General features: G+C 40.3%; 1 protein-coding gene across 1 annotated transcript; it reads left to right on the top strand.

Moving 5' to 3' along the window:
- The first annotated feature begins 36,422 nt into the window (after window positions 1-36,422).
- On the top strand, window positions 36,423-48,472 carry rad51ap2 (RAD51 associated protein 2). The gene is made up of 4 exons (XM_031901854.1): window positions 36,423-36,625; window positions 42,577-45,677; window positions 46,603-46,674; window positions 47,486-48,472. Exons 2-4 carry the CDS (start codon window positions 42,716-42,718, stop codon window positions 47,602-47,604), a joined length of 3,153 nt encoding a protein of 1,050 aa, XP_031757714.1. The 5' UTR covers window positions 36,423-36,625; window positions 42,577-42,715; the 3' UTR covers window positions 47,605-48,472.
- The last annotated feature ends 23,617 nt before the right edge of the window (window positions 48,473-72,089 follow it).

Below are 72,089 nucleotides of genomic sequence, written 5' to 3'. Positions count from 1 at the left end.
TTGAACCCTAAGGTGACATAGGACCTTAGAGAGGTTGGGGAGCAGGGACCCTGCAAGCAAAGTAATGGTAGAGGTAGACAGCTCCATCATAGCAAGTTCCTAAAAGACTGTGAGCTAGACAGGCCAGCCTCTATCTATCTATCAATCTATCTATCTATCTATCTATCTATCTATCTATCTATCTATCTATCATCCATCTATCATCTATCTATCTATCTATCTATCTATCTATCCATATCTATCTATCTATCTATCTATCATCTATGTATCTATCTATCTATGTATCTATCTATCTATCTATCTATCTATCTATCTATCTATCATCTATCTATCTATCTATCTATCTATCTATCTACTGTATCTATCTATCTATCTATCTATCTATCTATCTATCAATTATCTATCAATCATCTCTCTATCTATCAATAAATAAATCAATCAATCATCTATCAATCATCTATCTATCTAGTTCGTATATTTAGGGGGATTCTATAAATAGTTATATATATTTTTCTTAAAATTGTGCATTGCCTAATCTATCTATCTATCTATCTATCTATCTATCTATCTATCTATCTATCATCATCTATCCATATATCTCTCAATTATCTATCAATCATCTATCTATCAATTATCTATCTATCTATCTATCTATCATCTATCCAAATATCTCTTAATTATCTATCAATCATCTATCTATCTAGTTAGTATATTTAGGGGGATTCTATAAATAGTTATTTATATATTTTCCTTAAAATTGATTGTGCATTGCCTAATAGTCCCTCAGAGCCGTCGCTCGGTGCATGGGTGCCATTGCTCTAATCAGGCTGGCAATGCCCAACTGTACTTGTTACCCTGGCTGCCTTCCCTTCTCACACCTCTCCTTTCTTCAAGGTCTGCAGGGAAACTGACAAGGTCTTTAATCATTTCCATTTCAATATTGAGCTCTTAACCTCTGTCGGGCAGACAAGGTCACTTTCCATTCAGCAGCTCCTCGGGCCACAGTGGGTTAAACGCCATGCTCATGTGTCTGGGCTGCGGAGAACTGACGCACTGCAGAGGCAGAGCAGGGATAACAGCACAGCCCTCTCCCACCTCACTGGCGGCTTCCTGCTTAACCCTTGCACTGCTACATGCTGTTTCCTTTATAGGTTTAATACACCTACCACTGAGACCTTCATTTCTGTAAAGGAAGAGTTTTATGGAAGAGCTGGCTCTAGGGTTAGGCAGAATTTGTTCACCCTGGGCATCAGAAGGACCACTTGTGGAAAAGATAGATACATAAGATAAATGCACATAGGCCTTATTTACCAATCATTTGGCACAAAAACAAAATAGCTGATGGGTAAGGGAACCGTGCACCAAATTCAACACCAATGGCTTTTATTGCACACTGCTCCTTGTGTGCCCATACTCACCCTAGGTTGTCAGGGGATGCTGGGAGTTGTAACTGCAGCTGGAGGGTTGAACAGTCCTTAATTTTGAAATCCTTAGACTGTAAGCTCTACGGGGCAGAGACATCTTTCCTACTGTGTCTCACACTACATGGCATATAATCTCTGTGTATTTATACTTATTTATTGTAACACTTGTTCCTCCCTGTGTGTAATTGTGTATATTGTAAGATTGTACAGCACTGCGTATCCTTGTAGTGCTTTATAAATAAAGTTATACATACATACATACATACATCCCCACCACATGCCCATACCTGGTGCACTCTTACCTTCCAATTTGTGCCTGTATGTTACCCATCCACTTAGACTGTAAGCTCTACGGGGCAGGGACCTCCTTCCTACTGTGTCTCATACCACATGGCACTTATATATATATATATTTATTGTATTTATTTATTATATCACTTGTCCTCCCTGTGTGTAATTTTGTATTCTGTAAGATTGTACAGCGCTGCGTACCCTTGTGGCGCTTTATAAATAAAGTTATACATACATACATACATAGCTTCCTACAGTGCCAGGATAAAGGTCGCCGAGCATATCGGAAAGCATAAGAAGTTTGGCAAAAGGACTGCAAAGCTTACATTTATGAAACCTGTGAGTACCCAGTGACAGCCCAAATTACTAGATGGCACTGGGAAGGTGTGCCAAATGGGATGTGATTTATATCAACCGGCCAAGCCAAAAGTAAAAAATCAATTTTTTCAGAGAAGCCACAGTGTTTATGAGACTTTTTCCTGAAATTTGGCAGAACACGCCAATCTGCTAAGGAATTCCTGATTAGAAAGCAAAAATGCCCAGCAAGCCAATGGTACTATTAAATCAATAGAGAAGGAATTTAATAATAGTTGTAGACTAATCAGAGAGTGGTATTTACCGGTCCCCTGGAAAGCTGGCATATGATTGGACCTGGAGCAAACCGATACAGCTATTACACTACCCCCCTAGCACGCTACTCCCCGCACAATACTGTGACCCTCCCAAAGGGTTAAACATCACCTATGTGTAATGGTAGAGTCCAGCTAGTTAGAACCATCTGTTCCATACAGGGATCATAAAGTTTCATTGTTATGTTTCAAAAGTAAATATGCAAAGAACACAGCATTAAAACTCCCAGAGCGGGAAACTGCCTGAACCCTGGTGTAAAACTCTTAAAGGCAAAATATCATCTGTAATGCAGTAACATGGCCTAGTCACATAGTAAGTTAGGTGGATATAAGGCTTAACTGGGCATACACAGGGACATCCGACACTTTGGTGAAGTTGCTCGACAAGCAGATTCCTGTCTGATTTGCTCACCTTGTGCTGGGCCAAATCAGGCTGATGAAGTATGGATCCTACCATGGTTCTATGAAGACCTGTTGAGAAAGGATTATATTGATACCCCAATATGGTCCTCATCTAATGGGATTTTGTAACCTTCATAGTAGATGATATCATTCAGCAGGCCACCAATAAGGCCCCATAGATAGGCCAATAAGCAGCAACCCTGTCTGGTGACTGGAGCTTGCAGCTTTTATTAGCCCACCTATGGCTACTTTTAAGCTGCTTATACAACATGGCTGTTGGCCTGAACATCTACACTATCCATCTACTCGGTCTGCAGGCTGATCAGTTGTATTCTAAAGAGTATCACCAGTATATATATATATACTCAAAATCTTCCTACAGGCAGGCAAACAGCTTCCTTGTTAAGGTGGCCATACACGGGACGATTGTAGCTGCCGATATCGGTCCCTTAGACCGATTCAGCAGCTTATCGGCCTGTGTAGGGGCAGCAACAACGGGCATGACCGACCTACATCTGGCCTGAAATCGGCCAGATATCGATCGGCCAGGTTAAAAAATTCAGTCTGATCGGGGACCGCATCGGCTCGTTGATGCGGTCCCCAAACTGATTGTACCCTTAACAGTCGTTATAATTCAATCGTTTGGCCCCGTAGGTGGGGATATCGGGAGATGATCTGCTCACTTGGCGACCTCGCCAGGCAAACAGATCGTTACGTGTATGGCCACCTTTAGAAAGGCATACCAACCATTGTTCAACCCCAACAATGAATCATAAATCATCATTCCATTGCTATAAAAAAACCTTTCCTATGCTGTTTGCAAAATTCCCCTTTCTCCAGTGCAAATCCTTTTACATCCCATAGTAGAACTATTAAACCAAAGTTTACTGTGTATATATTAGTACACATTGAGTATATCTCTCTTTTGTAGGGAGAATAGAGCCTCTCAGCATAAATTGGATCGCCCCTTTCTTTAGTTTGGCTGCTCTTCTCCGAACTTTCACTAGTTCCTATGTGTCTTTTTAGTGATGTGAACCCAAAACCTACTTCGCTTTATCCAAGGTGTGGCCTAGCCAATAACTGATCTATAAATGCTCAGTAAAACAGGTCTGCATACAAAATGAATATGTATGGCTGTCAAGTGTACATTGTTGAAGACAACCTCCCAGAAAAAAAGACATATTGGACATGAGATATTATTGTACTGAACTTGGAGCACTTTGGAGCACCCCATTGGCATGGGTTATGTATTTTGTTACAAACTTCAGGTACTTAAATGAGGGCCGTTATTAAAGTCGTTATTCGATTTTGCAAGTAAAGATTTTAGGATTTTCTTCTAATGACACTCTTGAGACTTGATTTTCTCCATCAGCTTTACCTGATAAATCTCTAGTGGTTGTTAATCCCATAACTTTACTGTTGTCCTTCAGTTAATAAGAGAAAGAGGACACATTGGTAATATAAGCTGTCTACCAGAAATATTATACACCAGAAAATACACAAATGGAAGTGAGAGAGAAAACTGCTCTTCTTAAGGATTTGCTTATAAACAGAGTAGACCATCAATCCATGTTTAGATATTGCAGTTTTTTGGTCTAACAAGAGTTTAACTCAAAGGCAAGGCATGAAGCCATGATTACAGGCTCACACTGGCTTATGGAATCCATGCTCTTTCTCCATCAGCCTGAGATTACACCACTTGTAAAGCTTTTTCAAACATCATTTAGCGTAGGTGGAATCCTTTCATGAACTGGCAGTGAGAGGTGTTTGTGGACCAGAAAGGGTCATAGATATCATCAAGATAGTAGACTTTTCAATGAGCTTGGAAACTGAGAGCAGCAACCATTGTGATCACGTCATCAGAATTATGGTGGAGACCTTATTATTGGTGGGGTTGCATGTAGAGAGTTGTAGCTCTGAAAACAATTCCAGTGGATAGTTCTTTTAGGAATATTTACATGTAAAAAAATGTTTAATCCACCCCTCAAATGCCCATGAATCATCAAGGGAACACATCATTAGCTTCAAAATTCTAACGTCCATAGGGGACATAAATCCCTAGCCAACTACGTCTCATTAATGGCCATGAGTGGAACATATGATTAATATAAAAATTCTAAGTCTACTATATTGTATTAGAGCAAAGTAGACATAGATCCCTCGCCAAGTTTTACTGACAATGCATTAAAATAAAATGAAAGCTACACTGACAAGGGAATGTACCTACAGTATATATATCAGTGGTTCTCAACCTTCCTAATGCCGCGACCCTTTAATAGAGTTCCTCATGTTGTGGTGACCCCCAACCATAAAATTATTCCTAAGGCCATCGGAAATATGTGTTTTCTGATGGTCTTAGGCGACCCCTGTGAAAGGGTCGTTCGACCCCCAAAGGGGTCCCGACCCGCAGGTTGAGAACCGCTGATATATATAGCCACACAGTACAGGAATTCAGGTTGCTACTCATTATTCTCTATGGAAACAACTCCATGGAGAGGCAGGATTGTTGTATTATCCCCAAGACATCTGATCCGGGGTTCACACTTCTGCATTAGGTATTGCTTTGTCTGTATCACTTTAGTAAAGCTGTGGTCCAAGTGTAACATTCACTAAAAATATATGTCATACGGATACTCCAAAGAATACATTTTCATGTTGCTCTTGGTTGGGCATTTATCTTGCTGTCTAGGGCAGGGTTGGGATATAGAGGTTCTTGCTTCAGATAGTTTGCATTGGCTCATTTTCTGGTCTCTTGACTTCTCTTGACACAATAGAATTATGCCTCTAGTAGCTACACATTTACTGTTTTACGTTCTTTCTGAACCCCTCAAGGCGCCTTTCCTTCAAAGATTGTGTGATTTACAAATATAATATTCCCTGTACAAAAGCTAGATTCATAATATTAATGGATGGAGACTTATAGCCATTAGTCAAGAGATATGAGTTTTGTGGTCCTAATCACGTTAGTCATATCTCTTCTTCTCCCCAAAGTCTCATTTGGATTCTGCTTTCTACCCCATTTTGTACATCTGCTGTCGGCTGGGAAACTGAGGCAATGAGGCAGAACAGCAAGCTGATAAATGTTGATTAAATATGTCTTTCAGAACTTGGAGTATGCATGCATATTTTCATATACTTCCTTACCATGGACCTGTTATCCAGTATAAGATCAGCATAGCCATGTCTTGTATCTACATCATAAGTTTTATATCTATAAATTATATAGGGAATAAAGTACCCCTTCGCCCTTGTGCTTTAATATAGGCTATAAAACCCAGAGGTGACTTATAATATCCTCATATGCTTCAACAGGGGTGAACTTTATTATAATACACAAGTTTCAGTGAGTCATGTGACAGAAATGTCATCACTAAGCACTGATTATAACTTATGACATCACTAAGCACTGATTATAACTTATGACATCACTAAGCACTGTTTATAGGAATATTATTTACAGGATATTCATGACTCATGTGTATTATATAGAGAGCATATATCCTGATGCATAAATACCCACCTTGGAACTTAGCAATTCCCATATCTTCATTTGACTTTACACCCCCTCAGGCTTTTTGCCAGCAGAGGCAGTAGCACAAACCTGTAACCTCTCCAAAATAGAGAGGATGCCAATGGCCATCACATAATCACAAAGCAAACGTTGAAAGTAGAAAGATAGAAAGCTTATTGGGGCAAGATGGTAAGACAAGAGAGCACGATGATGTGGCAAGATGGCAACAGTAATGCTTTATATCAGTGTTGATTTCCTGACCTGACACCTCTCCGAGTGCATCAGCCAAGGTGCTTGTTATCTGCTGCTGGAGAGTTGCAGCAAAGACCCAGTGTGTCATTGCCTATAGACCAACAGCAGCTGAGGTTTCCACAGATAGGCCTATCCTATTGTGTACAGTATCAATAAGGCTCTGGGCTACACACACACATGCATTATACTCCTTACTCACAATGTACATGCACTAATGTGCCTCAGGAGACATTGACATATATGCAAAGATGTTAATAGGCTGTCAGAGAAGATTGACACACAGACATAACAATATGTGAAACCAAGCTGCACTGAGAGGGACGCCTACCTCCATCAGAGAACCTCAGTCCTACAGCCCTAGAAGTTTTTAGCAAATTATACCTTATAAATTCATCCCTTACTCTCTCATGATATGAGGAGCAACATGTATCCCATATACTTGGTCACTTCTCAATAAGGATGATTACTCTTTCGGTATAAAAAAAAAGGCCTTGGCGGAAACCATCATAGAAGAATTTGCCAAATTTGTTCATAAAAATGGCTAACAAGAGAGCAGCTTAATCAAAAGGATGCCATCGTCGAACGAACAATAGGCACCAAATGCAGCAAGTTAATACAGCCTAGCATCATTACGTAATGTTATTACGCAGTCTCATTACAAAACTAAACGGCATGACGAAATTGGCCGCCAGAGAATTCGACTGCCATATGGGAAAATGCAGTGTATTTTAGCCAAGCGTATTTGCTGCACTGTGGATTATATTCTGTTCTGTGGGTATAAAATTTTACAAGTGTTGCTGCTTTGGGGAGAAAATGCAAAGGATGGGGTTTATTGGTTGACATTCCCCTTGGGTTTGCTTTAGCGGGCATTCCACATTAGCCTTTAGAGCTTGATTTTGGGCATACTTACACCAATATTAACGTTTTTTAAAACACAGAATAAAAATACTTTATTTGCCCTTGGCCTAAGGCCCCTATCACATACTATTGTAAATGTTTTTAGACGCCAACTAACCTATCTGTAGATAGGAGAAAATCTGAGTATGTGGAGGAATTCCACCCATGAAAAACATACCCGTGGGGGTCATTAATCAACACTGGGCAAATTTGCCAAACACATGGCAACCAATTGCATTCACTGTTCTATCAGCAGCTGGCTGAAAAAAAAACACTTGCCGATTGGCAGTATGGGTTAATGCACATGGGCAGATTTGCCCAGTGTTGATTTCTTGCAGATAGTGCCCTGGCTGGAATTAATCAAGTGTCCCAGCTCTGCAAGACAGCAAAGCTAACCATTGAGCAACCATGCTGCTATAGCAATACAGGGTGGTATTAGCAAACTATTTGCATCTGGGCATCCCACATAATTGCCACATAATTGTAGAAATAGGTTGTTCAGCTTAGATATAGCTGTATCTTGAACTGACCTGTGAATGGAAAAGAATCAAACAGATCTATAGTAAAGAGCCATGGAATCCATTATTAATGTAGTACAGATCATTCCTGCACAGAACTGCACACACAGCTAGACATGCTAGACATACAAGCCCAGATATGGACCATAATGTCTGACCATTTGTGCATTAAGGCCAGGTAGCCGCACATCACTACATAAGCCAGTATAATGGCTAGAGAAGAGCTGAAGTCATAGTTAATAACTCTAAAGAGATAGGGGTGGGGGCAACATTCTAGGTTCTACAACAACCAAGTAAAGGGGAGGGTTTGTAATCCCTGTCTAGACCAAAAAATGAGACATCGGGCCATTTCTAGTCCTGCTGGCACATCTGCCCCTTCTCCTCTTGGCAAGGCAATGAAATTCTCACATTTCAAGGAAAGGAAAACCGTGTTTACTAGATCCAGGGCCGCCATCAGGGGGGGACAGGGGGGACTGTTGTCCCGGGCTCGGACGATCCTTCGCTTTAAAGGGGGCCCGGCCGTAAAAAGTTTTCAACTCAGGACCCCTTTAAACATATACGGGCCCTGTCATTGGTGGCCAGTGGGGGGTTTCATTTGGTTGCGCCCCATGGGTACGTGCGATGTCAGTACTCACACGGCGCAACGTTATAAAACAGTGGATGCAGCAGGGAGCCGGGCGACATTGGAAGACGACACAGTGGGACGAAACAGGCGCACAAAGCAGGCAGACGCTGGGGGAGCAGGGGGAGCCTCAGGAAGCAGGAGGACGCGGGCGGCAGGGGAGCGAGCTGGAGGATGCTGGGGGGAGAGCTGAGGATGGTAGGGGGGAGCTGGAGGCTGCTGAAGGGGGAGCTGGAGGATGGTATTAGGAGCTGGAGGATGCTATGGAGCAAGCTGGAAGATGCTAGGGAGGGAGCTGGAGGATGCTAGGGAGGGAGCTGGAGGATGCTAGGGAGGAGCTGGAGGATACGGGAGCTGGAGGATGCGGGAGCTGGAGGATGCTAGGTGGGAGCTGGAGGATGCCGGAGCTGGAGGATGCTAGGGGGGAGGTGGAGGATGTAGGGGGAGCAGGATGCAGCAGGGAGTGGGCCATAGTATGAGGACATGGGGGAGGGGCCTGGGCTGGCTACCAGTGTTTTAGGGGGCCCTGGCTACCAGTGTTTTAGGGGGGCCCTGGCTACCAATGTCTGTGTGTCCTTTGTACTAATGGGAGGGGTTACTAGGGGAGGGGGAATTGGGGGGCGGGATGTGGGAGGAGGGGGCCCAGAAAATTTTGTTGTGAGAGGCCCGGTGATTTCTGATGGCGGTCCTGACTAGACCAATGGCAAATCTGTACATTATGCACATAGAGAGAATATAAAAATTAAATAGAAATGCAATGGTAGAATTCCTGTCCTTGGCTCTGAAGGCAACAGTGACCAGGAGTCAATCCTCTTGGATTGATATTGTGTCTCCAAGGCTTGGGACTGTGCAGCATAACGTTCAATGGTCCCTGTGTAGGCAGGAAACTTATAGGCAAGGGGAAGGGCTTAGAGGGGAAGTTCACCTTTACTTTAACTTTTAGTATGTTATAGAATTTTCCTAGCACCTTTGCAACTGGTCTTCATTATTTATTTTGTATAATGTTTGTATTATTTGCCTTCCTCTTCTATGTCTTTCCAGCTTTCAAATGGAGGTCACTGACTCCAGCAGCCAATAAAACTATTATTCTGTGAGCTTACTATTTTATTAATATTCTTTTATATATTTTATTTATATTTCATTCCTATTATTTATATTTCCTTCTCCTTTTTATATTCCAATCTCTTGTTTAAAGCCATTGCCTGGTTGCTAAGGTAAACAAGACTCTAGCAACCAGATAGCTACTGAAATTCCAAACTGGCTAGCTGAACAAACAGCTAAATAACTGAAAAACCACAAAAAGTGTAAAAAGACACCTATTTTATAGGCCAAATAGGGCTAATTTGGGGATTTGGCCCTTAGGTCAACAATGTTATTACTTAGGGGGGACCATGCAATGTTGTTGGTGGTAGACCTTCTAAAGGAACCAATGCAATCCTATGATTGCATTGATTTTGCTTCTTCCAGCTTATCCCTTTCTGTACAAGGGACTCTAGGTTTCCAGGTTATACAAAAGTCAATGGGAAAAGCACATTGCTAGGCAACGCAAGGCAGGCAAAGGTTAATTAATACCTAAAAGAGAGTTCCATCAGTCTGGAAAAGGCGATTGCTTTGGTTCCATTTAAGTGACAATGAGTTGCCAATTATGTCAATAATTATAGCCATGCTGAGGGCCATGAGTTGGAACAAGGAATAAAGCTCTAAACCTTTCAGTTCTTTATCTTGTATAAAAGCAGTCAACATGCAGGCTTGTGGATTTATACGGTCATAGAATGCCTCAGTGGCCCCTGTTGTCCATATATTTTGGTAGCAGCCAGCTTCAATACTCTGTAGTAGATTAATAATGTGTAATCAGTACCTGGGTACATATGCTTCTTATTAATTGTCAGTTAATACCTTTGCCTTCATCCGGGGTTTTTAATTTTCTATTCACAAGACCATATTTTCCTTGTGTCTTCAGCTCTTTGAAATATCATTAGTGAAATTACTATTTAGGCTGCAGGATTTATATTGCGCTATAGGCAGAATGCAAAATTTTGGCACCTTTTGGCAGAACCATGAGACAGCTATAAGAAGGGGTTGGGTGTTTTTTTTTTTTTTAAACAAGTGAGAAAATACAGGGTTACTGAAAATAGTTCTTAGTATCAAACTGATCCAGGGACTTGTCCGATTGCCTTCTTGGAATCAGGAGAACATTTTTCCCCCTCTGGGGCAAATTGGATAGGCTTCAATGGGTTTTGCCTTTTTTTCTGGATCAACTACAAGGTTTCATATAGAAATAAATGGTTGAACTCGATCGACGTGTCTTTTCCCAATCTAAGTTACTGTGTTGGGGCCTTATGTACAACTAGCAGCTATCAAATATATTGAGCAAGGGGTCCAACCGAGCCCCAACATATCTGCAAGGTATTTTCATGGTTGGAGAAACTGTAGCCTACACCATACTACAGTGAAACCTCAATTTTACATACCTGTACAGTGTTTTTAAGTTTTCCCACACTTTACATTGTTTTTATTGTGGTCCCAACAATTTTGAATGCATTTCAATGAGGTCCTTTTCACTGATTCTACATAATGTCTAAGATTTAACATGAAAATTTCCCTTTGTCTTCTATGAATGTTATTACAGTTATAGGAACTGTTTTCCAAAATGTTTGGGTCCTGGGGTTTTCTGGGTAATTTGGATCTCCTTACCTTAAGTCTAATAAAAAATAATTTAAACATTAAATAAACCCAATAGGATTGTTCTGCCCCCAATAAGGGGTAATTATATCTTAGTTGGGATCAAGTACAGGTACTGTTTTATTATTACAGAGAAAAGGGAATCATTTAACCATGAAATAAACCCAATAGGGCTGTTCTGCCCCCAATAAGGGGTAATTATATCTTAGTTGGGATCAAGTACAGTACTGTTTTATTATTACAGAGAAAAGGGAATCATTTAACCATGAAATAAACCCAGTAGGACTGTTCTGCCCCCAATAAGGGGTAATTATATCTTAGTTGGGATCAAGTACAAGTACTGTTTTATTATTACAGAGAAAAGGGAATCATTTAACCATGAAATAAACCCAATAGGGCTGTTCTGCCCTCAATAAGGGGTAATTATATCTTAGTTGGGATCAAGTACAGGTACTGTTTTATTATTACAGAGAAAAGGTTATCATTTAAACAAGAAATAAACCCAATAGGGCTGTTCTGCCCCCAATAAGGGGTAATTATATCTTAGTTGGGATCAAGTACAGGTACTGTTTTATTATTACATAGAAAGGGGAATCATTTAAACATGAAATAAACCCAATAGGCCTGTTCTGCCCCAATAAGGGGTAATTATATCTTAGTTGGGATCAAGTACAGGTACTGTTTTATTATTACAGAGAAAAGGGAATCATTTAACCATGAAATAAACCCAATAGGACTGTTCTGCCCCCAATAAGGGGTAATTATATCTTAGTTGGGATCAAGTACAGGTACTGTTTTATTATTACAGAGAAAAGGGAATCATTTAACCATTAAATAAACCCAATAGGGCTGTTCTGCCCCCAATAAGGGGTAATTATATCTTAGTTGGGATCAAGTACAGGTACTGTTTTATTATTACAGAGAAAAGGGAATCATTTAACCATTAAATAAACCCAATAGGATTGTTCTGCCCCCAATAAGGGGTAATTATATCTTAGTTGGGATCAAGTACAGGTACTGTTTTATTATTACAGAGAAAAGGGAATCATTTAACCATTAAATAAACCCAATAGGATTGTTCTGCCCCCAATAAGGGGTAATTATATCTTAGTTGGGATCAAGTACAGGTACTGTTTTATTATTACAGAGAAAAAGGAAATCATTTTTAATTATTTGATTAAAATGGAGTCTATGGGAGATGGCTTTCCTGTAATTAGGAGCTTTCTGGATAACGGGATTCCGGCTAACAGATGGTTTAAAATACTAACCAGATGCATACTTTGCCATGGTTCTGTATGTAAACCGGGGGGCCCTGCTGCCTGCCTGCTCCCTCCATCGCCAGCCCACCCCCCATGCACGCACCTTATACTTACTTTTGCTGCGATTGGGGTAGAAGGACAGCAGGGGAGCGATGGGGGAGGGTAGATGGGAATATGAGTCAGCGGGGCCCCATGAGGGCCAGGGCCCACCGAGTTTTTTCCCAATGTCCCAGCTAAAATATGCTGGTGGAGAAACATTATGCGTGCCACAGGCCTGATTCATTACAATGCAAAGTAACAGCTCTTAGTGGCCATGTTGGTAGGAATTCTTTGATAAAGTGATTTAATCTTTGAAGCAGAATGCAGAATAAATGTAACTAGTGGAACAACTAGAAAACAATCAGAAATTTGAAAAGTTTCAAATTGATGAAGAGATGCCAAGTTGCCTCAAGAATTAAAAATAATTACAAATTTGTTCATACAAAAAGTAGTGTGTTCAGCTACACCCGCGCACAGGGGATCTTGGCTATGAAATTATCTAGTCAAATATATCAAGGCTGAGACCTTTATAGAAAAAGAAGATGGAAAAGATAGTGAACCCATAAAATGTACATCTGGTTGCAATTAAAAACATTTAGATGCACTGAAAGGCTGTCAAAAATATATCTTGGGTAATTACAGCATTCTAATATTATCATTGCAATTGAGATAGACTTGTCAAGTATAGTAATGGAAATGACACGGAGAGTGGAGAGAAAGAGGCTTTTTGTGAAGCATTAGCGAGAGGATAGGTGCGCCACATGGGACTGCGCCGTAAGAGACCACCCTGGTCACTCTCCTTACACTCAACCACTGATTATAGGAATGATTGCCTGTAATTATCATATTGCTTAATGACGATCATTATACATATTTAAAGCATGGATGTCGAAATAACAACTGATCTCTAATCTTTGAAAGATCCCAAGATTTTATATCATCCGATATACCCTTAAAGGGGAAATGCACCCATACTTTAGAAGATATTTGTTTCAAATTTACAAACCAAAATTCCTAAATTCATAGAAGACAAGGGGCCTGATTCACTTAAGTGCAACTTAACGTGCGCTATTTTTAGCGTGCGCAAAATTTTTTACCGCGTCTTAATTTTGGCGATTTATCGCACGATTCACTATAAGCATACTCAATGCGGTATTTTCTGCATGCAGGCTATTTATCGCATGCGCTAATTAATACGCGACAATCGGCAGCATAAAAATGGCGACATTTTGCCCTGGGAGAGCACAGAGTGCTAAAGAGGTGCTGTATAAAAGTTTATTTGCAAAAAACCCCCCCAAAAATTATAAAAATCTAAGTAAGAAAAAAAAAGAAGTGCTAGAGATAATAAAATGGGGGGGGGGGGGGCATTTAAGAATATTTAGCCAAATACTTAGGGGTCCGTTTGCTAAAGCGGCTTAAATTAAGTTAGAGATTTTAGACACAGAATAAATGGCAAATATGTTATGGGCACTTTATTAAACGGGGACAAATATAATATTGCAATTATTCTGGCAACAAAACATTGGATTGGCAGTTATCCCACTCGCCAGAAAATACGATACGTACTAATTAACGCAAGTTTTACTATTCAGCAAAATGGGCTAAAGACAAAATTGTTGGCAGAATATTTGCAAACATTTAACCCATATAGTATATTGATGCTGTTACTGATAAATGTAAGAGTGTAGGGGAAACTACATGAAAGTGTAGAATACCATATCAATGAAGGAAAAATAATGACACATTACTCAGTTCAAAAGTAGAAAAATAAAAACTTTTACTTAAAATAATAAAATAAAAAAGGGGGGGAAAAAAACTTAGGGCTTGCTGCCCTTGAGTTCTCGCATGTCCCTCTGGAGTTGATCCACCTCCCCCCGGAGCTGGGCCAGCTCAGCTTTCACGTTGGCCAGGTCCTCCTGCACTGATGGTCCCACAGGAGAACCTGGCGCCCAGCGCTTGGCTTGGGGGGAGTCCGGGGCCTGGGGGGAGAACCCAAGGGCCTGGGGGGAAACTGAGGGGAAACTGGGGGAGGAAAGAAGGGGGGGGTGTCTGGGGCCTCGGGGACCCTGGGGCCTCGGGGGCATATTCGGCCTCGGAGGCCTCTTCTGGCTCTTCAGCCAATGGTCCTGGGGCCTCTGGGGCCAGTTCTTGGGCCTCTGGGGCCGCAGGTCGGGCCGCTGGGGCTGGTAGTTGGTCCGCGGGGGCCGGTGGATGGGCCGCAGGAGGTTGGGCCGCTGGGGCCGGTAGAGCCTGGAGGGCCTGGGGTTGGGCCTGGGGAGGAGGCGCCAGCTGAAGTTCTGTGAAATAGTATTGCAAGATGTTATTTTGTGTAATATATTATATATATATATATATATATATATATATACATTCATACACCATCATAAATAACGGGGCCCCTCACAACAACATTTTTTGGGCCCCCCTCCTCCCACGCCCCCAATGGCCCCTCCCCCTGTGAACCCTCACATCAACACAAAGGACACACAGACATTGTCAGCCAGGGCCCCCTAAAACATTTGTGGCCCTTCCCCAAATGACTCACACTATGGGCCGCTCCCTGCTGCTTCCCCCCTGCTTTAAACTTATTTATGCATATGTATTTGAAAATAGATGTGTATATATATAAATATATACAATAGGAAGTGCTGCGAAGCTGCACACCATAAGGAACAATAATACTCGGGTGGCTGTGGCAAAACAAAATCTAGACAGGCATGGGGTGACGGCACACACAGGATTTTCACAAGGAGTCACAAAGATGTGAAATAATATTCAGAGGTTTATTGTGAGCAACGTTTCAGTTCCTCACTGGCATTATGGTTGAACGTGATGGACGTATGTATTTTTTCAACCCAACTTACTATGTTACTATGTTACTTTCATCATCCCTGACATTTCTGACATTTGTACCTTTAGTTCAAATTACTTGCTAAATCTTTTACTGAACGTATACTGTAAAAGCATAATAAAGTACAATAATTACCTTCTCTAATTTCAGCGACCAGTTCTGGGCTCCTGCGCTTAAGGTCGGACCACAGACGCCGGAGCTGGTGGGGGCCCACATCAAGGGCAAACCTGGCGAGCAAACCTTGTCTTAGCTCGTCCAGGATTGCCCTCTTCCTCTCGTGGACCCCTAAGTCCCCCGGCGGTGGGTGGTCATATCCTGCACGCAGGAGCACGCTGATAATATAGCGCCTCTCCCCTGGTAGCAAGTCGGAAACCCCAGGCATCTCTTCTCAGTTTGGTGGCTCCAGCCTCAATGACACAAAATGGCCCCAAGTCGCACATGTCACGAGATTACAAAATCTCCACAAAATGTCCGCAATTCGCGAGATTACAAAATCGCGGAAAAAAACCCGCCAAAATATACATAGTAATGTATTTTGCACAAAACATATTCACCGCTATAGTACTGTATATTAGTAGCGAAATTCCATACATGCCAAGACTTTAGTAAAATTGAGTAAAAAGACACATACTTGAATAAATAACACTGTAAGTCCATATTTTATTGCAAAAACTCATTTACTGTACTTTTCTATAATTTTTCGCCTGCCTGTAGTAGGAGTTAATTTTCGCATAGCCGAATGCGATATTTATCGCGCAAAAGTTATAGTGAATCATGCGATCGTATTCTTTTCAGCACGGAAATTAACGCGCGCAAATTATTTTGCGTTTTTTAATGCAAAAAAGCGTGTGATAATTTTTATTGCACTTTAGTGAATCAGGCCCAAAATTCCAAAAATTTCTAAGTTTTTTTAAATAAAAAATTCAACCAGGATTAATGCAAACCAGTTTAGTTACAGCATTATAATGGTTGGTTTTAGTTGGGTCCAATGTCGAAATAGGATGGCCAGACCACATCAGAAAACCTTAGACCATGGGTCCTCAACATTTTTTTTTACTTTCAACTGTAAAAAGACTCCATTTTAATCAAACGATTCAAAGGTAATTTCCTTTTTCTCTGTAATAAAAGTACCTTGTATTTTGATCCTCACTAAGATATAATTAATCCTTATTGGACAAAAAACAATCCTATTGGGTTTTATTAATATTAAAATGATTTTTAAGATGCCTTATCCGAAAATCCCAGGTTCCGAGCATTCTGGATACTTGTTTGTACAGTATATTTTCTAACAGTTGTATGTACTGAACCTATTACATGAAACCAATCATCTGCACATGTGCCCCATTTGATTCTTTTTTAATTAATCAACAAGCTTTTCTACAATTTTATTTAAAAATGTGTGCACTTAAAAATCTGTGTATTTAATTCCCCCTAACTAAAGCTCTCCGTATAGATGATTAGATAGGAACACATCGTAGAGGACACCTTAGAGCTGGGATGAAGAAGGGAGGGCTAAAACATATAAGTGACAGATAAATAAAACTATAAAGAAGAACAAAGGAACATCTATAAACACCAATACAATCTCAACAGCAGTTATGATAGGAATAATACATAGGAAGATGTCTCTAAGCCTTGGATCCCATGTGTTGTGACATGTTTATATTTTTCACTTTAGCTAATGGCATATATATATTCTCTAATGCCCTTGAACAGACGCAGCTTGGCTGCTCTACAATGACAAACAGGGCCTAAGTGCCTTTATTTCATTTTCATTACATCTAAAATTCTGAAGTAAAGGAAGGCCATTGAGGTGGCTCTTAGAGTTATGAGTCCTCAAGGTCTATCTACATAAAGGGCAACCATGATAAAATTGCTGTGTTACTGGGAGTCTTAAGATTAAATATATAACGAGCCTGCGAAGCGATAAGAGCTCAGCAAAAAGTCGTAAATATACAGTTGGTTGATCCAGGTAATTGTGAAAGCGTTTTGTGATGTGTATTGTAACATTTCTAACACTGAATACATCAGGGGATTATTCAAGTGTGAGCAGGAACACACTTCTTATTGGTATGGCTGAGAGGTATTGGATATGGCTTGAGTGACAGAGGTACTTTGACGCCTTTTCTATCTGTGCCTTAGCAAGTGTTCCTTATCTCAGCAATGGAATGATAGCTATTAAACTTACGGCACATTAAAATATTGTCAAGATTCATCAATCTCTGTGATTGTGATTAGGCATATGCATTGAAACTGCTGGGTTGAGAAATAATAGGAATCATTTACCTTCACCACTTCACCACTGTAATAATTAATAATTTAATGTAACCTGCCAAAGTGTATGTATGTATGTATGTATATCTTTATTTATAAAGCGCTACTTATGTACGCAGCGCTGTACAGTAGAATAGATTAATACAAACAGGGGGTTATTAAGATAATAATAGATAAATACACAGTATAACAATAAATACAGATAAATAAAAGATATAGTTGCAATAAGATAAGAGTAAAAGACACAAGAGGATGGAGGAACCTGCCCCGTAGACCTTACAATCAGAAGAACAATTTTTTTATAACTTTCCTTTCCCTTTAATCTCAGTCCAGTCATTTTTATACTGTATCGCAAGAGGCATAACTTTTATCTGAGCAGGAATTAGGATTTTATCTGTTCTCATCTGGATTTTTTAGTCCCTTGGGCTTTCCCCTGAGGCTGATATTATATCTGCCTCTCATCTGTGCCTATACTTAGCTGAATTCATCTCTATGCTGACAGCACCATAACCAGATGCTACTGGGAATATTAACTTGTACGACAGCCACAGGAATCTGAGCCACCATCCTAAATTATCATACATTTTCAGCATTAAGATCTACTTCCATTTCCACCCCCCCATAAAGCTGAATATAAAGTAGATGAGGTTTACTATGTTAAGCATGCAGAATGTAAAGACTTCACTGCAGCAGCCAATAAAAATAAGCTGTTAGAAGAATGAATGATAAATGGCAACCTTTGACCACTTGTAGATTTATAAATAGCACACTGGGTGAAATAATGAGGAAGAAATTGCTTGTAATGACTAAATGGATGCTGTACAATTTTGCAAACTCGATTGTACCTTGTGTTCACATGACTCACGCGTGTATATTTAACATACCATTTGATGCAGGCAACCATTCTTTAAAGAAGGTCAGATGTTCTTTTTGTAACTCACATTTTTATTTATTTATTTTTTTTACAGTAAACAATCAATACAACTATGCCTCGCAACAGGACATTGTCACGGTAAAATAATACAAAATAAGCATAAGAAAACACTTCTAAGCCAATAAATCAAAGATAAGGAAGACATAAATGCCCATACCTGGTGCACTCTTACCTTCCAATTTGTGCCTGTATGTTACCCAACCACTTAGATTGTAAGCTTAACGGGGCAGGGACCTCCTTCCCACTGTGTCTCATACCACATGGCACTTATTCCCTGTGCATTTATATATTTATTGTATTTATTTATTATAACACTTGTTCTCCCTGTGTGTAATTTTGTAAGTTTGTACAGCGCTGCATACCCTTGTGGCGCTTTATAAATAAAGTTACCGTATACATACATACATAAGCACTTGGCGGAGACATGCAGCTCATCATGGGGCAGGGTGAGAGGATTTTAGGTGACAGATTACAATGGTAGCTGACAGATTGGTCAAGATGGTCACTTCAGGGGAAGATGAAAATTACATAAGTGTATAACGAATGGTTAACTACTGGGTGAGAGGGCAGTTGGGGCCCTTGATCTCTTTTTCCTGACATATAGATCCCATCTAGATCCAGCGGCCCCTCATCGCAAAGAAATCTTCAGAGGCACCAGGTGCACAGCCACTCTTACCAGGACCCCCACCCACCCATGTCCCCCACTCCCCACCTACAGGTAAAAAAGTGGCTGAGAGGGGGGAATAGAGGGACCCCCACTGTCCAGGACCCCTTCAGGATCTGCTTCCTTTTATAGTTACACCAGTGCTCTAGATGTCATCTGTTCCATCTCCCTCATGTCATATAGCTTATTTTATATTTATGTTATGTATTTATTCAAACAGAGGGGGATCTTTTCAGTGCTGGATGACTGGTATTGTGATCCAATAGTTTCCCCACTAGAGCAATTAAGATATCTAGTTGTATCGTCTGAAACAGTATTGTAGAAAGTAAGTCTTCTACTTGCTTCCAAAATTGGGTGATCTTGGGACACTTAATATGCTGCAAATCACCTATGGCCCTACAGTTCCTCCTAACCTTGTCTTTCTGGCATTTTCTCATATTTCCTCCCATTGGGTAGATTCCAATTTTAAACTGTAATGTTGTTTGGGAAAGGGGATATTGAGCAAACCTATTAATTAATAGGTATAAAAGGTAACCCTCTGACTGCCTGACTCTCAAATGGGGTTGGAAGTGTTGGTAAAAAGTGTTTTGTGCAAATAGCTTGATTGAAATGAGATATTTGCAAATACAGGTATGGGACCCATTATCCAGAATGCTCGGGACATGGGGTTTTCCGGATAAGGGGTCTTTCCGTAATTTGGATCTCCACATCTTATGTCTAAAAAATCAATAAAACATGAAATAAACCCAGTAGGACTGTTCTGCCCCCAATAAGGATTAATTATATCTTAGTTGGGATCAAGTACAAGGTACTGTTTTATTATTACAGAGAAAAATGAAACCATTTTTAAAAATGTGAATTAGTTGATTAAAATGGAGTCTATGGGAGATGGCCTTTCTGTGATTCGGAAATTTCTGGATAATGGGTTTCCGGATAAGGGATCCGATACCTGTAATGCAAAATGTTCCCAAATAACTAATTACCTAGCAGACAACCTGGAACTGCCCAGGGTCATCACACTGCCTCTTGCCTTTTGGGGGTCCTAGACAGAATAGTACCCTCAAAAGCCTGGCTCCAACTTGTCAATATAATGGCCCCACTATTTAAGCTTACATACGAGAACAGAGGATTGGCGATCACTCTTTTAAATTGTGACTTCTAATGCCCTGAACTGCCTATGCTACTATTCTGTTACACATGTTGTCTTGATATTTGCCCTTAATGTCTGCTGCCTTCTGTTTTGTTTCTATGTTCAAAATAAAAAAAAATACATTTAATAGAAAAAAATCTTGAGTACCACACATTTTATTATATAGAAATGTATATAGCTACATATGACATGCAGTACCTGCAGAATTACAGTGAATATATAAAAGTCATATAACCTACCCTACACAATCCTACAGGAACACCAACAGAATACTGGGGGCATGGAAGCGCCAAGGATCAAGTAAAAATAACCACAGAAAATGCTTCCAAAAGCACTGTGCAAGAAGAGTTATAAAGCCCTTTATAAGAGTAATGGAAAGCCCCATGGCTTCATTATAATGCTGTCAGTAAGGTTAGTAAGGTTAGTAAGGTTTGGTGGAGGTTTGGTGGAGGAGAAGTATTAGGCTGGGGCTGTTCTCTTTGGTTTGGGCCGGGGCCCCTAGTTCTACTTTGAGCTCTTGCACTTGTGTCTGGGTCTTAAGTAAATAATCCCTATAATTTGTTAAAGAGAGAATCTATACGGAATTATTTAGGCAAGGCTTCAGCAAACCTTAGTATTAGGAGGTACAGACATAAACAATAATATTATTGTACAGTTATGTCGAATACTTGACGCCCACAAGCTGAACATCTTTCATGATTCCTCATAGTGCTCGTTTGTGTTCATTTCATCATCTTCACGATTGCTGACCTTTTAATTCTTTTTCGCATTATTTATTACTTTCTAATTAAAGGATAGGAAAATTCTCACTTGAGTTTGACAAGTTCATTATTTTATCTATTGAACATTTTAATGAGCTTTGGATGATTAAACGCATGCCTAAAGCCAAGGCCTGCTGCTTCTGACACTGCTCCTGACACACAACCCATTTGAGACCAGAACTGTGTCGAGCTGCACAACACTCTGCTGACCGTATTACATAAGTGCAAGGCAGCTAACCTCAATGGGATACTCTTATATGTTAAACAAAAACAAAACTGTAATGGGTATCAATATGCCCAGAGCATAACCATGAAAACCTAAAAATGAAATTGAGATTTTGCTCTACTTGCGTTCATTACTGTATATTGCAGTCTACCAATCATATGTGGCATTTCTGGCTCGTGGCATTTACAAATTTGTAAGGAAGCAACCACTTGGGTGCAATGTATACTGTGTTTAGTATACAGAGTGGGACATTTACTGTATATGGATACACCTTAACATAATGGGAATGGATTCCCATTATGTTAAGGTGTATCCATATAAATGGCCCACCCTGTACATTAAACCCACTGAAGTTTATTTCTGTACCTTATGCAGCCTTATGATTAGCGTATTTAGGTCCCTGATTTGTGGGAAGGCCACAAAGACCCAGGTCTAGGGTGGCAAAATTTTAGGGGTGGCATGCTGCCTACCACTGCATGAACTCCCTAATTCCTAAACAAACTGAGGACTCGGTATATGGGAGATGTTCACAGGCATGTAGATGTAGATGAACATAGGCCAGCCTAAGGCAGCTACAAATACAAATCTTGCCCTAAGCATATTCTGCCACCACCCGAACAACTATTTGAGGAGCATTTACTTTGCCCCCTGGCAAAAGTGCAAGAGCAATAAGGGGCACAAGAGTTTGCCCTTTCGTGGTAATTCCTAGAGCAATTCTGCCTGGGATAATAGCTGTGCCCTGCACCTTCTGCTGGCTAAAACATCCAGTGCAAGGTAAAGGGCATTCACCAGGGGACTGAGCCAGATTTGTCCTTACCACATTGTAAAAACAAGGCCCCATTGTTGCCTGCATTCTCTGCCACTCCCTAACTTGCACAACTTTATGAAGAGCAAGTAAGTGAACAGGTAAGAGAGGGGAAGCCTACGTGCCTCCCCCTCCTGACCTTCATGAATACAGAGCTGCCGAATGCAGGCAGAACTGTACTCAGTGAAGGAGCTGTATGCCTTTGTTCCCAAACACAGATTTTTCTTACTATCTGCATGATTGTTGCAGAATCACTCCACAGTAACCAGAAGATCATGCACCTTATACCTTTTATTCCACATGGGGCTTAGACAGCAAATAAGTTATTTACACCAACTGACCTTGAAGATAGTCCGTCCATCTAACAGACTTTGGGCTAGATCTGCTCTACAATGGATTATTATGGCCCCCATCCTTCTCAGGATACCCACAGTTTTTTGTTTTTTTTTCACTAAGAACTCTGGCCCTTGGAAGCATGGTATGTCAAATAATCTGTTCAATACATAAAAATCATACTCAGTTTTGTTGCTAAATAATGACTAGTCTTCCAAAAATATTAATTATAATAAGATAATAATGGCAGATTCTTACATAGAAAGTGTCTCTTATGAAGTCTAAGGCAAGGTGCAAAGTGCAAACAGGGCACCTTGAGTCTGTATTTTGCTATTTGCCTCAAACTTCAAAAATGACTGAATTTGCTCCTTTATGGAGCACAAAGAGTTCCACATCACTCTGTATGCAGTGTTGCCTGAGTTTTACCAGCAAAGTGGGCATGTGGGGTTCCCTGGAATGCACAAAATATTGTTCACAATGGCACTCCCTCTGCTCCATTATGTGTAGCCCAGTGCTCGCCTGGGGGGATAGGCACCCCTTTCTTCTGTAGTATCAAAGTATTAAGCCAACACAACAGTTTAATGTAGGGAATCATAAGTGATAAAAGGGACCACCCCAAAATATTTATATTTTGACTGAAATACAGGGGAAATACACTGTTGTGCCATCTCCTGGTATGCCTCTTAGATATGTCATTTAGACACACAAAGCAATCACCTACAGAGATCCCAAGAACCTGACAGCATTGTGCTCTTCTGACCTCTAGGCAATGCTCTTCTGTTTAGTGAAGTGGGGATACCTGTAAAATGTTGCCTCTAAATTTGGTTTTGGTCCTCATTTTATTAAATTTATACTTTTGCCTAATGATATTGTCTGTAGAACCTCCAGCTACCCAGATTATTTTGACATTAAAAAGTATTTAAAATCATAAACCTTATCATTTTACATTACACCTGGAAAAAAAGCCCCCTTAGGGGCCCCTCAGGCCCCAACAGTGCATGTCTAAGGGGTGATATCTGGGCCCTCCTGACTTGTTGGTATAACCTAGTAGTCTAGCTATGTGATAAACAGTGTTAGTTCAGCCGTGATCCAAGTATGAGACAGTCCTACAAACATGTTGGTTCTCTCAAAGAACAACCCCCTTACATTGTTGTGAAGAGATTAGAGATCTTCTGTTTACTAAAGACACCATTCAGAATATCTGGAAGTTGGACCTTGCCTTCCATGGAACCAAGCCACCACTTATATTGCACAATTCTCCAAAAACTCCCATTCCCACTCTTTTAAGGCCATTGCACATGGAGCAACTAGAGCATATTTGTTGTCCCCTGGACAAAACACTCAGAATTGTTAATTGCTTGAACCTTCATGTCAGGCCATTGTTACTGCAAAATGAGGTAAGTGTGTTTTGAGTAATAACTCCTGACCAGCAAGTCCACCTGAGAGTGATTACCGATGAAACGGGTGTGACGTTAACACAAGCATTTTGTAGCTTGCAGGCTGAATTGGAAATTACCAAAATGGACCAAAGCATCACCAGAGCAGAGACTGATATATAATTCCATGCAGGATGCTGCCGCCTTGCAGAGCGATTTGACAAAATTGGAAAACTGGGCAGCAAACTGGAAAATGAGGTTCAATGTTGATAAGTGCAAAGTTATGCATTTTGGTAGGAATAATATAAACGCGAACTATCTACTGAATGGTAGTGTGTTGGGGGTATCCTTAATGGAGAAGGATCTAGGGGTTTTTGTTGATAACAAATTGTCTAATTCCAGGCAGTGTCATTCTGTGGCTACTAAAGCAAATAAAGTGCTGTCTTGTATAAAAAAGGGCATTGACTCAAGGGATGAGAACATAATTTTGCCCCTTTATAGGTCCCTGGTAAGGCCTCACCTTGAGTATGCAGTGCAGTTTTGGGCTCCAGTCCTTAAGAAGGATATTAATGAGCTGGAGAGAGTGCAGAGACGTGCAACTAAACTGGTAAAGGGGATGGAAGATTTAAACTATGAGGTGAGACTGTCGAGGTTGAGGTTGTTTTCTCTGGAAAAGAGGCGCTTGCGAGGGGACATGATTACTCTGTACAAGTACATTAGAGGAGATTATAGGCAGATAGGGGATGTACTTTTTTCCCATAAAAACAATTAACGCACCATAGGCCCCCCCTTTAGATTAGAGGAACGGAGCTTTCATTTGAAGCAGCGTAGGGGGTTCCTCACGGTGAGGGCAGTGAGGTTGGGGAATGCCCTTCCTAGTGATGTGGTAATGGCAGATTCTGTTAATGCCTTTAAGAGGGGCCTAGATGAGTTCTTGATCAATCAGAATATCCAAGGCTATTGTGATACTAATATCTACAGTTAGTATTAGTGGTTGTATTTATAGTTTATGTATGTGAGAGTATAGATTGGTAGGTGTGGGTTAGGTGTGCTGGGTTTACTTGGATGGGTTGAACTTGATGGACACTAGTCTTTTTTCAACCCTATGTAACTATGTAACTAACTATGTAACTATGTAACAGAGCAGAGACTGATATATAATTGTAATAAAGCACTGCATACTATGTCTTTGCTATAGAAATAAAGGTTAATAGTCTAGCTTTTCCTCTAGCCCATGTTTATTTTGCTTACTAGAAGATAATGCTGTTAGAATACGGTAAAGGCAAGCCACTAACAGTATCTTGGTAAACAGGTAATTAAAGGGATTCCATCACAAGAAACCATGTTTTTTTCAAAATGCAACAGTTAATGGTGCCCCTCCCTAGAATCCTTTATTGAAATCCATTTTTTCAATATAGCAAACTGATTTTTTTTATATTTAGCTTTGAAATTTGGTATGGGGATAGCTCTGATAAACTGCAGTCACACTTTACTGCTGGACAGCAAGATGAAGTGATGTCACCCCCTCCCTCTCTCTTTCAGCAGCAGAACAATGGGAAGGTAGCAAGATAGCAGCTCCCTGACACCTATATTTCTTAAAATGCTCCCATGCCCCACCTATTTGTAGATATCAGAATAGAACTCAATAGTAAAAATCCAAGTCCAGTTCATGACTCCTCTAGTAACATGGAGAAAATAATAGCTTATCAGAAAGCAGTTGCATTGTGTAGTGCTGGCTCCTTCTGAAAGCTTAGAATCAGGCACAATACACTGAGATTACTGCCTATACACCAATATTACAACAAAAAAAATACATTTATTGGTTCAAAAATAAAATTTAAATGGTAGAATTAATTATTTGCAATGTGAACTGGTGTAGTGTAATTTAGTAAGAAAAATGATATCATTAAAATCACAACAGAATCCCTTTAAGCACTGGATGGGTAGCAGCACCCCAGAAACCTTGTGTTACTTATATTTTATTGGACTTTATGCCCCAAGTCTTTACACATCTATCATCTAAGGTTTCAAAGAGCCAAACAAAGAGCCAAAGATACAGACATGAATAAGCCTGTAGCTTTATTGACACCAACGCTCAAATCACCCCTTAGAAAAAAGGAATCAAGTTCCTGCGACAAAGATTTTATATTAATGATTATTATGAATTCTTCATTTATTTGTTGGCCTAGAAAACTTCAGGTTAAGTATTCCAGCACAAATAAACACAGTTTTCATGCCACTTGGCTGCATTTATAGACAGATGGCTTAGACCATATGTACTGGTTCATATATAAATGACACATCAGAACACATCCGCCGCTTAATCAATCTGTTGTAGAGTAGAAAAAAAAGTTCCTACCTGTGTACAACAGACAGGAGCAATTTATACGATTCCACCCCACACATGGTAGGGACGAAAGTAATCAGCTTTTTAATAGAGGCACTAAATCTTCCCAGTGAAATTGACGTTTTTCTAATGAAATTGTAGGACTTGGTATGGTAAAGGAACTATTCACTTTTTCATGATATAATCTATGGACAGACCCAATGCACATAGACAGGGATGAATTTCAACATGCCGCTGCCCTGGTACCAAAACTGTATATGTGTGTGGACCCCCTGCCTATTATCTTGCATGGCATCTGGGGAGCCTAGAAGCTGAAACCCTAGGTACTGGCTCACAGGTGGCAGATAAGGTAATATAAAACTACACAAGCCCTTTATAAACCATATAGCAACCTCTTGATTCCGGTATGTGTGCACAATTTGAACATAATTTTCTTGATTAAGTTCTGGAAAGAAGCAGGGAATGTTTACCCTAAGCTAAATGACTATTCAAGGAAATATTAGGATTGGCAATTTAAACAAAGTGGCAACTCAGGTAAGTAATTACCCATTTATTTTGGCACTAAAATCAGCAGGTTGTAATGGAGAGCTCCCTCTACTTCTGGTGAGTAACCACTAGGGTATTGTAATACCCATTTTGTCCCTGCTTTTCCCAGACCAGACTACAGGATGAATTTACCTTTTAAACAGAGTGTTTATGAAGATTTTTTATTCATTTGGGTCATGATATATTTAGTATTTGTAAGTCTAATTCATCTGAGCTGTATGGGACCATACTTCTGAACTGAAGAAGCTGCTGAAAATGGTAAATACAATATAGATATCTCTGTTCATTTAGAAAATATGTTGTTTGTACAGGCAGTTTGTAAACGCTCACTCACATTTTTATTTATCAATAATGAGCAAGTGTGAGAATTGTGTTTAAATTGAAATATATACTCCATGGAGAATAGGCATAGAGAATTTGTATTAAAAAGTTTTTCATATAAATGTCAACATAAAGAGTACAAATACGGCACCTACTACAGAAATACCTTAAGACTAAGGGTACTCAAGATCCAACTTATGAAAAACTTTGTGCCAAAAAAGCTGGGGCTCCAAAAGGAAAATAAAAAATCTATAATATGCTACCGCATGAACCATAAGGGGTGGGCCCTAAAATAAAAGACTTTTAGCACTTAACGCAACAAATAATCCAACAAACAACAAAATAACCAATAACATTAACTATAGAACTGGCACTACTGTATATACATCTGGACAAAATCCTAAACCCTACAGACAAATCTTTTTTATCACTACTGCATCCAAACTACTCATAGTTAGAACTGATCACTCCAACCTACAATAAGGAAAATGGACCAGAGTCAGTATCTCAGCCAGTTGGGACAAACCAACAATCCCTGTTGGGACCAAAGGATCCACTGGAAAATAGCCTACCTCACTAGAACAACCAAGCAATCACCCATATGAGCCTAACCCTGGAGCGATAAACACCCCTAAACCCACCCCCAACCAACCCTACTCTATACCCTAACTAACAATCTATCCCCACCTACTCAATACCACTCTTGATACTCTAAGCCACCATTCTGTTACTGCACCTGTTATGGTTTAACTCACCTGTAATAATGATCTAATTTGAGATTCTTCCATTCTTGAGATTCTTTCTTCTGTAAACCTATATGTAAAAAACCGAGAACATAAATGTAGAAAAAGCTGTATTTTAGGATTTCATGCTAAAAAGAGTACATTCAACCAGAATATTGCCATGACAATAGAAAAAGTGCAGATGGACTACAGTTGCTAATTATCAAATAAGCATACCAAAAAAAGAAAAGGTCAAACACAAATATATGAAATTGGAACTGAAATTGGGCTGAAAAGTGCAGACTGTAAAATGGATGGACAATTTCAGAACACGTTGTTGTAATGGTCCTTCAAGTGAGATTGATGATTCAGTGAGAGTGGCTAATTCTGATGGCTGAAACAGCAGTGCTGTACATAGAAGAAATAGGAATAAAAATGTGCTGTTTCCGACAGTTCACTAAAGAACATTCTGTAACGTTTCAAAGCATGTTGGAAATAAAAGCTGTACTGGATATAATTTTCCTTTAGCAACTGTAAATAGCAATAATAAATAGTAAGAAGAATACATAGTAAGAAGAAAAGAAGGGTCAAATCTACCAGATCAAGACATCATTTAGAATCAATGGACAGTATAATTAGGCAGGAAAACAAGGCTTATTGCTAAGGATAACTATAAATTAATGTGTGCCCCATAATTTCCTTAAAGGAAATGCCTGTTTCATGTCCTTCTACAGCTGTGGTCGTGATGTTGTCCAAGAATAAACTCACATTCTAAACTATTACATCCAAGGAATTATTGAAGGTTTAAGGTTTGTATTAAAACCCACGACAAATTTCCAATACTTGGTTACATAATACAGTAATAGCATTATTGTAGCACTCAACTAACAACAGTTATATATCTTGTGACTGAGACCTTAAAAACCACAGAGTATCCAGGTATGGCTGACCATCACAAGACAAACACTTTCTCTACAGATGGACAACATTATTTGTAATCCAGAAAACAAAGGCAGACCATAGGAGCGCTATATCTAGAAAAGTTACCTAGACAGAGCCCTGTTACCATGTACCATAGAGACAACCTGTTTATACAGGATAAATGGGACACACAGTACAAGGAATAATTTCTCAGCCGTGGACGAACAGATGAAATCCTGTTGGAAGCATGACAAATTGCAGTGCAAGATACCCAAAACTTATATCCATTTATCCACAAGAATGAAACCCACATGGCTGGTAGAGGCAGAGGATAGCACTACCCTTCACTAACAGAAAACACTTCCAAGTTAACTAAAGACTATGATATTCTAAATGACTAGGCTTCAAGACACCATAGCTAGAGGCAATCTAAAGGTAGAAAGATACATGTAAATATAAAGGAAGCAGATTTTATTACTGCTGGAGGTGCAAGGAGGGCACTGACTTGTATGAGTCAGCAAGCGTCACTCACCAGATGCTTCATCATCTGGAGACTAAACCAGCTACCCATCTGGCATGCAAGAAAACAAGCCCTGTATCCTGAACACTAATCAGAAATTTGACAAACAGACTAGTTATGTGCGGCTTGAGGAAAACTCGACCCGTGCCCGACCCTAACCTGCCCACTCCCAACCTGAACCCTACCCGACCTGGCTTCTTCCCTGTATTTCTAGACGCAATGATGTCACAAAAGGGGTGGGCGCGGGCCTATAAATTCAGAAGCCTGAAGATGAAAAGCTGGAAGTTTTAGGTCACTGGTAGGGAAAGGAGGCAGAAGAGCTCAACCCATGACCTGCAAATGATGTGCAAATGATGTGCTGAGGTCGGCCCGAATTTGCCGGACCCGTGGGTATTGGGCCAACCCACACATCAATAAAACAGACCCAAAACAAGCCTGCCTTCTAGACACAGAGCAGAAAACCTGACCTCTAATCCCCTATTGTTCTGCCCTTTTGGTGGCAATATGAACCAAAATACTTCTACCCAGGACATCACCATTCAGCCTGTGATAACCATACTTTCATAAACTGGCAAATCTATCCCAGTGAGTACTGACATGGAGTTCGTCAGGGGAAATGATGTTATGGTGGCTTACCAGTTTTATAATCATAACTTTATAACTAAAAACCCCTGTTTCTGAAAATACATGCACTTAAATAAGCATAAATTGCTTAGAAAACAGGGGATCAAGGAATATCCATTGATCAATTACCTCTTTTTTGCAGTTTTTTATCCAGAACAGTGGCTTTAGCTGCATCAAACATTTTGATTGGGTCAGCCACACAGTCTAAGAAACACCGTTCTAACCTATATACAAAAAGTAACCTGGTTTCTCTTTATCTTGTCTTCAAGGCTCTTTATTTTGTTTCCTATACAGTTACTTGTATTTCTTGTCACCCCAAGTTCTCTCTTTTTCACAGATCCACTAGTTTGTTTCTTCTGAAGTTGTTCCAGAAAGTCAGTGAATCATCATCTTTGCAAATAATCTGCCACTTTTTCCTTACATAAATTCTTTCCACAAACTGCGTTGGTCCAATCAAAGTTGATGCCTATCCAATTTTGTTTTTGAATGTTCTCATCCCTACAGACTGCCACTGGATGCAAGTGTGATCCAAAATGTTGGGTACAAGCTTGGTCTATACAAAATGGCTGGCACTCATTCAGACAGTTTTCCCAAATGTCCACTGCGCTGAGAATCAGAGACTGAATCCCATTCAATCTATTTTTACAGAAAGGCAAACAACACATTATTATTTCTTTTATTATGTGATCCTTTTGTTCCTCCCTTTCCATTCTAGTTATTTCCATATACAGGTATTTGATCCATTATCTGGAAACCTGTTATCCAGAAAGCTAATGTAACACTTGTTTGGCTAGGATATGGCAAAACCCGGGCTAGTAATTGGTATAGAGCATGTGTTACATGCGATCCTTAATACTTAGGCATGGGCCTCCGCTAAATGGGAGATTTACTATGGAGTGATGGTGTAGTTGAACTACAACTAGCTGAGCTTGTGTGGTGCAATATATATAAATGGATGCCAGAAAGGTTCTTGCTGATGAAATAGTAACTTGTTTATTGTCCAAGACACAGATGTTATCAGGGTGTTATACTCACAGGCACAGCAGATGGATAAGATACAATGAGAGAATGCCCTTTTAGCAGAAGGGAAGGTGTGTACCAGTTTCTCCCACCTCTTGGTAGAGTCTGGGCCAGGAAACACATCAATACAATCAGTGCCCTGAGGAGGTAGTCCAGGTAGTGAGTACTCTGTATGGATGATAACCTCTAGTGGATGAGTCCTACAGGTGAGTGGATCAGGGATTATACTTGCCTGTCCTACTTCTACTCTGTGGCCCTGCACTGAGGCAACATTGCCCAATAGGAGAACTACTCCCGGCCCTAATAACTCCTTTGGTGGGGCTAATGGCTGCCCTTTCTAGCTAGAGCTAACTACACTCACTTTCCTAGAAAGTGCTAGTAACAAAATCTGACTGTGCTGACTTACTCCTCATTCACGGGGACCTGTCCCTGACTTTCACTAGGGTATAAGGTCCCCTAGGGTACAAATTGGCTTCTGGGCCTATGTCTGGGTTCCAGGCTCAGATGGAGCTCTGCTTAGGACACAGCATGCAGCCAAAAGAGGAAGACACTCCCTCCTGCCAGACACTATATCAGTCTGCAAGGGGAGTGTACAACCAGGCTAAACCTATAGGAAATAGTGTTTCAACTGTAACCTGAGTATAGAGGGCTCTGCCCAATAACAGTAAAGGTGTGAAAGGTAGGGCTATGAAGCCATAGGGCACTTAACCCTATGGGTCCCTACACTAATTTTATGGTTGGGGGTCACCACAACATGAGGAACTGTATTAAAGGGTCGCAGCATTAGGAAGGTTGAGAACCACTGGGTTACATCAACCTCCAGCAAGTCAACCATTTTTTCACTGCTGGTTTGGTTAAAGCTGATGTCTTTTGTATATTGATCTGTCGCCCTCAGTGTAATAGAACTGATGAATGAGTCAGTCCAGCTTTGAAACAGTTTCTAAAAAGTCATATACCTTTCTTATAAGATTTGTTCTGACCATCTTTATAGGTAGAATTTGCTCTCTCCCCAATGGCTTTATCTTGTTTATGTCCCTTCTGACACCTACTATCATGCTTATGTGGGGGGAGAGGGGGTAGGATAGGCAGCTATCTTGCTACCTTTCCAATTGTTCTAATGATCGGCTGCTCCAACTTGCAGCGCAGCAGTAAAGTGTGATTGAAGTTTATCAGAGCACATGGCTGTGGCACCCTGGGAAGTGAAAAAACTGGCTTGCCCCATGCAAAATTTTAAAATGAAATATAAAATGATCTGTTTCCTCTTTTTTTTGATCTGTTTCCTCTTTATCCCACAAAGGTTCCACTTGAAGGGCCTGTACTCGGGGTTGGACACTTTCTATAAAGGCTAAGGAGCCGATTCACTAAAGGTCAATAACACTTATCACATGCTTTTTAATGCAAAAAAGTAAGATAGATAATTAAGTCCTGATTCAACACAACATGGACTTTGCAGTGGGTTTTTTTCAAGTCTGTGTTGGCCCTAGAGTGATGCAGCCTCCAGTTTGCAGGGAAATGGTAATTTTCAGAACAGTAGTTTTCCGAAAGTAATGTTTACGTGCGTAAAATCATGCGCTAACATAGCACGCGGCGAAATATATAGCACGCAGCAGGAAATAATGCACACGGCGGAAATTCACGCAAGAAAAACGATCATTGCGAGTTAAATAACGCAAAGAACTTCGCGTCTTAATTATGACTCATGTCCTTTTAGTGAATCTAGCCTTAAGTCGGAAAAAATAAGAAGCGATAAAATTTTTAACACATGCTATAAATAGCGCCCCTTAGTGAATCAAACCCTAAATCCACATTTGTCATCAATACCTGATTTGGGCAAGCACTGCTAGAAGCTGTATAAATGAATAACTACTTAATAATTGTACTGCATCATTTGTGACTATCGTTTAAAAGTTTTGATCTACATCCCTGTAAATAAAGAGTTATCATTTGGCGCACAACTTGTTTATTTACCCTGAGGGTTATAGGTCAACAACAACCTTCCTTCAACAACTCTACAAAGGGCCCATCCTGATATCAAGAGCCGCATATAAGGTATTCTTTAGGAAGTTGCCTAAGCGCACTGCACCCCATTTAACTATAGTCTTGCACTTATATTGTCGTTTAGCTCGTTACTAAGGACAATCTGTTAAAATCTTCCATCTCACGAAAAAGTCCAGAGAACACTTTACAATGACCCTATACAGAATGCAAGAGCACAGGTCTGGCTGCGCTCTGCCCCTTGGAGAGTGCTGGCCAGACATGTCCTTACTATCTACAGCCACTCTATAATTTCTGAATGAGGGTGGATGTCTACATGCAACCAGACACCTGTGGTGCTGTATCTATGGGGCAGCTGTGGGTGTGAGTGGATAGATAGGTCAGTATGGGTCTGTATGTGAGTGTATAGATAGGTCAGTGTGGGTCTGTATGTGAGTGGAAAGATAGGTCAGTATGGGTCTGTATGTGAGTGAATAGATAGCTCAGTATGGGTCTGTATGTGAGTGTATAGATAGGTCAGTGTTGGTCTGTATGTGAGTGGATAGATAGGTCAGTATGGGTCTGTATGTGAGTGTATAGATAGGTCAGTATGGGTCTGTATGTGAGTGTATAGATAGGTCAGTATGGGTCTGTATGTGAGTGTATAGATAGGTCAGTGTGGGTCTGTATGTGAGTGTATAGATAGGTCAGTATGGGTCTGTATGTGAGTGTATAGATAGGTCAGTATGGGTCTGTATGTGAGTGGATAGATAGGTCAGTATGGGTCTGTATGTGAGTGTATAGATAGGTCAGTATGGGCCTGTATGTGAGTGGATAGATAGGTCAGTGTGGGTCTGTATGTGAGTGGATAGATAGGTCAGTATGGGCCTGTATGTGAGTGGATAGATAGGTCAGTGTGGGTCTGTATGTGAGTGGATAGATAGGTCAGTATGGGCCTGTATGTGAGTGGATAGATAGGTCAGTATGGGTCTGTATGTGAGTGGATAGATAGGTCAGTGTGGGTCTGTATGTGAGTGTATAGATAGGTCAGTATGGGTCTGTATGTGAGTGGATAGATAGGTCAGTATTTGTCTGTATGTGAGTGTATAGATAGGTCAGTATGGGTCTGTATGTGAGTGGATAGATAGGTCAGTATGTGTCTGTATGTGAGTATATAGATAGGTCAGTATGGGTCTGTATGTGAGTGGATAGATAGGTCAGTATGGGTCTGTATGTGAGTGGATAGATAGGTCAGTATGGGTCTGTATGTTACATAGTTACATAGTTACATAGTTACATAGTTACATAGGGTTGAAAAAAGACCAGTGTCCATCAAGTTCAACCCATCCAAGTAAACCCAGCACACTTAACCCACACCTACCAATCTATACACTCACATACATACACTATATATACAACCACTAGTACTAACTGTAGATATTAGTATCACAATAGCCTTGGATATTCTGATTGATCAAGAACTCATCCAGGCCCCTCTTAAAGGCATTAACAGAATCTGCCATTACCACATCAATAGGAAGGGCATTCCATAACCTCACTGCCCTCACCATGAAAAACCATAGGTCAGTATGGGTCTGTATGTGAGTGGATAGATAGGTCAGTATGGGTCTGTATGTGAGTGGATAGATAGGTCAGTATGGGTCTGTATGTGAGTGGATAGATAGGTCAGTATGGGTCTGTATGTGAGTGGATAGATAGGTCAGTGTGGGTCTGTATGTGAGTGGATAGATAGGTCAGTGTGGGTCTGTATGTGAGTGGATAGATAGGTCAGTATGGGTCTGTATGTGAGTGGATAGATAGGTCAGTATGGGTCTGTATGTGAGTGGATAGATAGGTCAGTGTGGGTCTGTATGTGAGTGGATAGATAGGTCAGTATGGGTCTGTATGTGAGTGGATAGATAGGTCAGTATGGGTCTGTATGTGAGTGGATAGATAGGTCAGTATGGGTCTGTATGTGAGTGGATAGATAGGTCAGTGTGGGTCTGTATGTGAGTGGATAGATAGGTCAGTGTGGGTCTGTATGTGAGTGGATAGATAGGTCAGTATGGGTCTGTATGTGAGTGGATAGATAGGTCAGTATGGGTCTGTATGTGAGTGGATAGATAGGTCAGTGTGGGTCTGTATGTGAGTGGATAGATAGGTCAGTATGGGTGTGTATGTGAGTGGATAGATAGGTCAGTGTGGGTCTGTATGTGAGTGGATAGATAGGTCAGTGTGGGTCTGTATGTGAGTGTATAGATAGGTCAGTATAGGTTTTTGTGTGCTGGAGTTCACTTGGAAGGGTTGAACTTGATAGACTTTAGTCTTTTTTCAAGCCAACTTAACTATGTTTCTATGTATTGTCATTCTGGTGGGTTTCATTATTACCAAAGCTTGTTTACAAAGTAGGCTCACAACCATCACAGAAATAATTAGACAATACTGACAATCTCTGTGATAGTAATAGCACCCTGATCATTACTGTGATTCCTGTCAGCCTGTGTAATAATAGCACAAGCAGCCTGCTTGATACTGCACTACAAGGTTACGATTCTTTGCATGCACAGTGTGTGCTGTAGCATGAATTCTGACTAATTTCCATATAAGAGATACACATTTTCATCTTATGAAACTATCTATAATGGATCCTGATCCCTGGGGTTCCTTAACAAAACAAAAACAAATGACTTTGCCACTTACCATAATCCAAGTATGTCAAACTCTGAGAGCTGATTGCTTGGGTAAAACTCAGTGAGGGCATTTTAAGGATGAAATACTACATTATTGTAATGATTACAAAAATGCTGAATGAAGTTTTGATATACAGCATCTAAATTATGCAGTCTTAATATTACAATACACAGGCCATTCTAGACTGTAAGTAGTTCACTGGGCCATGTACAGGACCAAACCAATGGCCGGTGTGACTGATATCTGGCTGAAGAATAGGCAGGTATCTACCAGACAAAAATTAAATTGCCTGAGGACTTCATTGCTCCATTCAATGCAGTTTTTTTTACAGCAGGTCTCCCTATTAGGATCTATTTATTAACTCACAAGCTGAATAAATGTATCAAGCCTGATTTGGGCCTGTTGAGACAGATCCAGCTATGTTGAGGAGAAAATCTTAATACAAAAATTATGTTAACCATGACGTAGCTTAGGGTCTATTACATATAAGGGGTAATGGAAGACACAATAAGGAGACGTGGGATTGCCTGTTCCCGGACAAAAGCTGAGAAGGTGTGTGTAGTAACAAGGATAGGGAGACTTACACTGATTGTGAGGTAAAAACTGAACATGGGCAGATTTCAATGAAGGCTTGGGGAGGCTAAGCCCAGTGGAGTAACTAGGGGACCATGGGCCCTGCTGCAAATTCTGAAACCAGGCAGGGTAAACTTGCTTAATAACAGGGGATTTGACAGGCAGATTCCAACTTCTCTAATGTTCAATAGTAACAATGGCTTTGCTTCACTTGCTGCCCTTCAAAGTCTGACAGACTGTGAGATCAGCTGACTGAGGGGGAGGGACTTGCTCTGATCTTTCTGTCAGAAGCACTGAATGCTAAGTTCATGTTTAGCCGCTATGTGCAGAGCCCACAGGGGTACAGTGAGTGAAAGAGATCCCAAGTAGTTATATATATATATATTCCCACATCAGATTGCCAGCTTTTCATATATATATGTATATTCACATAATTAACATAAACCCAGGCAATGAGAAAGGAGCGGTGAGTGTCATGTAACAGAGGATTTGCTGTGTGTGTATTTGCAGCTCCCTTTATCCAACAGTTAGTATTTACTCATCTGAGTCAGTCTGCTGAAGTTTTGTCCCTTCCTGACTGAGGTGCCAAGGCAAAGGTAGGTGCCATGACTGAGGCAAAGGCAAAGGTAGGTGCCATGACTGAGGTGCCAAGGCAAAGGTAGGTGCCATGACTGAGGTGCCAAGGCAAAGGTAGGTGCCATGACTGAGGTGCCAAGGCAAAGGTAGGTGCCATGACTGAGGCAAAGGCAAAGGTAGGTGCCATGACTGAGGCAAAGGCAAAGTTAGGTGCCATGACTGAGGTAAAGGCAAAGGTAGGTGCCATGACTGAGGCAAAGGCAAAGGTAGGTGCCATGACTGAGGTGCCAAGGCAAAGGTAGGTGCCATGACTGAGGCAAAGGCAAAGGTAGGTGCCATGACTGAGGCAAAGGCAAAGTTAGGTGCCATGACTGAGGTAAAGGCAAAGGTAGGTGCCATGACTGAGGTAAAGGCAAAGGTAGGTGCCATGACTGAGGCAAAGGCAAAGGTAGGTGCCATGACAAAGGCAACGGTAGGTGCCATGACTGAGGCAAAGGCAAAGGTAGGTGCCATGACAAAGGCAACGGTAGGTGCCATGACTGAGGCAAAGGCAAAAGTTAGGTGCCATGACTGAGGCAAAGGTAGGTGCCATGACTGAGGCAAAGGCAAAGTTAGGTGCCATGACTGAGGCAAAGGCAAAGGTAGGTGCCATGACTGAGGCAAAGGCAAAGTTAGGTGCCATGACTGAGGCAAAGGCAAAGGTAGGTGCCATGACTGAGGCAAAGGCAAAGGTAGGTGCCATGACTGAGGCAAAGGCAAAAGTTAGGTGCCATGACTGAGGCAAAGGTAGGTGCCATGACTGAGGCAAAGGCAAAGTTAGGTGCCATGACTGAGGCAAAGGCAAAGGTAGGTGCCATGACTGAGGCAAAGGTAGGTACCATGACTGAGGAAAAGGCAAAGGTAGGTGCCATGACTGAGGCAAAGGCAAAGTTAGGTGCCATGACTGAGGCAAAGGCAAAGGTAGGTGCCATGACTGAGGCAAAGGCAAAGGTAGGTGCCATGACTGAGGTAAAGGCAAAGGTAGGTGCCATGACTGAGGTAAAGGCAAAGGTAGGTGCCATGACTGAGGCAAAGGCAAAGGTAGGTGCCATGACAAAGGCAACGGTAGGTGCCATGACTGAGGCAAAGGCAAAGGTAGGTGCCATGACAAAGGCAACGGTAGGTGCCATGACTGAGGCAAAGGCAAAAGTTAGGTGCCATGACTGAGGCAAAGGTAGGTGCCATGACTGAGGCAAAGGCAAAGTTAGGTGCCATGACTGAGGCAAAGGCAAAGGTAGGTGCCATGACTGAGGCAAAGGCAAAGGTAGGTGCCATGACTGAGGCAAAGGCAAAGGTAGGTGCCATGACTGAGGCAAAGGCAAAGGTAGGTGCCATGACTGAGGCAAAGGCAAAGTTAGGTGCCATGACTGAGGCAAAGGCAAAGGTAGGTGCCATGACTGAGGCAAAGGCAAAGGTAGGTGCCATGACTGAGGCAAAGGCAAAAGTTAGGTGCCATGACTGAGGCAAAGGTAGGTGCCATGACTGAGGCAAAGGCAAAGTTAGGTGCCATGACTGAGGCAAAGGCAAAGGTAGGTGCCATGACTGAGGCAAAGGTAGGTACCATGACTGAGGAAAAGGCAAAGGTAGGTGCCATGACTGAGGCAAAGGCAAAGTTAGGTGCCATGACTGAGGCAAAGGCAAAGGTAGGTGCCATGACTGAGGCAAAGGCAAAGGTAGGTGCCATGACTGAGGCAAAGGCAAAGGTAGGTGCCATGACAAAGGCAATGATAGGTGCCATGACTGAGGCAAAGGCAAAAGTTAGGTGCCATTACTGAGGCAAAGGTAGGTGCCATGACTGAGGCAAAGGCAAAGTTAGGTGCCATGACTGAGGTAAAGGCAAAGGTATGTGCCATGACTGAGGCAAATGCAAAGTTAGGTGCCATGACTGAGGTAAAGGCAAAGGTAGGTGCCATGACTGAGGCAAAGGTAGGTGCCATGACTGAGGCAAAGGCAAAAGTTAGGTACCATGACTGAGGCAAAGGTAGGTGCAATGACTGAGGCAAAGGCAAAGTTAGGTGCCATGACTGAGGTAAAGGCAAAGGTAGGTGCCATGACTGAGGCAAAGGTAGGTGCCATGACTGAGGCAAAGGCAAAGGTAGGTGCCATGACTGAGGAAAAGGCAAAGGTAGGTGCCATGACTGAGGCAAAGGCAAAAGCTGCAGTTTTTTAACTGGAAAGTGGGACTTTCCAAAAATGGCAGCACTTAATATACATACATTATTTACCATAATATTGTGAGGGGAACATGTATCAAAAGCCTGACTGGAACCTATTAGGGAAGGGAGACAGTGACTGGGAAGGGGCTAATGCCTCTGAGGGAATAAGCTGTCAAAAGCTGTGAGAGAGAATCCTGCTAAGTTTGTGAGGAAAAGCCAATGTAAAGGGAAAGACTGTAGGGCTCCTTTACAAAGCAAGAGCTAAGTGCAGTATTTGGATATAAATTGCTGTACTTTATACCCATAATGCAATATTTGCCCACAGAATTCCAGAGTAAAAGCAAGTGCCCGCTAGGTTGTGTCAACTGCAAACTGGGCAAGAAAAGCAATACACCACTTTTGCCCTGCTATTTGTTAATTGCACATACATTGAGGCACACAGTTATAGAATAGACATGGAGTTTAGCAGCCTTAGCCCCCAATTTGCATGACGCCAGTAATTACCTCCAGGTTCAGGCTGCAGTAGTTACAGGGTTCCATATTGTCCATTGACCCATTTACTACTAGAAGGCAAATTTACATCAGTGCAGAAATCCATTGTAACACTTTCACATTTATCTTTGATTAGAATATAGGGTTGCCACTTGGAAGGCTGGTATTGTCAAAAATGTGCACTCACATCTGCAGGTAGAATAATAAAGCTAAAGTGGTTCATACTGATCAGCTTGTTTGGCACCCCATTAGGCCAGTTAACGGGTAGGCCAAAGTGGGCTGATATAGTAATTTTGTGCTTTGCTGTTTTCTGTTTGAGGGCAGTTTTGGACAAAGTTCCCCTTGGTACATTATAGCCCTTAGTTAGCTATTGTTGGACTACAATTCACAGAAGCCCTGCCAGCCTTTGATCTTACCTAAATCTGTCTGATCCTTCTTCCTAGGAATGTAAGAAAAACGCAATGTAGAGATACATGGCACAGGCTGCCATGAATTAATCTTAACTTACTATGCAGTAGTAGTGTAACTACAATACAGTGGGGAGGCAGGGTCTACTGTATAGTAGTCCCCCCTACCAGCCTCTCCTACCTTAAACTTCACTGCTCGCAATAAACAAGTGGCGGTGGAAAGGCTGCAAGCAGGCTTTGGGAGTGGGTAACTGTCAGAGGGGCTGTATGAGTCAGGCCCCCCCCCCAATATTTTTCTCTGATCTAACTTGCAATCCACATTAATACTGATGACTTTACCCATCTTCAGTCCATGCCGCCCTAGGAACTGGATCTTTAGCTTTCAATCCTCTTTATATATGGTCACCCGAGGGATGCCGTATCAGACACAATTGCACTAAACATTGATTTCCCAATTACTTGTGCTCTCCATCAAAATTATGTCTGCACCAGATTCTTTAAGCACAGTTTTTTTGCATGTTTGGATGCTGGCCAAGAAGCATGGGTAGTGGCAGAGGGTAACACCAGGCACTGACAGCAGGAACGTCACTTAGCTGTATGATTTCATTGGTCTTCAGATGAAATTTCAAAAAGTTTTAATGGCACATTTACTAAGCAATTTTTAGAAAAAGTAAATTTTGTATTTACTTCTAGATATTTTTTTAATTTACAAATGGGTTTTTGCCAGTATTTTTTGGAAATTTTCCCAGAAAAAAAAGTTTTTTCAAAAATAGCTCCCATAATTTGTGACTTATTAATGTTTAGATAACATTTTGTCAAATAATATTCCCCAGGTTTGATCTGTTGAATACCATTGAGTTCTATGGAGGCTTAGAATAGTAGAGGAAAAGAATAGTCAGTGACTGCCTGTCCTTGACACATTTTCAGGGGAAAGTTAATCCAGTCATTGGTTTCTATTTCATCCAGTTTTAAGTGAACCTTAAACACATTATTGTTTTTTAAAAAATGAGTGCTAATACTCCTAAGAGCCGTGACAGACGGGGAGATTAGTCGCCCATGGCACATCTCCCTTGTTGGCGATTTACATTCTAGCCGGTGGGATGGCATATCGGGGAGATTAGTCACCCGCGGACAAGGGAGATTTGTTGTGTTCGTCACGGCCCTAAAATGGCTTCTGGAGCAATTCTTGTTTGGGAAATTGGGAAATGAATGTCCATTTAAACTATTCTTTCCGCTCCAAAAATATGTGATTTTTGAATGTAAACTCAAAATTTCCATACAAACGATTTAAGCATTATTGTGACATTTTATAAATACAACAATGATCGAGTTTAAGTTGAATCTATACCATGTCGAGTTTATACGACTTTCAAACCCAGAAAAAAATGAGTTTTAGTAAATGTGCCCCTTAGTGTAAGTTTTAACATGCAAATACTAGGTAAACATAACTATTTCATAAATATACCTGTAGGCCAAGATAAAATTTCACCACACAATGGCATTTCCTTGTTTCCTTCATGGAGCATTAATTCAGTTATCTGTGTATTTATTCATAAATAATAGAAACTGATAATACTTTATTAATTAGACCTCTTTAGAAAATCAATTACTCAACCCTTTTGTTCACATTACTAGTACTGCAGTTGGTAAAAGCCTTCTTTAACGTTTTTGTTTTACCTTCCAAACACTTGTTTTAGTTCAGTTTCAGACAGCACAGCATAAAGACATTATAAAATAAAATATACGACTTTATTCAGTTGCTTTCTATTTTTTATTTTTAACTGGTTTTATAAAATTAAAGTGTCAAATGTAATGTTCTAATGTTCCTCTCTCCCTGGTGTTTCTGTCTAGCATTTCAGTTATCCAGGAGCACACCCTGAACTGGTACAATTTTCTACATTTGTTGATAAATTTCTCAGTAGCATCTTTAGACCGTTAGCAAGTATTGTATAGATTAAACCAGCTGCCTTTAGGCCAAGGGCAAATGGAATGTATTGTCCCCTTTCCAACACCAGCATTTTGTATGCAGGTGAAGGAAAGCAGATTCACTTTCAGGTGTTCCTTCCTGTAGCACCATTGACATGGCTTTGGCCCATGTGGAACTACATTAAGTGGATATTGAAGTGAAAAAGGCAAGCCAAAGCATTTTCCTGACAATATCTGCTCAGTGTTGCTCCACACATGCTGATGCCATGTCTGTCAATGGTGCTACAGGAAGGAGTGCACGAAAGCGGATATGCTTCCCACCACCTGCGTATAAAACACCAGTATTGGAAACAGTGCACTTCATGTGCACTAAAGTGTGCTCCTGCCCTTTCAGAAACTCGTGAATTTTGCTTAGCAGGGCCAAAGATAAGAAATGTATAAACTAATGTATCAGGTTAAACAGTTTACAAAGTCAGTGACCCCTGCCCTCCCAGAGCTGCTTGAGGGAGACATGAGAAAATGAAAAATGAAACCTCAAATTTCAGTTTCAGAAAAACAGTCAAAAATAAATAATAGAAAACAATTGAAAAAAGTCTTTATTTCTGGAGTTCTATGTTTGGAAGGTAAACATGTAAAAAATATGTGCAAATTACACAAGGCAATGTTCACAATGCAGTGTGCAAAGTGCAAAAAAAAGACCTGATTGCTGCTTTTTCTGCACTTGTACTTGCACTGGTAAATGACCGCTAATGTATCCTTAATGATGAATTGGCCACATTTATATGCTTAATCATCATTAAAATGTATTGTTTTAATCTTAGGTATCTGCTGAACCATAACCACAGGAAAGCCACAATTGCTCAGGATCAAAAGTGACCTTTCAGAAGATAAAAAGGCCATCATAAAATAATAGAAGAACAAGCCTGTTGTATTCTATTTACATCCCTGCACAGAAAAGAGATGAACTCTGCATATAACACTGGAAAAGTTACTTACATTTTAAAAGAAGAGTTTAAGAAAGTTCCATTAAACAATACATCTGTTTTAGAGTACCTGTATGATTTTCATGATCCGCACAATAGGGAAGAACAGTCTTGTAGCAAGTTCAAAGTACAGAGCACAGGCAAATTATGTAATTTAGAGAATTTGCACAGAAGCATAATGCATTCATTTCCATTGCACTTTACATCAAAATGTGATGGCACATCTACAAATGATACCCTATCCCATGATGACTGTCACAATGAAAGTATAATAACCTGCCAACCCCAAATGGATCGAAATACAAATTGTAGTGACCAAAAAAATATTCAGACATTGAACAAAGATGTTTGTTTCAGATCACAGCTCAGATCCAGAGAAGTTTTTATTGATGATTGGTTCATCTCAAAAACTCACCATTTTGGGGAAAATGGCTTAGACAAAATTAGCTCTGGGTTACTGTGTTCAAGAGACATGCAGCCCCCAACTAATTTAAATGTAAATACAGATCATACAATGAAAATATTTAATTTGACACCCAAAAATATTTGTGACATATATGTTAATCACAAAGGAAATGACAGTTCACCAGAATACAACCGAAAAGAGAGATCAACTGGTAAAATTGGATCAAATCTCTGTTCACAATCTGCAAATGACTGTGACTTCAAGCACAATAAAGACCACTATAACAAGTATATATCTTCTAAAATGCCAAATTTGGGAAACTATAAAAGAAAGTTACCTATGAACATCTCAGAAGGAAGACAAAAGACAGCAAAGATCCTTCCCCATATCTGCAGTGATTTAAATGTCTCAAGGACCAGGAAAGACAGCAGTCTAATGCACAGAGTGAGAAATTATGGAAGAAATGTAAGGAGGGCTCATTTTAAAAATCCAGATAACAGAGCCGATGGCTTTCCCTTGTCTGTAGCATGTCCTGTTGACGATCAGAGTAGTTTATTATATCATTTTAGGAGTTTCTGGTCTATCAAAAATGCATGCTTCAAACAAAATTCTGTAGTCATCTCAATGACTGCATCTAGAATTCAACAAAGGTTTACAGAAAACAGAGAGTCTTCTAACATTTGTCTCATTACAGGTCGAGCCATCTGTAGCATTGATTCAGCAGCAATACATTCAAAATTATTACCATTTGCAACCATTATTAAACCAAGGACTTTTGCTAGAAACGATTTGCATTATGTGATAAATTCTTATTATTTTGACAGAGAAGAACAATGGAGATATCAAGATTCGTCAGCCATATGTAATAGTTACAGGGATGTAGATGGTAATCTTACCGAGCTGTTAGTACAAAAGGATATTGTAACTCCCGATTTAATGCTTAACTGTGCAAATAATATAAAAGAGACTGAAATGGAAGACAAAGAAAACATTTCCGCCTCTGTGACTGATGAAAACTACAACTATCACCATAAAAGGAACGGAGCTTTTTCAAGTATACTGAAATATTCTCCAACATGCAATGATCTGCAAAAAAAGAATTTGCTGTTGCCTTATAGTAATATAAAAACCTTGTTTTGCTGTCTTTTTGAGAGTAGTGGTGAGTCATTTCTGTCAACAGATAAAACCTTTTCAGCACAGCTCAGTAACACTAGACAACCAGAAGAGCGACATTTTGCTTCTGACATTGTGTACACAATTCCTGCACTTTCCTTACACGGCGGCACTAAAAATGGCTACTCATTAATTCTGGAGAGAAACTTTCCGAGTACATCTGAAGTAGGCTTTTTCCTGGAAAATGTTCTGCAATGTCTGAAATACTCATTTAAAAACTTGGGCATAACACTTGAAGAAACAGAAGAGGATTCTTTATCTTGCACAGAAACAGCAAACTCAAGTATGTGCAATGCTGATCCCATTTATAAAACAACAATTAGAACACAGGCCTCAGATGTTTTAAACATCAACAACAGAGGATATTTAAAACAAAACATTTTTGATGCACGTATAAGCCCAAACTCAAGAGAGTTCAATGACTCTTTAAATAATAATCTCAGACCAACAGATCATATTCCCTACAGTAATAGTATTCCTTTAACATGGAAACACAGAAATAACCTTGGTGAAATACAGAAAATGTCTTCAGAGAAAGGGTTCAAGCCTTTCCGACAAAAGTCACTTATCTATACTAATGCGACTAATATATCCAAAACAGAAGTGCTGGATGCGCCAAGAGAGGCTTTCCATGAGGAAACTGAAAAGCCATATGTTTTAAGCAGCAATGACGAACCAAAACCTGATCTTACAACTGTACCTGCTGTGCATTTGGTCAAAGAAATCGAGAAGACACATCTGTTTAATATGACCATTGGAAAATCAAGTGAAACTGACCGTATGCATGCTAATTCAAGTAATCTTTCTCATTCAGTTTCAGAGGATAGGGAAAAAAATGTGCACTTTCATAAATCAAATCCAGACCTTGTGAAAGAATGTGTCCATGAAAAATACAAAATGTATGATATTCCACATAATAAAACACTGGCAGAGTCAAGCTCACAAGCTGGCACATATTGCCTACAGGAGTCAGAGAATATCACAGAAGAAACCACCAGTGATAATACAAGTTTATTTTCCTCATGTGAACAACAGAATGTGAAATTTGAACTGAAAGCTCAGTTTGATTTGGTACTGGAAGAGCTGTCCTTATTCCATAAAATTAGCGAAGAACAAGAACATTCTTGCGAAACTGAGACAAAAAATGAAAAGGAATACAGCACTCGTCCTTTTCACAGGGCACCTGAAATAATAAACAAAGAGTACATAGGTAACGCCAACACCGTCAGTACAAATGGTCACATTTTTTCAAAGAAAGTACATGATTCTAAAAGTCTGAATCTGCCACGTGGACAGGAAGTACCTTGCCCAAATGGGTCTACAAGTTCAACTGAAGAGGAGTCACTCAAAGTCATTGAAGGTAGTTATATACATTTATGTTTTTTTTCTTTCTGGTAAGAATATCATTAGACGTTCCTTTTCTGAATTTATTTTTATGTAGAATAACCCTCAAATCCTACTCAAATTTGGAGCACCAGATCACCCAGTTTAATTCACAATTGCAGTAATTTTCTTGCTTGGATGCAAAAATGGGAATCTATCAATACTGAACCTCATTTGCCATTTTACCTCTGTTGGGCTGGAGCCCTGGAGCCCTCATTCAACTCCTTTATATGACATAATTATATTCATATAATCTAGCCCTCATTTATAAGATATTTCATACAGTCTGCAACATGGCAAAAGTTGGTCTGCAGTACTCTAGATCACTTAATCACTTTGCTATCTGGGAACATCCTGCTTGGTTCTTGTATATTGTGCAAGAAACTGCAGGAAAACCCATATTCCTATACAGGGGCAGAGTTATATAGTTACATAAGGTTGAAAAAAGACCAGAGTCCATCAAGTTCAACCCTTCCAAGTAAACCCAGCACACACAACCTATACTTACCAATCTATACCAACACATACATAACTATATATACAAACATTAATACTAACTGTAGATATTAATATCACAGTAGCCTTGGATATTATGCTTGTTCAAGAACTCATCCGGGCAGCTCTTAAAGAGTAGGTAAATTTCATAAAATATCCTCACTTGTATTAGCAGGGGTTTTTAGCACATCTATTCTTAAATTGTAAGCGGTCATAGGTGTAAGTGTGAGAGTTAGACATAATGGTATTACTGATAGCTCAAAAAAATTTTAGTAGGGTGAGAAATAGATGAAGAAGTGGATAGAAGAGAAAAAGAGAAAAGGTGACAAGGTGATGAGAAAGTTTCAAGTACATTTATAATTGTTTGCAATGAAGAGTATTTGAAAATCTATTTGATTTGCTAATAGATGGATGTACAACTTATTCATGGAGGCCAGCCTTTGTGTCATGTGAGCATAAGGAAGGACATTTTTCAGCAGGTAAGAACTTAGAACAATTAAATACTGTTTATATACATAATGAATGAAATAAAATAAAAATGGGTATACTCTGTTTTATCTACGAGGAGGAAGACATTTGCTGTAGCATTTTACAGTTATAGAAACCTTGACTTTCATAGGATTTTTTTGTGTATTATTGTTTATTATGTTTAGGACATTTACTTGTCTGCACTGGAAGGGCTTAAAATGAATATAAAATCTATGTATGTATTATCTGACACAATATATATATTATAGGGTAAAATGGTTCAGGTTGCAATGGCATTCCTAGCTAGTTACAGTACATTTTCTATTTTGTTTGCTCAGTTGCATATTTTTTCATGTACAACATTCTTACAATGGCCCATTATCCATATTCATATAGGACAACTTTGTTTCATACAATGTAGATAACAGTTATATCAGTCAAGCAGGGCAGAATGTCTAGGTATTGTTAGTGAAATACCAGCAGTCCTGCATAGGTTAAAGAAAAAGATATACATATGTAACCTTTTATGTACCACACCACCTAGAACCTACATTGCTGACACAGAAATATCTAAGTGCCAGGTCCATATGTTTGAGTCCCAGGGTTTCTTTTTAATGTGCTGATGTGATAACTATCAATACGTAGCCTGCCAAGATCAAAAGGTCCAGGCATGTAAAGTACTAAACATTTAAAAGCAAAAGCAGAACTGACCTACATTTTTTACTGTTGTAAATTTATAGCATAATAAAAGAAGGTAGCACTAAAGTATATGTATTGTACCATTTTAATTATGCATAAATATAAGCTTTAAATTCTTCACAGAAAGACCATTTTCTCATGGGATTGGAAGATTGACACCACTCAAAACACGCACTGGCCCTCTGCGTATCGGCCTGTCAAAAAAGGCAAGGTTCAAACAGCTGCACCCCTATCTACGATAAGTCATTATCTTCGAGGTCCTGAAATGGAAACATTGCTTCAAACTATTAAAACTCGACTTGAAGGGGAAAAAACCTGGACTGGTTATACCAAATGTTCCCTGTAAACGCATTTTGCTTACCATTGTTGAGGATCCAGAGTGGCTCTTTCACTTCAGTTGGCATTGTCGTTAATTTAACACATATATAATATCTAAATATATATATATATAATGTTTTAATACTATTGTTATTTTAAAGCACTACCAAAGTTTCTGGACTACCAATACTGTCAGCGGGTTTGTAAGGTCCTTAAGGTGATATACCATTTGCTTTTAATATACCAATCCAGTACAAAGATTTACTGCCATGAACAGTATGAAAAGTTAATCTAATATTCCACTTTTATTCATATCACACAATGCGCTTAATGGTTTTTAAGGTTTAAGGGGAACCTTTACTGCTTTATGGACTGTTGGGGTGTACGTCAAGGGGCAACAAGTTTAGAAGCAAGAGTGATTGGTATATTATAGGGTAGTGTCACATGGAGGTTATGTGGCACAGGGCTATGGGTCACACAGAGGCAAATGCTTGCCTCAACACTTGATTTCAAACTAGCTGAGTAAATCTACCCAGAGGGTAATGGCAGATTGATTTTTATGGAGGTAGGCAGTTACAATAAGCCTGTTCGGATACTTTTTCATGTCTTAGAGCTAGCAGGAATAAATAATGCTCTTTGGGAGGCATACAAGTACTTTGGAGCTGCATGTTGTCCATTGGCTGCTTTTTAGGATATCCACTGGGCAAAGGGGTATCTGCACATAAATAAACACACCAGTGGTCGAGTGCATATGCCACAAGGATCAGAGATACTCAGATACTTTCTTATATATGGTACCAGGGCCGGAACTAGGGGTAGGCAGAAGAGGCAGCTGCCTAGGGCGCAACGATGGAGGGGCGCCAGGCAGGAGCCTCTCCTGCCTATCCCTAGCGCTACTTTGTCATTGCCTCTGCCGCTTGTCATTAGCGGCGGAGGCAATGACTGAACTAACCGCCCCGCCCCCCCTGCACCGCCTCCTGTGCATTGGCGCGCATGCGCCGTTCGGGGGGGCGGGGAGGTGGGCGGAGTTTGCCGACCGGGTTGCCTAGGGCGCCCGGTTGGCTTGGCCCGCCCCTGTATGGTACATTACATTTCTGCACATAAAATAGTAGCCCAGTGGAATTTACAGCAAGTGTCCGAAACATTTTATTCCATTAACCAGATTAAAAAATGTTTAGTATTCATTAAGGGCTATAGGCACAGAATTTATACATGGAAGCATTTTAACAAACACCAATATATTCTATGGGGCCTCGAACACCAGGGTTGCCCTACCTGCAGATGGTAACCAACATTTAATTTTAACATCCACTAAAAAATAATTCATATGTCATATGTTTCACTCTAAACCCTTTCTGTTCCTTTAGCAGTTTGTTAAAACACACCTCCGCTCTCCAATGTAGGAAGTTTTGTTTGCATATCCCTGATAACTTTTGATGTGAATGTCTAGAATGATATTGTTTTTAGTGTGTAAATGAAAGAAATTGATATATTTGGGTTTTCATGGAGAATCTATATCACTTGTGTTTACGTCTCCTCAACATGTAGTAACATATTTATGGACGTAGTTATTCTAAGCATTAAACACAGTTTTAAATAAAAATGGTTTGTTGTTTGTTTGTTATCTTTCAGAAACAGAAACAATTCACTGGTTTGCATTAAAGGGGTTGTCCCCTTTAAGTTAACTTTGAGTATGATATAGAGAGTCCTTTTCTGAGACAATTTGCAGTTGGTCTTCATTTTTTATTATTGGTAGATTTTTACTTTTAGTTCTGTATCTCTCCAGTTTGGAATTTCAGCAGCTATCTGGTTGCTAGGGTCCAATTTACCTTAATAACCAGGGAGTAGTTTGAGAGAGTGACTGATATATGAATAGTAGAGGGGCTGAATAGAAAGATAAGTAATAAAAAGTATCAATAACAATAAAACTGTAGCCTTACAAAGCAATAGATTTTTGGCTGCCGGGGTCAGTGACCCCGATTTGAAAGCTGAAAAGAGGCAGAAGAAGGCATCAAATAATTAAAAAGCTATAAAAGATAAAAAATCAAGACCAATTGAAAAGTTGCGTAGAATTGGCCATTCTATAACATATTAAAGATTAACTTAAAGGTGAATGGCCCCCAGGCCAAGCCCATTGATTTTAGAAGTGCTAAATACCAACAGTCATGCTTTCTTACATAGCCAAAAACAACCCTCCGCCGTGTACTTGCCTTAGAGCATGGAGGGTTTTGAAGCAATGAAATAATGTGTGCATGTATTTGCTCCTATATACAACAGCAGCAGGGATAGAGTGGGGATGGAGTTGTTAAAAAGCATATTAAAAAACTATGGTAATGCAGGTATGGGACCTGTTATCCAGAATGCTTGGGTCCTGGGGTTTTCCATAATTTGGATCTTCTTCTGTTAAATCTACTAAGAAATTATTTAAACATGAAATACACCCAATAGGGTCAATTCTATCTTAGTTATGATCAAGTACAGGTACTGTTTTATTATTACAGAGAAAAGGGAATCATTTAACCATTAAATAAACCCAATAGGGCTGTTCTGCCCCCAATAAGGGGTAATTATATCTTAGTTGGGATCAAGTACAGGTACTGTTTTATTATTACAGAGAAAAGGGAATCATTTAACCATTAAATAAACCCAATAGGGCTGTTCTGCCCCCAATAAGGGGTAATTATATCTTAGTTGGGATCAAGTACAGGTACTGTTTTATTATTACAGAGAAAAGGGAATCATTTAACCATTAAATAAACCCAATAGGGCTGTTCTGCCCCCAATAAGGGGTAATTATATCTTAGTTGGGATCAAGTACAGGTACTGTTTTATTATTACAGAGAAAAGGGAATCATTTAACCATTAAATAAACCCAATAGGGCTGTTCTGCCCCCAATAAGGGGTAATTATATCTTAGTTGGGATCAAGTACAGGTACTGTTTTATTATTACAGAGAAAAGGGAATCATTTAACCATTAAATAAACCCAATAGGGCTGTTCTGCCCCCAATAAGGGGTAATTATATCTTAGTTGGGATCAAGTACAGGTACTGTTTTATTATTACAGAGAAAAGGGAATCATTTAAACATAAAAAAAACCCAATAGGGCTGTTCTGCCCCCAATAAGGGGTAATTATATCTTAGTTGGGATCAAGTACAGGTACTGTTTTATTATTACAGAGAAAAGGGAATCATTTAACCATTAAATAAACCCAATAGGGCTGTTCTGCCCCCAATAAGGGGTAATTATATCTTAGTTGGGATCAAGTACAGGTACTGTTTTATTATTACAGAGAAAAGGGAATCATTTAACCATTAAATAAACCCAATAGGGCTGTTCTGCCCCCAATAAGGGGTAATTATATCTTAGTTGGGATCAATTACAGGTACTGTTTTATTATTACAGAGAAAAGGGAATCATTTAACCACGAAATAAACCCAATAGGACTGTTCTGCCCCCAATAAGGGGTAATTATATCTTAGTTATGATCAAGTACAGGTACTGTTTTATTTTAAAATTTTTAATTATTTGATGAAAATGAAGTCTATGGGAGATGACCTTCCCTTAATGTGGAACTCTCTGGATAGCAGGAATAATTGTACTTCAACTTCACCTTTTTAGTTTGCTGAAGGGAAATTCCGTGACTGCTTGCAGCTGGCCTTTATTTTTCATGTTTTTCTGGCATTTGACTTCTTTCGGATTTGTTCCTCAGCTCAGGTTTTGATTGCAGCTCTCTAGGCTAGATTTTAAATTGTCATGGTTGCTACGTTACCCTAATATCCAGGGACAGTGTGGTTCTGCCTATCAGTCCCTGGTTATAAAACTGATCAACTTCACAAACATATTTCAATGATCTTATGAGCAAATTTCTCATTGTCTGCACTCAAGCTAACATGTTGTGTAAAACATATTAGCTTTGTTAAAGGAACAGTAACATTGAAAAATGAAAGTGTTTTAAAGTACAAATAACGTATTGTTGCCCTGCACTTGAAAAAGTGGTGGGTTTGTTACAGAGATGCTACTATAGTTTATATAATAAGCTGCTGTGTAGCCCCGGGGGCAGCCATTTAAGCAGAAAAAAAGGAGGACAGGCACAGGTTACATAGCAGATAACAGATAAACTCTATAATATAATGGGCCTTTATCTGTTACCTGCTATGTAACCTGTGCCTTTTCTCCTCTGAATGTCTGCCCCCATGGCTACACAGCAGCTTTGTTTATATAAACTATAGTAGTATTTCTGAGGTATGGTTACCATTCGTCTCCTTATGAAGGGGATGGACCCCCATTTCAGAGCTGCTCTCCCCTTGGCAATTGTCCCCATTTGCCATCCCTGTGGGGCAAAAAAACCCCTGTAAATTCACTACATCGCCAGGCATTCAAGCAGCCAGCTTAGGAGGTCCTTCAGCGCAGAAGATGTCACTGCGCAAATTGCCCAATCAGGGAGCCACGAGCAGCACCACATTCCACCAATTGCTGTAAACCCTAACCTGAAGTGCCTCCCTCATTGGCCAGTTTGTAAGCTGAAGTCCTCTGCCCTGAAGAAGGACTGTGATACGTTTGTCACGCTGCTCCATAAGTCCCCCCTCTACTTTTATACACTTTCATTTTTTGGTGTTACTGTTCCTTTAAACATCAGTTGCCCAGAGCCCAGAAGCACAGAAATGTTGGGTGCAAGCGAGCCCTGTAATTGAAAGGATTGTTTACCTTTGAGTTAACTTTTAGAATGATGTAGACAGTAATACTTTTAGACAGTTTGCAATTGGTCTTCATTTTTTATTATTTGCAGTTTTTTAATTATTTCAATTTTTGTTTAGAAGATCTCCAGTTTGGAGTTTTGGCAGTTATCTGGATGCTGGGTCCAAATTGCCTTAGCATCCAGGGAGTGGTTTAAATGAGAGACTAATATATATATATATATATATATATATATATATATATATATATATAAATAGACGAGGACCTGAATATAAGTTATAAAAGTAACAATAAAAATAAAACTGTAGCCTCACACAGCAATAGTTTTCTGGCTGAAGAGGTCAGTGGCCCCCATTTGAAAGCTGCAAGGAGTTTGAAGTAGACGACAAATAATTAAAAAACTATAACAAATAAATAATGAAGACCAATGGAAAAGCTGGTGAACTACCCCTTTAACCCTCTTTGAGGCCAGTTTAACTTTAAGAGAAACAATTGCTACTGTAGAAGCCATTGGGATGCATTTGGGAGCTATTGACACAGCACATGGGAAATTGCGATTAGTCACATCCACCTGCGTGGCCTCTTCAAATTTTCATACCTCGGCATCCGCTGTTGATGAACAGCTAATCATTAATCATTGTTTCCCGTTCTCCCAATGAACAGAAAGGGATTTGTTCTGCTAAATGTCATAGGTAAAAATAGATGAAAAAGATACGTTCTACAATTAACTGTGGGCTGGGAGACGTAACAAAAGGAACAGACCAATATTATACCCGTGCCTGTGTAATATGTTGCCATAACCTGTTTTGTGTAATTATGCATTACTGCTTGATTTGTTTGTTTTGTACCATTAACCCCCCCCCCCCATTGTGTGTGAGAAGACGCTTGGCATATAGTTTGTAGGCTTTGCAGTATTTGTTTCTGAAATCATATTGTATGTGTAAGCCTGCCCAAAGGAGCCTATTTACTGAAATATCAATACGCATAAAAGCCAGAGCAACATGATAAACATTCCCCATCAAGTAAAAATAACCTTTCCCTACAGATAAGTTATTGATATGTTTAAAAAATGACTGAAGCATAGTGATTATGGCAGTGGAGACAATAATTCTCCGCTCATTTCTTGAACTAATAGGTGAAGTTTATAAAATCTCCATCATAGAAGCTTGGAAAAATCCATACGGCTCTTGGATTAGTAGTTACGGTGAGGTGGCTTCAGCTGTCATACAGGGGTTTCACTCTATATTTAAATGGTACAGGTATGGGACCTGTTATCCAGAATATTTGGGATAATGGGTCTTTCTGTAATTTGGATCTCCATACCCTAAGGGGCTGATTTACTAACCCACGAATCCGAATTGGAAAAATTCCGATTGGAAAACAAACATTTTGCATTTTTCGTATTTTTTGCGATTTTTTCGCCGCCGTTACGACTTTTCGTAAATTGTCATGACTTTTTCGTAACCATTACGACTTGTGCGAAAAGTCACAACTTTTTCGTAGCCATTACAATTTGCTTGTATCTTGTTGTGACTTTTTCGTATTGAGCGCTCGTAAGCCGCGGGCGAAACTTTCAGACTTAGGGGCTGATTTACTAACCCACGAATCCGACCCGAATTGGAAAAGTTCCGACTTGAAAACGAACATTTTGCGACTTTTTCGTATGTTTTGCGATTTTTTTGGCGTCTTTACGAATTTTTCGTTACCAATACGATTTTTGCGTAAAAACGCGAGTTTTTCGTAGCCTTTACGAAAGTTGCGTAAAATCTTGCGATTTTCCGTAGCGTTAAAACTTACGCGAAAAGTTGCGCCTTTTTCGTAGCGTTAAAACTTAAAAGGTGCGAAGTTTCGCGTAAGTTTTAACGCTACGAAAAAAGCGCAACTTTTTGCGCAAGTTTTAACGCTACGAAAAATCGCAAGATTTTACGCAACTTTCGTAATGGCTACGAAAAACTCGCGTTTTTATGCAAAAATCGTATTGGTAACGAAAAATTTGTAAAGACGCCGAAAAAATCGCAAAAAATACGAAAAAATCGCAAAATACCGATCTTTACGAAAAAAACGCAATCGGACTCATTTCGACCCGTTCGTGGGTTAGTAAATCAGCCCCTTAGCATGATTTTGGAAGCCTCCCATAGGACTCAATGGCACTCTGCAGCTCCAGCCTGGCCCAAGAACAGTCACCATACTGAAGCTTGAATGAATACGAAACTTTCGTACTTGGCGCGAAAGCTGCGAAAAAGTCGCAACTTTTCGCGCAAGTCGTAGCGCTACGAAAAAGTTGCGACATTTTGCGAAGCAATCGTAACGGCTACGAAAAAGTCACAACAATTTACGAAAGTACCGATCATTACGAAAAAACGCATTCGGGCACCTTCGGACAGATCTTGGATTGGTAAATGTGCCCCTAAGTCTATTAAAAATAATTTAATCATTGAAGGAGACATATCCTATAAAAATTATGAATGTACCAATAAATTATACTCCTCCAGATATAGAAGGATTGTGCTTAAAAAAGTTGTGTTTCTGAGTGATTTATTGAGAAATTCGCCCAAAACCCCACTAGCCCCGCCCATCTGTGCCACTTCCTGCTGGCTGAATTCTCTGGATGAGCTGGGGAGCCGGCGGCCCTCCGTACCCTGCACTGTAGGATAGGAACCAATCAGCAGCTAGGCTGACCTGATAGGGAACTGACGCCTGTCTTTGCTTGTGTGAGTGCAGGGCTGTGATTGGCTCTCCCCCTCCTACTGTGCTTCTGGCAGGGACCATTAGGACACGCCCACTCTTCATTTCAAACTGGGCAGAGAAGAGATAGGATCTATAGGGAGCTCCAATAAAGGGGCCATTGTTACAGATAGGGTTAATGTTTAGGGATGTAGCGAACATCGCCAAAAATGTTCGCGGACCCGTTCGCGGACTTTCGGCAAAACTCGCAAATATTCGCGAACTTTGCGAACCCCATAGACTTCAATGGGAAGGCGAATATTAAAACCTAGAAAAGCCATTTCTGGCCAGAAAACTGATTTTAAAGTTGTTTAAAGGGTGCCACGACCTGGACAGTGGCATGCAGGAGGGGGATCAAGCAAAAATTTCTCTGAAAAATACTTTGTAAAAAAAACGCCAAAAAAAAACCGCCAAAAAAAAACCGCCAAAAAAAAAAACGAAAGAAAAAAAAAAAAAAACGCCAAAAAAAAACGCCAAAAAATAACGAAAGGAAAAAAAACGGCAAAAAAAAAACGCCAAAAAAACCCGCGGCGAACCCAAAATGGCGAACATCGCCAAAAGTCCGCGAATTTGCGCGAACGCGAACACCCGATGTTCGCGCGAATTAGTTCGCCGGCGAACAGTTCGCTACATCTCTATTAATATTTAGCCCAAAGGGAAACCAGCACCGGATATTATTCATAATTGCCTACAGGGTTAGGGTTTTCCCATTTATCCAATATGTCTCCTTTAAATAAACCCATTAGAATTGTTTTGTCCCCAATTATATCTTAGTTGGGATCAAGTACAGGTACTGTTTTATTATTACAGAGAAAAGGGAATCATTTAACCATGAAATAAACTCAATAGGGCTGTTCTGCCCCCAATAAGGGGTAATTATATCTTAGTTGGGATCAAGTACAGGTACTGTTTTATTATTACAGAGAAAAGGGAATCATTTAACCATGAAATAAACCCAATAGGGCTGTTCTGCCCCCAATAAGGGGTAATTATATCTTAGTTGGGATCAAGTACAGGTACTGTTTTATTATTACAGAGAAAAGGGAATCATTTAACCATTAAATAAACCCAATAGGGCTGTTCTGCCCCCAATAAGGGGTAATTATATCTTAGTTGGGATCAAGTACAGGTACTGTTCTATTATTACAGAGAAAAGGGAATCATTTAACCATTAAATAAACCCAATAGGGCTGTTCTGCCCCCAATAAGGGGTAATTATATCTTAGTTGGGATCAAGTACAGGTACTGTTTTATTATTACAGAGAAAAGGGAATCATTTAACCATTAAATAAACCCAATAGGGCTGTTCTGCCCCCAATAAGGGGTAATTATATCTTAGTTGGGATCAAGTACAGGCATTGTTTTATTATTACAGAGAAAAGGGAATCATTTAACCATTAAATAAACCCAATAGGGCTGTTCTGCCCCCAATAAGGGGTAATTATATCTTAGTTGGGATCAAGTACAGGTACTGTTTTATTATTACAGAGAAAAGGGAATCATTAAAACATGAAATAAACCCAATAGGACTGTTCTGCCCCCAATAAGGGGTAATTATATCTTAGTTAGGATCAAGTACAAAGTGCTGTTTTATTATTACAGAGAAAAGGAAACATTTAAAAAAAAAAAATAGAATTATTTGATTAAAATGGAGCTTATAGGAGATGTCCTACCTGTAATTCTGAGCTTTCTGGATAATGGGTTTTCAGATAATGGATCCCATACCTGTATAAAAGCTTAAGTTGTGCTTGGGTGGAGTTTCCAGTCCTCAGCGCCTGTCTAGTAAAACAGTAACAACAATTATTTATACATAACATTTCTTGCAGTATCTGCTCCTTTTATACTATGTGGCAACTGGGAAGTAATCAGTGAACTAATCCTAAAGATAACTATGGCTAGAAACACCATATTTTGTTAAACTTATTGCACCAACCTAAAGGTTTAGTATTTCTATAACAGTAATATTCTGGACCAACAAAGTTGTGCTCAGAGGCTCCCAATCTTGGATTTTGCTAGGAGTGTCAGTGACACTGCACATACTCAGTGTGCTCCCAGCAGCTGTTAAGAAGCTAAGCAAAGTATCAAGCAGAAAATTAGGTTTGTCTGTCATGGAAGCTGATGCTACAGGACTGATTATTAAATTCTGATGGAAAATGCACTGGTTTCTGTGCTGCTGTGTAATGAAACAAATTAATTACTAATCAGACTTATATCGTGACATTTATCTTCTATATATACAGTATATTGTGACATTTATATTCTATATATACAGGATAGTGTGACATTTATATTCTATATATACAGGATAGTGTGACATTTATATTCTATATATACAGTATAGTGTGACATTTATATTCTATATATACAGGATAGTGTGACATTTATATTCTATATATACAGGATAGTGTGACATTTATATTCTATATATACAGGATTGTGTCACATTTATATTCTATATATACAGGATAGTGTGACATTTATATTCTATATATACAGGACAGTGTGACATTTATATTCTATATATACAGGATAGTGTGCCATTTATATTCTATATATACAGGATAGTGTGACATTTATATTCGATATATACAGTATAGTGTGACATTTATATTCTATATATACAGGATAGTGTGACATTTATATTCTATATATACAGTATAGTGTGACATTTATATTCTATATATACAGGATAGTTTGCCATTTATATTCTATATATACAGGATAGTGTGACATTTATATTCTATATATACAGGATAGTGTGACATTTCTATTCTATATATACAGGATAGTGTGACATTTATATTCTATATATATATACAGTATAGTGTGCCATTTATATTCTATATATACAGGATAGTGTGACATTAATCTCAGGTAAGTGAAAGCAGCACAGAGGAATCAGCAGAAAAGAAGATGGGGGCTACTATTAAGAGGCTATCTTGTTTAGAGGAGTGATCAAACAGAGCAGCTTGTGAATCTATTCCCATTGTTGTTATGCCTTGTTAAAGGGATACTGTCATGATTTTATGGGGGTACTTTTTTTTTAAATTACACTGTTTAAAATTTAAAATTTTATTCTTGAACCAGCTTTCAGAAGGAGCAAGCGCTACACATTAGAGCTGCTTTCAGGTAACCTATTGTTTCTCCTACTCCCATGTAACTGGAGGAGTCCCAAGCCGGACTTGGATTTCTTACTATTGAGTGCTATTCTGATACCTACTGGGAGCTGCTATCTTGCTCCCTTCCCATTGTTCTGCTGATCGGCTGCTGGGAGGGGGGGGATATCACTCCAACTTGCAGCGCAGCAGTAAAGTGTGACTGAAGTTTATCAGAGTACAGGTCACATGGCTGTGGCACCCTGGGAAGTGAAGAATATGGCTAGCCCCATGTGAAATTTCAAAATTAAATATAAAAAATTCTGTTTGTGTTTGGAAAATGGATTTCAATGCAGGTTTCTGCTGGAGAAACTCTGATGTGTTTTGAAAAAAAAGAAAAGTTTTCCCATTAAAAAATGCTAACCTACAGAGATTTATTCAAGGTAAAAACCAACATACCCTTTTTATTACATTTCCTTCAATTAAATACTAAAAAAAAAAAAAATGCTGACTTTCTACTTTATTTTTTGTTGTTATTTGCCACTGTGGCGGTTAAATCAATATCCATATTAGTATCTAAAGATTTTGTAAGTAAAGCTATTTATATGAGTTGTCAAGGAGTCTTACTGGAAAAGTACCGTTATCTACATGGCATTACTAGAACTTTCCTCCGTAGGTTTGTTACAAGCTTACAAAGCCTGGGAATGATAAATGGAAGGTTTATGATGGTGCATGATAAATAAAGGAAAACAGATGCTCATTTTTAACTGTAACTTGCAAAGCAATGTAACAAGTGTATTAGTGGAACTCAAAAGAAGCTTTTCACAATTTGGCCAACACAATGCACACGTGAATCTTTTGCTGCCAACAGGGTAACAAAGGACTAATAAAGGGAAAACAAACAGAAGATAAAATAAGGTAAATGGGAAATTTGAAAATGTTAACATTTAGTTAATTCAGACATGAGATGAAACACAAGGCAGCAAAGCAAAGTGCAATTTTGAGCTCAATCTGCATTGTTCTTTCAAACAATGCTCCATTTCCCCCACAATTCTAGAGTCATTGCAGTCACAAAGGGGCAATCCTCTTGACACAATTCCGCTGTGTCCTCTGCAATTGCTTCCAATTTAGCAAAATGAATGCTTCATCAAAAATCGGGTGAAATCGCGCCAAATACTTTCTCAGTCTGCCTGGTATAATTTCCGGTGTTCTCTGGCAATTGAAGGGCAGTAAAAGGAGCACATTTTGACGCCAGTTTTGCATGCAACTGACTGTGGGGAGCATTCCAAATGTATTTTTTTCAACCTTTCATTTCAAATTCTGAAGCCATCACCTTTTTTACCTTTCCAGAATATTCCCCCACTCCTACGAGATTTGGCAAATCTCGCTGCTGACATACTGCAACAAACAGGCTGCCCCGGGCCGACTCATAATTGTATCCTTAGGTAACACGACCTGCACACGTCTGGGCTTTTGGCTTGTAAACAAATTGTGAAACCAAGCTGCAGTAACATGAATATTGATTTAAGGAGGTTTAAGCATTATTGGACACCTGATCTTACTGCAATGTAATCCAAACATAACATGTTTAGGCCAGGCTTTTACTCCAGCCAGCTGGATGCAATGTATTTAAAGTCAGAATATAAACAATATTGGTTGTGCCCCTTAGAAGTAGTCTTACCTCACAAGACTACAATACCACTGTGTTGGGTCCCCATGGGAGCAGGTCCTAATAAGCTTAGATGGCCTAAGGCTAGGGTTGCCACCCAGCTAGGGCCAGTGCAGATATTACTAATTTACCAACAATATACCGGTAAACCTACCTATAGGTTTAACTCTTTTCTCACTTGCAAATCAAATCTAGTTGACCCTGCCTTGAGATATCCTTTCAGGAGGAATGTTAGGGGCACCTTGGATTCACCCTTTCTGTTGGATACACTACTGGGTAACCTATGACTTCATACTGGTGCTCCAGGCTAAATCCCTCTGTACATATTAAAAAGCAATGTTCTTTTCTAATAGTAACCAGGTAATCAGCAGCCAAGCATCTTTAAAACCACTTAAGTATATTAAAGAATATATGTGCATTTATAAGCATCATCGGGGACCTGTAGGTAAGGGTAGCACATTGGGAACTCTTTTAGTAATCCAGGCAGAACTGTGCAGAATAGAAGCCTGATGTTAAACGCCAATAATAAAATCAAAATAGTAATAATACAATTATTTACCCCACTTTTATAGGGGGGGTTCACCTTTAAGTTCACTTTTAGTATGTTATAGAAGGCCTATTCCCAGAAACTTTGCACTTGACTGTGACATAGTTGGCCAGCTTGAATATATTGCAATATATGGACAAACAGTCCCTGTGTTGCTTAAAGGGGAGGGCATTGCTTGGTAGCTTAATGTACAGAATATCTTAATGTCTTATATATATTAATAATGAGTGAGTGCAGAAGATCTCTTGTTGCTGCCAATAAAGCTCTACTCTGATGGATTACCAGCCATTACAGCATTTACTGGAATATCCACTCAAGTCCTAGTCAGCTTGGTTAATGGGGTTCATATTGTGCAGGATGGCTGATTTCTCTACAGGTGAATATGTTCTTATATGCAGGATGAAGACAGACTGGCTCTTGGTGTATGATTCTGGGCATCTGCCCAGGCGATATGGCCATGGCTCATGGAATTACCTTTTGAGCATCACTGGGGTTATTTTATTTTGGACCTGGAAACCTTTATGGGTAACCAGGTATACCTTTCATGCTCTGGGTTCCACTGGGCTTATCCTTTCTGGATATAAAGCTGGTACTGGTTTTTCCCTGTTAGTTAATCTCCACACACAGGATTTAAAGGGTCATACCTATTCAAGGCCTGCTTTGGGGTTCTCACTCCTTTGACAATATGTACCCTATGCTTTCCTTATTATGGTGGTTTGGTAGCACCTCTCAGGCCCAGATTTGTGGAAAGGCCACAAAGGCCCGGGCCTAGGGCGGCACAAGTTTAGGGGCGGCATGCCGCCCCGCCGCAACAGTTTTTTTAAATTTGGCTCCCATACGGAGCAGTCGGGACCTCTCCCCACTGCTCCGTATGGGAGTTTAAAGGTGCGTTTGCGCATGCGCACTGGAGGGAGAGGGCGCCGCCGCGACTGCGCATGCGCACTCTTGCGGGGGGGGGGGGCGGGGCCGGGGGCGGGGCCGGGGGCGGCCTCGGGGCGCCGGAAAGTTAAATCCGGCCCTGGCACCTCTCTCATTCTGTGGTATTGAAACTATACTGTAGGATAATCCTTATTCTGGTGATTCCACCTGGAGTTGTTTTTGTTATGTTAACTTATAGAGGTTGCATGTTTGTGGGCTGTCTTATCAATGTTAGAGCATTCTGTAGCACAGGTTTCTGAAAGAGCCTATGACTCTTCCATTGGGGAAAGAGTAGCTTGCTATGTCCCAGTGGGAACTGACATGGAGTTTGGCTATAGAAAATGGAAGATTGTTTCATACTTACTGTGATCTTCATTTCCTACATGAACTCCATGTCACTACGGCCCCTACTTTTCCAGTAATTTTAGAAGTATGTCATAAAGATGCCGATAGGTGGGTGGAGTTGGTCTTTTAAAGATTTGAGGAGGGTCCTTCTAATGGGAGCAGGAGGGAAGAAACAATCTTCACTTTTCCAGCTTTCAAAGGGGATCATTGACCAAAATCTATTGCTCCATGAGCTCACAACTTTATTATTATTGTTACTTTTTATTCCTTATCTTTTTATTCAGTCCCTCTCCTATTCATATTCCAGTTTCTCATTCAAACCACTGTCTGGTTCCTAAGGCAAACACCCTAGCAACCAGGTATCTGCTGAAATTTTAAACTGCTGAATAAAAGCTAAACAACTGAAAACACATAAAAAATTCAAATTGCCTCAGTATATTAATGTTTGTTACAATTTGTAACATCAATGTTTTAGTCCCTCCTCCCCTGCCAGCATTTCAAATTATGCAGAAACAGAAGAACTGTTTTGCAGCTGAATTTCAGCATATAAAAATGGTATTTATTCATACCTTTTGAAGAAAGAGATTAGAGTGATAGGTACATTAGGGGTTTACTCTTCAACAAATTTTGGATCAGAAGTCTGAGTTCCCCTTTAAGCAGTAGCTCTAATTTCCATATCTTCAATATGTTCTTGACTTCGTTGTTGCTCATCGTTTCATTTTGTTCATTAGCCCACAGAGTACTTCCGTATTGGGTTACCCTTGTTTACATACAGCCGCCATTTCTTCTCTTTTTAAATAAAAACATGATGGTGGCGAGCACAGGCTTGACATAAACAATTGCAGTTGATACCCACACTGCCAATGCCCTTTATTGTATAAAGTCAACCAATATTGTCATAACATGTATCCTCTCATCATTTCTCAATTTACAGTGAAAATAAAAACGTAAATCCCCCAATTTGTGTTTAATGATTTACTGGCAAATGTATGCAGGGTCATGTTTGCTGGGAGGGAGAGATGATTAATGATATTATAAGAGCTGGTTTGTCTGAGTATGCGGCATTCACATTTCAGACAATTCACAGGCCTAGAAATGATATGGGCAGCACCGTGAACTTCTGCCTGCCCAGCATTTCTGCACGGATTTACTCCCCCACCTTAAATATTTTGAGCTAATAAATCCTTTCTGTATGTCTTGGTGTGTGTGTGTGTGTGTGTGTATATATATATATATATATATATATATATATATATATATATATATATATATATACAAGCAGGTAATAAGCTACACACCAAAAGTCAGAGACGCTACCTGGGTGCCAGGACAGTATAGCAATGTGTAGATAAACGGAGAAGAACGGCACTCACAGGGGATTTCACACCAAGGACATCAAATGGTTAGTAGAAAAGTGAGGTTCTTTATTAGTCTGACGTTTCAGTTCCTTCAGGAACTTTCATCAGGGACCTCAGGAACCTCACTTTTCATCAGGAACCTCACTTTTCTACAAACCATTTGATGTCCTTGGTGTGAAATCCCCTGTGAGTGCCGTACTTCTCCGTTTATCTATATCTATATATATATATATATATATATATATATATATATATATATATCGAACCAAGGGTGGCACACCGCTTCAATCCTTGTCCCAGGTGCACGGTGGCTGTTCATGTATTTTTCAATATATAATTGATTGTTTGCAATAGATCCGGTGTTGCTGGTCTTTTTTTCAATATATATATATATATATATATATATGAACAGAAAAAACTATAGCTAGAGTACATTCATCTCTGTATAAAGAAATATAGATGCAAGCACATTACTCTGTAACAAAGGAAAACAGTAAAGTGCATGAGTAATTAGTATTTATTTAGTTAAAACATACAACAACATAGAGGCAAAGTTTTGCCCTTAACCATCACATTGGTAGGGTTCTGTATTGGATCCACTTTTAATCAATTTGTTGCCAAGCAGGGTCAGACTGGACACTGGGAGAAAACCCGTTAGGCCATGCCGACCCAGACTGGATCCCAGCCTGCCCGCCCGCCCCCGTCATTGTGGCAAAAGTAAAGGTGAGTACGGGAGCCCCGAAGGTGTGGGAGGCTTCCGGGTAGCAGCCCTGGAGGGCATCGCACACGCCAGTTCCACCCTGTTGCCAAGAGCATTGAAAGTAGTGTTTTGGTGTTTGCAGATGACACAAAACTCTGCAGCCCAATTAATTCCTTCCATGATGTGGCATCCTTGCAGCAGGACTGTGCCAAACTGGCAATCGGGCAGCTAAGTGGCAGATGAGATTTCAATATAAATAATTGTAACCATGGCCATACAGGTGCAACTATGCACTCCCATACATACTGTAGAAATTATTGTCACCCTACAGCAAGTGTGTATCACAGGTTGAGTGGGGGCGGGGCTTTGGGGAAGTGGGTCTGGTCTGGGTGGATAATGGGAGGGTTTTTTTGACATAATGGAGTACAACTAGGGGGCTCAGGGGTGAGTCTGTACTTCAGGTCAAACTTTTGGGGATCTTAAGATCTTCACTAATAAATAAAGACAATGATGGCAGCACCTGCTGTATATGGCATGTATTGCTAGTTGTGCCAATCTGTGTGCCAAAGCAATAAGCTTTCAGTATTGCTGTGTGTAAAGCCACTGCCAGGTTCAAATCTTATGCTCTCGCTGTTATATCGCCTTCTCCCCCCACTTTATCATTCCCCTATGCTCCCATATATTTTGACTCTTGAGCACTGAGATTGATATTAATGTTCAAAATCCCATCATGCAGTGAGAAGCCTTTATTTTGCTTTTTATTCAATTTAAATTGCCTGCTTTTTTATGATGTTCGCTAGCAAATGTATTTGCTTCGTTTTTATACAATTATGTGAATTATTGCCTTCAGTAAATGTTGTCATTTCACTTCTGACCTGTGTTCTGCTTGGATATTTATTGTTCTCGGTATGTTTTTTTTTTTATACATACTCCATTGTATGTTTGGCTTTATTACTGTGTGTTTATTGCCGCTGTTATGTTGCCCTTTGTGTGTATGTTCTTTTTAATGCTATCCGGGTATTGAATAAACTGTTTTATTTGCACGCAGTAAATCTTAGTTAAGTGCTGGCTGTCTCCTGTGCTATGTATCATCTTGTTTCTTTTAAGGTTTCAATTAAATGAAAAGAGATATCAGTGGCATAACTATAGAGGAAGCAGACCCTGGTCATGGGGGGGGGGGACCCGGGGGCCTGGACAGCAGGGTCTACTTCCTCTATAGCTTTAGCAACCCCCCCACCCCATCGCTCTCCTACCTGGGAGTTGTGAGCAGGAAGGGGGGACATAAGGTGCGGGTCGGTGTGGAACAGGAGGTGTGGGTAGTGCTTGTGTTTTTTTTGCAAGGGGGCCCTGGCTTGGTCTACGAACACCACTGAGAGATATAACCATGAATATAAACTATGCACTGTATATCCAATAAGGGCAAACAAACGTCAGATATAAAAGGTTAGGTCAGGGTGCATAGTGAAAAAATGGGTGAAAAATAGAATACATTTTGTACTTTGTTACCTGGGTTGCAGGCAGCAAAACTGAAGTTTTTAGTCCAACTTTGGACCCTCATTCACTCCATGAATACAGCACTGCCCATGTTCAGATATAGGTGTACCCCCTGCAACTTAGGGACGCCTGCCTTTAAACCATGGATACATAAAGATACACTGTTACTGTATACTCTATACACCAAGCTTTGCAGGCTCACTTTGTGAACATGTTTACGGTTGCATTGCTTGATCATATTCCTTGTGGTAAATTGAGGGAGTGCTTTTAGGTTCCTCCTGATGGTAAGTAATAGGAATCTGAGAACAGTCTTAAATGACTTCAGCCAGTATATTACATTTTTAAAATGCTGTACTTCATAGAATTCTGAAAGAAGCTACCAAACAAAATAAGCAAACTTCTATTAGACTAGGGATGCACCGAACCCAGTTTTACGGATTTGGCCGAACCCCCGAATCCATTGTATGGGATTCGGGTGAATACACTACGCTAATTAGGATCTGGAAGGGTTAAATGTCCACTTCTGTGTTCACGCGGCAACATTTAACCCTTTCAAATCCTAGCATATGTTAATTAGGCTTCAGATTTGGTTCAGCCATGACCGTAGATTCGACTCTACAGGGCAGGGAACTCCTTCCTACTGTGTCTCATACCACATGGCACTTATTCCCTGTGTATTTATACTTATTTATTGTATTTATTATAACACTTATCCTCCCTGTGTGTAATTCTGTATATTGTAAGACTGTACGGATTGAATACTTCCCTGCCCACCCCTCATTTAAAAACACAGACAGGGACCATAGCAGATCTGTAGGAAGCCCCAATAAAAGGGCTGCTGTTAAAGATAATGATTATTTTTAGCCCAAAGTGAAACCAGCACCATATAATATTCATAATTGCCTAGATTGGGGGGGGGGGGGAGCACTTATGCTATATGTCTTTACCATTGTTACAATCAGTTTCCAGGCAGAAAATGCACATTAGAGTGTTTTTGGCCACAAACAACCTTTCCCAGCAGTAACAGACAGTTTCCATTAAACCCAGTGACAGGCATCAAGGGGCGGTTTCAGGCAGGCGTGACATTAGCCGTATATGTTCAGCTTGAGCGGTTATAGGATGGGGGTGAAACTGTGGGTTAATAAATGATAATGATATGCCTTTGGATTAATTGAAAAGGACTCTTACAAGAAGGCCGTGGTAATATTATACTTGAAGAAACAGAACAGAAATATTGTATTTTTCTGGCAGCTTACAGCGGCAGTTAACTGGCCAGCAATATTTATCAATGAAGCTAATACATAAGAACCGCCAGGTGAGGGATTAACGACACCTTTGGGATAATAGTGTTTTCCACTAGCAAATGATAAATGAAGTGGGAACCACCACAACAATGAATATAAAGCAGAGCCACAGTTCCCAAAATGAGGATGGCCAAACAGACGGCACAAACTGGGCCACACTTTGCTCCTTGAGCATCTTCATTCTCTTTTTCCCGTTTGTAATTGTTGCAGTGGAAGATCCCAAAACAGTAACTTATTTAAACATCTCTTATGTTTTTATATTAAATTACTAATATGCAAGAAGCACAAATTCTGCCAAGGGCATTTCCAGGTATCCGTATTGTGGGCGAGCTCTCCATTAATGGAAGGTATCATTGGGAGCTGTGTAATTGCAACTCATGTGTCAGCACTTTCGCCTTATCTCTGCGGCACAGAACATTCTCCAGTTCTGCATTCTGGGGCTGCATTTTTCACATCTGACAGCGGAATGTCATTTTCCCGTCCCAGTCCCCGTTCACACACGGATGCAGAAGGAGGAATTTTTATTTTGCGGCACTGACCATCATGGTTTTATTGTATGCGGAAATACTACAGGATAAGCACTAAGGTTTACTGACTTCCTAGCACTTAAGGGCTCTGGCACACGGGGAGATTAGTCGCCCGCAGAAAAACTCCCTGTTCGCGGGCGACTAATCTCCCCGAGTTGCCTTCCCCTGCCATCCCACCGGCGAACATGTAAGTCGCCTGTGGGATGGCAGACGCGGCGGGGCGATTTCAGGAAATCGCTGAAAAAGACTCGCAAGTCTTTTTTGCCGATTACATATTCGCCGGTGGGATGGCAGGGGAAGGCAACTCGGGGAGATTAGTTGCCCGCGAACAGGGAGTTTTGCCACGGGCGACTAATCTCCCCGTGTGCCAGAGCCCTAAAGTGACACTGTTATCAGATATATATTTTAGTCTTTGTATCTGGAAACAATAGAGCTCATTCACTTACCCCGAGGCAGTGAGCAAAGTGCACTTTCAGGAGCAATCAGCATGTTTTTTTTTCCCCACAATGCACCCAGTAGTGTAACTACATGGTGCTGCTCCCCAACACAAAATGAAATTCTAAGGGACCCAGCATGCACAGCCACCCCTGAGCTGCCCCCCCCCCCCGCGCTACCAGCCCACCTGCCCACACATGTCTCCCACTGCCCTCTCGCTCTCAGGTAAGACTGCAGCTGGGGGGAGAGGGGGGCTTTCTATAATATTTAAGAGGAAGCAGACCTTGCAGTCCATGCCCTCCTGTTCCCCAGGCCCACCCCCAATTTGCCACACATCAACAGGCTTCACCATGTAAAAAAAGCGTAAAAGCAGCATATTTTTTCTTCTGCCCCAAAATACGTAAAATAACAGTGCCAAATATGGCATTCTGATGGTGAACTTCAGCATTTATTTTACAATTCTACCAATTTTGATGCGACCGCAACTTTTTTTGACGCGCAACAAATTGTCCCGCGACAAATTTTCACGGAACTTTCGTGAAGCGATTCGCCAGTGGCGAAATGCGGAAATTCGCTGCAGATCCATGCCTGCCGAAAAAATTCGCTCATCACTACTCAGCTCTCATTGCAGCATAGCCCCTGCCAGGGGCTTGTGGTTTCCAAGCTATAAGGCACTGGGACTCTGACATTATGGGTAAAGTACAGGATTAGCAGCCAGGTGGCAAAGGGAATTGCCCTCTGCATGAGAAAGACCTGCTGAAAGGGCACTTATCTTAGTATCTTAGGCTCTTTAATATTATGATGATAGGGTTAGGGGTCTGGAAGAAGAGGAGCAGTATCTCAGCATTCTGTGCAGGCGATAGAACTAGTAATGGAAGACATCCTTAGATGGGTCCTAGCAAGGAATTAAAATTTTCCCCATTTTTCTGATGTTCTTTCCTGGGGACAAAAGGTCCAAAACAAAATGCATGGCTTATACTGCCGATAATGTTTTGTTTCTCTCCATTTTTCTCTCATTTTTCCAGCATCCCTCTTCTGCACAAAAAAAACTTTTCACCATAACTAAATTCACTAAGAAAGTCTAAAACTGCTGTTGGTGTTTTCCCTCCATTTTTCCCATTTATCTAAAATTTTTTCTTCCTGGTAAAAAAACTCCAAAACAAAACGCACGGCGCAAGTCCAGAGCAAATTCCCAAAAATTTTCTTCCCTGCTGGAAAGGCATATTTCACGACAAAACTGTATCGGGCAGGAATATTTGCTCGCCCCTATATAAGATTAATTTATATAAATGTCTTTAGGTCAGAGTCTGTCTGTATAAGTGAGTGATCCAGTGTGAGACAATATAAAGCTCATGGAATGGCTCCGTCACTATAATGTGCCTGCAGAGCAGGTTAGAATATACCCTAATATAAAACTGACATTCAGATTCTGCATTGCAGTGCTACTGAGTTGGAATTGGTTGTTAAAATAAGGCGAGTATTCCCCGGTGCTTGGGGGTTTCGGGAGCTATTTATACACAGACAAGCTAAAAAGACTGAATCAACTCTGTCAAAATGAATACACAGATATGTCAGTTTGCTTCTGCCCTCTTACCAACAAATTCATCTTTTTTTGAGTTCAACCACCAGAGAATTATTTGCCCTTCATGTGTGGTCAAGTTATCAAGACATTTGAGATTACCTTATGCTGTTTCCTATGATTTCAGAACACTGCAGAGAGCACATAGGAGGCAGCGGAGAGACTCAGAGACAGCCTGCTTTGTCCTTACACATATAAATCTATATTACACTGCTGATATTGATGCTAGGGAATGTGGTTTACTAATATTTGTAGGGCTGCAGTTTAAAGAAATTATAGAAATGAATATTGTGGAATGTCTGTAAAGCATTTAATAGCATCCTTAAGCCTAGTGATTGAGAGCACCATGCCATTGTCATGTACCACATAACATGAACCAAGTAATGCTTGGGAGTCACTGCCTCTGATGCAGATGGGTCACTGTGCCTTTTAGTGGTGGGGGCACTGTGTCTTTTTATACTGGTAAATTGCTGTGCCATTTAATGCTGAGAGTTACATAGATACAAAGTTACGGATTGAAAAAAGACCAGAGTACATTAAGTCCAAACCTTCCAGGTGAACCCAACACACACAAACACATACTGACCTATCTATCCACTCACATACAGACCCACACTGACCTATCTATCCACTCACATACAGACCCATACTGACCTATCTATCCACTCACATACAGACCCCCACTGACCTATCTATCCACTCACATACAGACCCATACTGACCTATCTATACACTCACATACAGACCCACACTGACCTATCTATCCACTCACATACAGACCCATACTGACCTATCTATACACTCACATACAGACCCACACTGACCTATCTATCCACTCACATACAGACCCATACTGACCTATCTATACACTCACATACAGACCCATACTGACCTATCTATCCACTCACATACAGACCCACACTGACCTATCTATCCACTCACATACAGACCCATACTGACCTATCTATCCACTCACATACAGACCCACACTGACCTATCTATCCACTCACATACAGACCCACACTGACCTATCTATCCACTCACATACAGACCCACACTGACCTATCTATCCACTCACATACAGACCCATACTGACCTATCTATCCACTCACATACAGACCCACACTGACCTATCTATCCACTCACATACAGACCCACACTGACCTATCTATCCACTCACATACAGACCCATACTGACCTAACTATACACTCACATACAGACCCACACTGACCTATCTATACACTCACATACAGACCCATACTGACCTATCTATACACTCACATACAGACCCATACTGACCTATCTATACACTCACATACAGACCCATACTGACCTATCTATACACTCACATACAGACCCATACTTGCACCCATTCAAGGCACCCAGTGCCAGAGGCAGCAAACCAACCCCAAAACATCACTGAACCTCCACCATACCTATATGTAGGTAATGTGTTCTTTTCTTTGTAGGCCTCATTCCGTTTTCGGTAAACAGTAGAATGATGTGCTTTACCAAAAAGCTTTATCTTGGTCTCATCTGTCCACAAGATGTTTTCCCAGAAGGATTGTGGTTTACTCAAGTACATTTTGGCAAACTGTAGTCTTGCTTTTTTATGTCTCTGTGTCAGCAGTGGGGTCCTCCTGGGTCTCCTGCCATAGCGTTTCATTTCATTTAAATGTCTATGGATAGTTCACGCTGACATTGATGCTCCCTGAGCCTGCAGGACAGCTTGAATTTCTTTGGAACTTGTTTGGGGCTTATCCACCATCCGGACTATCCTGCGTTGCAACCTTTCATCAATTTTTCACTTCCATCCACGCCAAGGAAGATTAGCTACAGTGCCATGGGTTGCAAACTTCTTGATAATGTTGCGCACTGTGGGCAAAGGCAAATCTAGGTCTCTGGAGATGGACTTGTAACCTTGAGATTGTTGATATTTTTCCACAATTTTGGTTCTCAAGTCCTCAGACAGTTCTCTTCTCCTCTTTCTGTTGTCCATGCTTAGTGTGGCACACACAGACACACAATGCAAAGACTAAATAAACTTCTCTCCTTTTTATCTGCTTTCAGGTGTGATTTTTATATTGCCCACACCTGTTACTTGCCCCAGGCGAGTTTAAAGGAGCATCACATGTTTGAAACAATCTTATTTATCCACAATTTTGAAAGGGTGCCAATAATTTTGTCCAGCCCATTTTTGGAGTTTTGTGTGACATTATGTCCAATTTGCTTTTTTTCCTCCCTTTTTTGTTCTGTTCCAATACACACAAAGGGAATAAACATGTGTATAGCAAAACATGTGTTACTGCAATACTTCTGCGAGAAATACTTGATTTTCTGGAAAAAATTCTGGGGTGCCTACAATTTTGGCCATGACTGTATACACTCACATACATAAACCATATATACAAACATCAATAATAACTGTAGATATTAGTATCAAAATAGCCTTGGATAGGGGGCGTGGCCTGAACGTTAACCAAGATGGTCGCTTAGCTGCGCAGCTCTCCAGCTCATACCCGCAAAAAGCCTACATAAGCACTCACCTCGGTCAAAAAACTCCTGTAAAAGCAAGTTTATCACTGCTGAATAAGGGAGGAAAAGAGACAGCAGGAAATAAAACCCCCGAGGATACCAGCCCACGCACCCCGCCAGAGGCCTGCGAACCCGACGAACAACCCACTCATACGCCAGAGGGGAGACGCGGCCCAACACCAGCATACGCAGGCAGCGATACCCACACAAAGCAGACCACACAAACTATCAACAGGGGCAACCGATCGCGGTAAGACTTTTACCCCACAAAACGCTCCTGTGAGGCCTTATGAGAGTGGTGCCCACGCCCAGCCCCAACCTGAATATACAGGCCAGAGCGCAACTCCAGGCGCAGATGCCGGAACTAAGGCGCCACTGCAACTAAAACAAGCCACACTTGCCCAGCTCAAGGGCTGAACCATAAGGGGATAAACCCTTAACCAGCCATACCCATCACAAACTAAGGGAGAGAAAGGGGGG

The sequence above is a fragment of the Xenopus tropicalis genome, chromosome 5, assembly GCF_000004195.4.
Source record: "Xenopus tropicalis strain Nigerian chromosome 5, UCB_Xtro_10.0, whole genome shotgun sequence".
NCBI lineage: Eukaryota > Metazoa > Chordata > Amphibia > Anura > Pipidae > Xenopus > Xenopus tropicalis.
The sequence above is the reverse complement of the archived record's forward strand: the minus strand, read 5'-3'. Positions and strand labels throughout refer to the sequence as shown.

Excerpts from the sequence above, each read along its gene's own strand:
- rad51ap2 (XM_031901854.1), top strand. The coding sequence starts at position 42,716 with ATGAACTCTGCATATAACACTGGAAAAGTTACTTACATTTTAAAAGAA. Across the intron at positions 45,678-46,602 it reads GTCACTCAAAGTCATTGAAG|ATGGATGTACAACTTATTCA; the intron begins GTAGTTATATAC and ends ATTTGCTAATAG. Across the intron at positions 46,675-47,485 it reads GGAAGGACATTTTTCAGCAG|AAAGACCATTTTCTCATGGG; the intron begins GTAAGAACTTAG and ends AATTCTTCACAG.